Source organism: Phaseolus vulgaris, chromosome 4, assembly GCF_051622355.1.
Source record: "Phaseolus vulgaris cultivar YP4 chromosome 4, ASM5162235v1, whole genome shotgun sequence".
Classification (NCBI taxonomy): domain Eukaryota; kingdom Viridiplantae; phylum Streptophyta; class Magnoliopsida; order Fabales; family Fabaceae; genus Phaseolus; species Phaseolus vulgaris.
The window spans coordinates 41,525,312-41,597,400 of NC_143501.1; the positions used below are offsets into that span (position 1 = coordinate 41,525,312).

The 72,089-nt window shown below is 30.8% G+C and overlaps 4 protein-coding genes across 9 annotated transcripts; 2 read left to right on the forward strand and 2 right to left on the reverse strand.

The window, feature by feature from the left end:
* Positions 1–10,594: 10,594 nt before the first annotated feature.
* On the reverse strand, positions 10,595–18,703 carry LOC137837613 (short-chain dehydrogenase TIC 32, chloroplastic). 3 transcript variants are annotated; one of them, XM_068646665.2, is made up of 8 exons: positions 18,519–18,703; positions 16,906–17,137; positions 16,250–16,329; positions 15,988–16,141; positions 12,459–12,537; positions 11,469–11,562; positions 11,022–11,068; positions 10,595–10,877 (listed from the first exon to the last, which is right to left on the reverse strand). In XM_068646665.2, exons 1-8 carry the CDS (start codon positions 18,604–18,606, stop codon positions 10,719–10,721), a joined length of 933 nt encoding a protein of 310 aa, XP_068502766.2. In that variant the 5' UTR covers positions 18,607–18,703; the 3' UTR covers positions 10,595–10,718. The 3 variants fall into 3 exon arrangements, with proteins under 3 accessions (XP_068502766.2, XP_068502765.2, XP_068502767.2); XM_068646664.2 differs by having other exon boundaries at positions 11,469–11,580; positions 18,519–18,685; XM_068646666.2 differs by having other exon boundaries at positions 10,736–10,877; positions 11,022–11,053; positions 11,468–11,562; positions 18,519–18,685.
* A 2,953-nt stretch (positions 18,704–21,656) lies between these two features.
* LOC150028077 (farnesyl pyrophosphate synthase 1-like) lies at positions 21,657–24,182 on the reverse strand. The gene is made up of 7 exons (XM_090301037.1): positions 24,118–24,182; positions 23,917–23,977; positions 22,495–22,590; positions 22,286–22,334; positions 22,122–22,207; positions 21,970–22,042; positions 21,657–21,826 (listed from the first exon to the last, which is right to left on the reverse strand). Exons 1-7 carry the CDS (start codon positions 24,180–24,182, stop codon positions 21,657–21,659), a joined length of 600 nt encoding a protein of 199 aa, XP_090157163.1.
* A 6,251-nt stretch (positions 24,183–30,433) lies between these two features.
* Positions 30,434–33,612, forward strand: LOC150028078 (uncharacterized). The gene is made up of 6 exons (XM_090301038.1): positions 30,434–30,500; positions 30,615–31,261; positions 31,399–31,929; positions 32,061–32,314; positions 33,274–33,451; positions 33,601–33,612. Exons 1-6 carry the CDS (start codon positions 30,434–30,436, stop codon positions 33,610–33,612), a joined length of 1,689 nt encoding a protein of 562 aa, XP_090157164.1.
* Positions 33,613–44,513: 10,901 nt separating this feature from the next.
* Positions 44,514–52,456, forward strand: LOC137837612 (SKP1-like protein 21). 4 transcript variants are annotated; one of them, XM_068646662.2, is made up of 10 exons: positions 44,514–44,729; positions 46,803–47,077; positions 48,194–48,415; positions 48,698–48,889; positions 48,982–49,092; positions 49,224–49,302; positions 50,077–50,171; positions 50,319–50,500; positions 51,654–51,784; positions 52,091–52,456. In XM_068646662.2, the coding sequence occupies exons 2-10, from the start codon at positions 47,042–47,044 to the stop codon at positions 52,099–52,101; spliced, it is 1,059 nt and encodes a 352-aa protein (XP_068502763.1). In that variant the 5' UTR covers positions 44,514–44,729; positions 46,803–47,041; the 3' UTR covers positions 52,102–52,456. The 4 variants fall into 4 exon arrangements, with proteins under 4 accessions (XP_068502763.1, XP_068502764.1, XP_090157255.1 ...); XM_068646663.1 differs by having other exon boundaries at positions 44,539–44,729; positions 46,808–47,077; XM_090301129.1 differs by lacking the exon at positions 52,091–52,456 and having other exon boundaries at positions 44,543–44,729; positions 51,654–51,960.
* The last annotated feature ends 19,633 nt before the right edge of the window (positions 52,457–72,089 follow it).

Here is a 72,089-nt window from a genome sequence, read left to right on the forward strand (position 1 = left end):
TAGACAAAGATAAGAGATAAAACAAGATATTGTTTTTATTACATCAAAATTAAAGCAGCAACAGCAGAAGGAAGGAAATTTTTAAAAAAACCAGAAATATCAGCCAAAAACAATCGATTGGTTATCGAAACAATCGGTTGTTTTTCCTTCATTCTTCTTCATCAGCAAACTGAAGATCAAATATTTGATTCTGAACAGCTTCAATCTGTTCATCCAGAGTCATAAACCTTGCATCCATGTTGTCAAACCTGGTGTCAATCCTTTGGAAATTACTAACACAAAGATCATGGAGGCTCCTTTGATTTTCAGCAAAGCTATCAAGCCTATTCACCATGAGTCTTTCAAAAGGCGACATGGTTTGCATCCTTTCTCCTTGATGTCCATCATCAGCACTTGGTCCAGCATCTTGAAAATCTTCAGGTGGATCTTCATGTTGAACATCCATATCAGCAGGTTCATCTTGTTCAAGATTAGCAGCACCACTAGATGAGGCACCATGATCACCATCCTTGCTTATCCATTTTCCACCTACTTTTGTTAAACTCATCTTGCTGAGTGATCCATTGTTCAACTCTTGAGTTGACTTGACCAGCTCAGAAGTTTCATCTTCAAGATTAACTTCAAAATAGAGTAGAAATTTAGATATCAAAACAACATATGGATAATGATAATCACCTAACCTCATGCCTTTTTGCATGTGTTCTTTGATTATATGAATCTAATTGATCTTGATTTTCTTGGTGATGCAGAAGATATAAACCAAATCTTCTTTAGTTAGCACAGAATGATTACTCCCCCTTGGAGTTAGAATCCAAGTTACAATGAGAGCAAGCAATCTCTCATCAAGTTTCAAACCTCCAACCGAGCATGTACTAACTTGAGCATGATTATTCTTCAAGCAACTTTTGTAGAATTGGATTTTGTTAAAATCCTCCACCACACCAAGGTTTCCCTTGTTGATTCTCAGACCAGGGAACTTTAGTCCAGCAACACCAGTCCATACTTCATGAGTTATCTCCATTTCTACACCTTTCACATGAGAAACTAGATTGTTTCCCTCAAACTTCAAGTTTGTGTAGAACACCCTCACCAAATCTGGATAAATGTTTCCCTTCATCTCCAGGAACTTTCTGAGAGATTGATCCTTGAGTAGCCTTCTCACATTATCAAGCTTTTGACTTTTCAGCCAATCAAAGCATACAACCTTGGGGTTGTTTATCTTCTTGATACTTGTTTCATACCTATACTTCTCAATGAGATCATTGTCTCCAGAAAACCAGCCTTCTAGCCTTCCTCCAGACCTTACAGCCCTAGTTTTGACTCTCTTTGAGGTGGGAGGAGTTGATTCCATGACAGCAGAGACGAAAACAGGGGAGAGCACTCTTCATAGATTTTTGCAAGAGATGTTGCAAGAGATATTGCAAGAGATGTTGCAATTGGTTGTTCTTGTGGAAGATATCTGCAGCAGATTTTATAGCAGTAAGAGAATCAATATGAATTTAATTTCATTAATGGGTACCTGGTTTTCAGAGAGTGAGGACTTGACTCTCCTCTGCACAGAAAATGTCAGAAAAAGTTGAAAATCACATGGTCTTCACATGTGATCTTTGACTAGTCATTAAGGATCTTGAATTTCCAAGATTTTGGAATATATTCCTTTATAACTGTTGTAACTTCTTTCTGAACATAATCAACTTTCAACACAAATCCTTTGACCAAGATTCTCTCTTTTAAATTGATCTGCAACGGATAGAAATTCAAAATAGCAATTAAAACAATTTCTTCATAGTGCTGTCAGACTCAAAACAATCGGTTGTTTTTCTGTAGCAGTTAGAAACTTGATTTTGAATTTTAACCATGAGCAGAAGCAGTTTAAAGCAGATGACATTGAAAAAAAATTGTTTAACCATAAGAAAGAACTTTGAAACAGAAATTGAGAACAAATAAAGGAAAGTCTTATCCTTATGTTGATTCTTCAATGAGCCATGTGCTTTTTGATCAAGAAGCTTCTCTTCACTGTTGAGGTCTTTTGCATAGTATTGATTCAGCTTCAATGACTGCCTTTTTCTTCAACAGCTTGATCGGATGACTCAGTTCTTCTTTTTCTCTTATTTTTCCTGCATAAACAATTTCAAGTAGCAAGATTTGGTCCCCTTACAAATTTGGGTCCGTTTGACTTTTCTTTGCAGTTAGAAACATCACATCCCTTAGGAATCCATTTCATAAAACCTCTTGGAACAGAATATTTTCTAATTTTACAGAACCTAACAGAGTGGCCTTTCTTCATGCAGTAAAAGCATGTAACAACCAGTTATTTAGTCTTAACAATCGATTGTTTTTCTGATTTTCTTGAAAAACTTTTTGAAAACTTATCTTGCTTGTTCTGTGGATTAAAGCCTAAACCAGCCTTTCTAAAAACACAGCTTTGAGATGCCATGACATTCTCAAAGTTTGATTTCCCCTTTGAAAGCTTGTCCATAGTTTCAACAAGATAGTGAACATTTTTCTCAAGATTTTCACAATTTGTGCAAATGAGAGTATCACACTTGAAAGAGGCATTTTTGAAATGATTTTCCAATTTTTCAGAATCACTTTTTTCTTTTTCTAGATCCTTTTCAAGTGATTTAACTTTCTTTTCAAGCCAACTGTTAAGATCTTTCAATCGGTTGTTTGAAAGAACCAATCTATTAGCTTCATCATGTGTTTCTTGAAAAGCTTCAAGTAATTCACTATAATTTTGTTCATTTAAGGAAGCACATGAACTTACCTCACTTGAGCTGCAAGATTCATCATCTTTTTCAGCTACCAAACATATGTTTGCTTTTTCGTCTTCACTTGATGAAGAACTTGATGATGACACCTCATTTTCATCCCAAGCTATGTAGGCTCTTTTTGTCTTGCCTTTCTTCTCCTTGTAACTAGTCTTTTTCTCTTTGCTCTTGTTTGGACAATCTGCCTTTATATGACCTTGCTCACCACAACCAAAAACAAGTATAGTTATTTGAATTGAATTCATCGAGTTTCTTGTTTCCATACCTATCCTTGTTGTTGTCTTTGTTGCGGTTTCTCTTTAGGAATTTGCTGAATTTTCTTGACAGCAAGCTAAGGTTTTCCTCATCACTATCATCACTAGAATCTTGATTTCCCTTGTGTTTGGATGCTTTCAAGGCTATGCTCCTTGTGTGCTTATCTTCACTCTCTTGAACATTGAGTCTATTCATCTCTAGCTCATGTTCCCTAAGCTTTCCAAACAAAGAAGCAACACTTAATGATGTTAGATCTTTAGATTCGGAAATAACAGTTACCTTTGGTTGCCATGCTCTATCAAGACATTTCAAGATCTTGATGTTCAGCTCTTCTTTATCAAAGGTCTTGTCTAGGCTCATAAGGTGATTGATGATGTGCGTAAACCTTTTCTGCACCTCAGCAATTGTTTCTCCTTTAAGCATTCTAAACATCTCATACTCTTGGATTAGAGCATGCTTTCTAGCTCTTTTCACCTCATTTGTTCCTTCATGAGTGACTTCCAAAGTGTCCCACATTTCTTTTGATGATTTGCATTGCGAGACCCTGAAAAACTCATCAGAATTTAAAGCAAAGGTTATAATATTTTTGGCAATGCAATCGAATTTGGCCTTTTTGCTTTCTGCATCAGTCCATTGAGACCATGGCTTCTCAATGACAAATCCATCCTTTTCAAACTTTGGGATAAAAGGACCATTTTCAATTGCATCCCAAATTCCTTTGTCAAGAGATTCCATAAATATTTTCATTCTTACTTTCCAAAACTGGTAGTTCAAACCACAAAACAAAGGTGGTCTGTTAATTGAAGCACCTTCCCCAAAAGGTAGTCTATCAGCCATTTAAAAAGATTTTTAGGATCAACTTGAATAACTTTCAAGAACCAAGCTCTTGATGCCAATTGTTAGAAAAGATGGCTTTAAACTAGAGGGGGGTGAATTATTTAAAGAGAGGGTTTTCGCAAACTTTTCAAAACTAGAATGAATTTATCTCAGGAACCAATTGATTCAGCAATTCAGTTAGCCAAAACAGCAAGCAAAAGCTGTAGTACCAGAAAAAACAATCGGTTGTTTCGTAGAAACAATCGGTTGTTTATACCAGCAAACAACAAATAAACTGAATTTAAAGAGTTAGAGATAGAGAGATTGTACACAGTTTTTTATACTGGTTCACTCCAAACCAGAGCTACATCCAGTCTTCTTAGAAACCCTGAGGAAATCCACTAAGCAATCACCACTTGATCACTTACACAACAACCAAGAGAATGACCTTGAACACCTCAAGAAACACACTCTCCTTTGCCAACACTAAGATTGCTGATCTTGAACACCTCAAGAACTCACAACCAATCTCAGCAAACAAAGAAATGAATTGTTCAACAGAGTACAAGGATTACACTTGTTACAGAAGATAATCTGAAATCAATACAAGCAGAATCTTATTCCAACACTTTGATCAATCACAAACTCTTAGCAATCTCAGCATTTTGAAAAAAAAAAACTCTTTGGAAAAACTTTGTCAAAGATTCTTAATTGTCAAATCTGTTTTTCTGAATTTATTCAAAGATGTAGTTTGTTATCAAATCTTAACAAACTCTTAAATTGCATTAAAAGATTGATCAAAGCATTTAGTGACTGGAGCGTAAGCAGTTAAAACATTTAAAGCTCAGTCAAAGAGAAAACAGTTTTTCTGTTATGGTCCCAAAACAAACAATCGGTTGTTTCCTCGAATCAATCGGTTGTTTTGGTACTTTAACAGTTCAACCATTCAAAACAGTTTTCAATCTTTTTCTCAAAACACCTAAGTATAAACAATTGGTTGTTTCGATAAAACAATCGGTTGTTTTAACTTAGTTTGAAAACATTTTACTTTCACAAATATTGAGAATGCTAATGCTTTAGATTTAATCACAGGATGGATTACAACATATAAACTACCCCAGAACAAAGCTTAAACCAGCACAGCAACATCAAGCATAGTAGAGGCTTCAACATCCTTCAAAGAATTTGGATTCTTCAAAACATGAACACCACTTGGTTCAACAATTTTCACTCTGCAGTGCTCCCATTGTGTCCACCACTTGTTGCAGCGTGAAAACTTCTCCGCCCTCAGGTTTGGGTGTCTGTCTGGTCCTCATGGCTTTGGTTTCCATAATATATTCGTAGTCGAGACTGGTTGTGGGAACAATTTTTTCGACCCAACGATGGGCGTCAAATGTTCTCGCTGGCTCGAAGTCGGTCGGAATCTGGGTGAGCACATAGTGCCATTCCTTCAAGTTCTGGTGATTCAACCTTTAGGGAACGAGTGAGGCTCCTCTTGCAGAAATTATTCCGACGCTTAAATCAGTATAAGCATAAAATTATGTGTATATAGTGAATATAGGGCTAATATTGAGTTGAAATACTCCTTGTGAGTGGTCATTTATTTATAAGCCTTCATGAGCTTGGATCTTTGACATTGGTCTCTCTCAGGTTTTAAGCGGCATACTACAGTATTTTTTCATAAAATCTGAATATTATGTGTATAAATCTGTAATAAATCAGAGTATTTAAGTGATATAATCGAGCATATCACGCAAAACATTTAAGTGATATAATCGGGCATATTATGTAGAGTATTTAAGTGATATAGTAAGGGATATTGCGTAAGTAAATCAAGACGTTTAAAAAGGTCAGGGCATAAAAAATGCATTAATTACGTTGTGGCGATATTGCTTATTCTTGATATTATTCGTTTTAGGCCACGAAGTGGGGCTTTAGGCCCATTCTGTCGCGTTTTGGGCCAGCTCGGTCGGTCCCACTAGATCCCTTGATGGATTGATCTATTCGGCCCAATTCCTATCAGTCCCGAGACGATACACATCTCTATTCGTGTATCCACATAAATTTATGTGTATTTAGATTTTATAATATTGTAATATATTTTAGGCTCTTTCCCCATTGTATCCTTTAGTTTTAAGAGATATAATCGGACATATTATGCAGAGTATTTATGTGATATAATAAAGGATATTGTGCAAGTAAATCATGACGTTTAAAAAGGTCGAAGCTTTGTGCATAAAAAATGCATTAATTACGTTGTGGCGAGATTGCTTATTCTTGATATTATTCGTATCAGGCCATGAAGTGGGTTTTAGGCCCATTTTGTCGTGTTTTGGGCCAACTCGATCGGTCCCACTAGATCCTCTAATGAATTGATCTATTTGACCTGATTTCTATCAGTCCCGGGACGATACCCATATCTATTCGTGTATCTGCATAAATTTATGTGTATTTAGATTTTATAATATTGTAATATATATAAGGCTCTTTCCCCACTGTCTCCTTTAGTTTATCTCGTTCTCATTTCTTTTCTATCAAATATCGTCTTTGATAGTACTCACAGTAATGGAGAAAGTATAGATTAATTTAAATGAATCAAATTTTTAAACAGAATAACTAAAAAAATAATTAAATACAAATTAATTTTAAAAATAAAAAATAATTAATTATTATATTCATTAAATTATATGTTAATTTAAATACTGAGAGAATTATAGTATATAAGTAATTTATGTTATTAATAAAATTTATAAATTAGTTTTAAAATAGATATTTAATTAACTTTCAAGGTTTTAACTATCAACTACTTTATATTTTAAAGTTAGTAGCTAAAACTTTGATAGATAATTAGATACTAATTTAGAAACTATTTATTAATAATAAAAACTATTTTAGATACCAATAATTTTTTTAGTCTGTAATTTAGTTAGTATAGTAACTAATTTTTTTGTCTCTAAAATTAATTTTTATTTAATGATTTTCTTGTAGTGAATTCCTAGGCTTTGGAGTAATCATACTACTGGCTTGAAAATCATTTTGGAGACAAATTTGCTAGGTAAGGGAGCTAAGATTCTTTTTCAATAGATGTCAATTTATGAAAAGCATTGAAAGTTTTAAACAATTGAATGAGTGATTGATAATTTAAATTGATTTTGGTATGAATTTTAAAGTTTAATATTGGTTTTTACATAACAAAAATGGGTTTTAAGAGGAGGAATACTTGCTCTTGGTCTCCAATCCACTCAACAGAATTTTCCTGGGCTTAACGAATTTGGACATGCAGATTTGGTGTGCTCTAGACCCCAAATTCGCTCAACGTTTCTTTCCTGTGCGTAAAACAAATTTTACATGTAAGGTTAGGGGAGATTTAAATCTCCAAGTTATGATGGAATTATTCTCCATGCTTGTGTAGTTTCTCAGCTTTTAATGGATGATGAAATGAAAGTGAGTTGCGGAAGCTTGCTTGAACTCAATAGGAGTTATGAAATTGAAATGGAAGAAGGTGGAAAAGGCTAGTGAAAGGTTAGGACAATTCACTAGGAAAGGTTCTAGGGAAGGCTAAGAGGAAGACAACCCTAGAGAGAGCTTAAGCAAGTGGTTTGACAACATAACACTCTATATGTCCAAACCTTTTTACAAGTAATCTGCCCACTTATTTATAGTGTCAGGGGCTACACATTTTGGAGCCAAAATTTGAAAATTAAAAAATAAACTCTCCAATGAGAAGGTACCATGTGGACTCATGCTTTTCATGTGTACCTCACACCTTCCATTCTAAATCCTCTCCACTCCTAAGCCATCATGTGGACATCCATGTGCTCCTTGCCAAGTTAATTTTTGTCTTATATTATACTCTAGACATTCTAGGGTTACATTGGGCTCAAAGAAGCCCAATTCTAACCCTAACTAGTTACTTCTAACCCTAACTGAATCTATTTTATTATTGACCCAAATACAAGCCCAAAAACCTATGCTACATGGCCCAAATATTTGAATAAACTATTTTATGCTAGAAGGTCTAATACAAGGCCCATAAAATTCTAAACAATTTTATACAATTTATTTAAGGCAAAGCTTGACCCAAAAATAATGTTGACTAGTCTCTTCTGAAGTCAACCGAAACTCGGTCTTCTTATGTTCTTCTGACCAAAATTCTAGTTAATGTTTTGATGACTTGGAAGTTTTCTTGGATATGCTTTGTACATTCCTTCATCCTAGAGTTGTCCTCTTGGTTAGGCCTACAAAGATAAACAAGGCCCAATTAGGCCCATATTTGCAAATAAGCCCTAGACAAACTCTAGGTCTTCATCCTCCTTATTCTATTGTTGTGTGTGGCTGACGATTGTCATCAAAGTTCGCTCAACATTTTCTCCCTGCGCTCAATATTTAACTAGCTACCAATAATTTATCTTGGTAGCTAGTTAAATACAAATTTAGAAACTATTTATCAATAATAGAAATTACTTTATATACTAATAATTTTTTTAGTCTTTAAAATAGTATCTAATTTATTTAATATATCAACTAATTATTTTCTGTCTTTAAAATTAATTTCTATTTAATAATTTTTTGTAATCTTAAATGAAATTATTATATTATTCATGTTTATTTCATAAATGTAAATAAGAGGTCAAGGTGGTATGATAAATTAAGTAATTGTCACATTTAAAAATTGGTTGAGAAAAAAAAATTATGATCAACATTAGTTGAAAACAACCCTAAATGACATCCACTGAAAATCATATTTATTGATGTTAATTAAAAAATTGTTTTACATCAATTAAAAATATTATTTATGTTGACCAAAAAATAACTTAGGTAATTATAACTTAAAATAGTAATCTTATATATTCATTAAAGTCGAGTCAATAACACTTCAACCTTACTTTAGTTAATACGACCAAAGTTGAGTAAATAATATAAAGAAAAGATATATGAATTTGAGAGAGTAAAAATCATTACAAATTTTAAATTCTTTATTTTTAGTTGAACTTAATTTTAAGTAATCAAATTACTCTCATAAATTTTAAAATTTGAATTTCTTTTAAAATTTTCTTTCAAATAACATATTTATCATAAAATATTTTGAATTTTTTTTAAAAAAAAATTACTCTTAAAAAATCTCCATTCAAACATTTAATTAAGCTCTTAATTGACATTCTTCCTTCAAGCCATACTAAATTAGAAAGAGGAGTGTTAAAGATTACCTCAAATCCCATTCACCCAAATTGATTTAGTAATAATAATCACATTTATATTCTTAATAACTCAAACATAAAATAAATATAAAACTCGTTTATCATTTAACCTCAACATTTAATTCTAACCTACCTAGCTAACATAGAAGCTAACTCTATATATGAATATGAGATATTCAACCTTAAAACTAGAATAATTAAAACATATAAAAATATTTGGGTTCATTCGGTAGTTTATAATATTCATCACTCTAAAAAGTTAATTGATCTGTAACTAGTTTCACATGAAATTATAAATAAAAATTAATTTTAAAAATAAAAATTAATTACTATATTAATTATAGATAATATTTTAAAGATTATTGATATTTAAAATAGTTTATATTATTAATAAATAATTTCTAAATTAGCTTCCACTTTTTTTTTTTATCAACAAAGAATAAAAAAATGATAGGAGGGTATCTCGACCCTTTAATAAACAAAGTCTTTTAGCTATCTTGAAAAACAACAACATTACAATATAAGACTCACTTCCAGCTCTTAAATAAAATTCCGGTACATCTACACATAAAGATCTATTACAACTTTCAACTACGTTATATTCATAAATACCAATAATTTTTTTAGTATCTAAATTATTATCTAATTTAGTCAATATAATAATTTTTTTTTCTAAAAATAATTTTTACTTATTGATTTTCTTGGAATATAGTAGATTTTTGGCAAAAAAAAAAAACTAAAAGAATTTACAATTAGTAAAATTTTAATAATTATCTCTCTTAATTACTACACTCACCAACTGACCTAAAATAGTATAATACAACAACACTCCATCAAAATAAATCTTTAAGTGCGTCCTCACTAAATATCCTCTCAATTCACTTATTAACTTTCTTCTTAGGCTTAGTTAACACTCCAAACAAATTTTATGTTTTTCTTTTAATTTTTTGGTTTAAGAAAATAATTTAAAGTGAATAATCTGCTTAACCCACCAACTTGTAACATGAGTTAAATTAAATAAAATTTGTTGATGCTGATAATTTTTTTTTTGGTGAAATTCATAGAATGGGGTTTATCTGAGCAGGGGACTCTATAAGGTGAAAAATCATCCCCAAGTAGTTTTTACTATCTAAATGTTTAATGGGAGTTATTTATTTTTTAAATATGAAATATTTTAAAGATACTTAAATAATATTAGAATTAATAATATCAGCTTATTGAGTTAGGTTAATAATGTCAAAGTTGGTCAAACATAATCTTTCATTTAAATTTTTAATGGCTTTGTTCTGATACTTGTGCATGAGGTTCAATACTAAACTACTTTCTTATTATTATCATTATTGATGGCATCTTCATAGTTGTTATTGTGATCATGATCATCTTCTTAATATATGGTTATCTCATCTTTATCACGCTACGTAACAAACATCCTAAAAAACAACTAATTATATCACTCTGACTAGTACTACGTAACTACCTTTATGGTTATCTCATCTTTATCACGTAACAAACATCCTAAAAATAAACTAATGTATATCTACTATGACAAAAATATCTTTCATGAGTTGTTTATGGGATTCTATATTAATTATGTAGGCCCAATACAAATGTCACAACAATAGTTCTTTGAAGTCACAGAGAAACTATATATCTGCATTCACACTGCTTCATGGGTATTCTAATCAATTATTTTCATGCTGAAATCCCAGAGTTTCTTAGCCAAATCAGTGTTTTTTGCCAGTGAGCTTGCCTTAGCCACATTATTATCTGAAAAGTACTCGCCACTAACTCCCTTCACGTGTGGATGCAACGCTACATAGCATGTTGTTGCTGCTCCCTAAAATGAGATTCAAGAAGGAGACAATGGAAGATTACAACCCTAACTTAAATAATGAATTTTCGGATTCTTGAGTGATGAATAAGTAATAAAATTTTCCCTAAGTTTTACGTTATTCAATAGGCCAAAGTGGGTTTGAATTACCTGCTGAATACTTTTCATCGCATAATTGCCAAGCATATTAATTAAATCTGCACGAATCAGACAAAAACATAGCATCATACAACTCAGCAATTGCCATCATTTGCAAGGGGAAATCCCAACCAAGATCATTTTATCAACATATAAGTTGTTGTAGGCTTGTAGCAGTTAATTCCAAAAATTATAAAGGATGCCTCCAAGTGTGAACATGGGAAAATGTTTCAATCTAATTCTTAAAAGTTTGATGCTATTGAGCATGTCCGAATTCAATATTCAAAAGGGCTTAGCTATTCAACATAAACTATGAAGGAGGAACTGGATCTCATTACATTGTGACTTTGCTGTGAAGATTCATGAAAAATACTTTATTTGGTATCCCAAAATTCGGGATCTGCATGATTTCTAGGAAAACCATAAATTCATCTATGAATGGAGCAATGTGGTAATTACCTGTTGGCACAGCGCCACTAATCTCTGGCTTATAAATATTGGTTATAATAGCTCCTGGATGAAGAGAATTTGCTGTAATATCTACCCTATCTTCCTGACCATGATGTAATAACTATAATATTAGATATAACATGGACAATTTATGAGGAAAAATCAGAAATCTTTACTTACAAACAGAAGAGCATGAAAAGAAAGAGAATACAGTGAGCAAAGTAAACAATAAGGTGTTTGGAGCTTATGATTCTTGTTCACAAAAGTGCTTAGTTTGAGCATTTTAAGGAACATGAAAGAAGGAGAAATACTAAAATTTTGGAGAAAAAATGGCCTTTGATTATCAAACCAACATTTCTGGTTATCAATCTTCTATTCCAGAGATAAGTTTAGTTTCAACTGTTAAGTCATAAGCAACATTTCCTTCTCAAATAGAAACATGAAGGCATTATTAGAGCACTGTGCAGAAGACAAATAATACAGCAAAAAAAGTCTGTCAGTTCATGATAAGTTCATAGTAAGATATAAGAACAAAGTTGATGCAATGCACATTTCGTATATGCAAACAACCTAACAATACAAAACCATAAAATTGGAAACCAGAAAGTTATCAGTTCATAGTTTAGCTGCTTCTGCCAGATTGGCCATTGAAACCTTCTAAACTAAAAATAATATAATTTTGTGTTCAGAGTAAACAATAAAAAAAAGATAAGAAAACAGAAAACATATATAGTCGCACAGAAAAGAACATTTTGAATAAAAAATACGAGCTATCAAAACATTTGTGAAAACACAAAAATCAATTAAAAGAACCATATGCAAGTCAAGAATATGTTCCTTAGTAATCAGTCGAAAGTTTAGAGAAATTATTTTTAGAAATAATGCCAAGCCAACTCTTAATGGTCATCAATAACATATATAATCATCTACAAAAATAGCATTATGCTAAAAACAATGCTCCATATTAATCATTTTACAAAACAATAAATGTCAGCGTACTTTAAAACGTCTTGCAAGTTCCTTGGCATGTAAAATGTTAGCAAGCTTTGATTGCCCATAAGCATGCCACAACTGGAAACTGTATACAAAGAAGCAAAATTAATCAAATGTCACTAATATAAAATATTCAAACAACTATAAATAACGATATTTCAAACATAAAAAAATACGATTGTTGATAAATATGTAGATATTGGTTAGCGACGATTATGTCATAAACCGTCGTCAAAGGTGAAAGATTCAGAAACTGAAACAATTAGTCTACAAGTTGTTGTTAAAAAGTTGTCAATGATTGTTCTATTAACTGTCATTAAAGTGTTAGATGTTTTAATACTCTTCCTTTCCATGCAAACCACAAAATTGAACACCTCATCAGCGTTTGCAACCCTGACTGTACCCACCCCTTCCCCCTACGCACATAACGTTGCCTGCCCCTGGACTACTCCACCTGCACGAACATTGTTGTTGGCCCCACCCCCCTCCCCCACATTACTGACCTTTGTCTTGCTTCCCCAACGCAAATTGAGGCCCCCTATTTTAACAATGGAGAAAGATTCAAGAGGTATTCATATCAAGGAAAATTATTTGGAAAGGAAAAAGACTTGGTTTCGTACGGTTCTTTAATGTAAGGGATGCAATAGTGCTAGAAAAAAGGTTGGATAACATTTGGAATAGGAAACATAAAGCTACATGTAAGCATACCAAGAAATAAAAGGTAGGAGGAAAATGGTAGAACTTAAATCACAAAGATGAAGAAGATATCAAGAAGGGGAGGGAGAAACAAAGAAGTATGGAGGAGAAAGGAATGATAACTTACTTAGCGCAAGTTGTAAAAAAAATTCAAAAAGAGAAAGTCAGTGGAGAAAGGTGGATGGGAATGTAGATAAAAGTACAAGAAGAAACACAAGAATGAATGAGGGAAAACTACGTGGATATAATGCATATCAGTGCGCATCTAGTACAGATAAAAGATAACATAATTCTAGGAGGGTAAGATATCTCGAGGACAATCAAGTTTTATTAAGAATTAGGTCTTATTAACAAGGAATAAGACATGAAAATAAGAAATATAATTGACGAGAATCTATAATAGTTCTCAACAATGTTTGAATAAGTTGTTCACTGGTCAAAGGAGAAAACGATAGGAAACAAAATTGTGTGGGTAAGATGGAAGGGTCTATCATTGTCATCATGGAATGATGATTATTTTAGTAAACTAGTAGCGGCACTAATAATAACTTATGAAGGTACCAAATCGTGGGAGTTACTAGAATTTGCAAGAATACAAATTTGTTTATTGATCAGAAGCGAGGCCAATAGAAAAATGAACATTAAAATCAATAGGAGAATTTTGCACAAAACAATAGAGGAAGAAATATCAATAAAAGGAGATTAGAAAATGCAAGTGTGGTGAATGGAGGAGAAATTTCAAGGACGAAAAATCATTGATGGGAGTACCAAAGTTGGATTCGTGAAATAGGAAATGCTCATATTACAATGCCTACAAGCCACAAGATCATGTTGCTACAATTGAAGGAACAATTGATTTACCGGAGAACAAAACAAAGCAGACAAGAAAGTTTTAACCCATTAATGAAAAGGAATGTTTAAGGAGAATATTAAGTGGAATGTAGGCGGGGAAGAAAAGAAAAAGTTTTTGGAGGACAAATGGATGGGACAAGAGCCACTTACACATAGATTTCGAAGAATGTACTGAAATTCATTATTAAAAAAGAAAACGTTGAATGAAATTGAGTATTGGAGAAATAATAAGTGGGAATGATGTCTTGAGTGGAGAAGAGATTGATTTGAGTAGTAAAAAATATAGGTTAAACATTAGGATTTAGGTTAATACATCAACGCAAGAGTTAACAGGAAAAACTTTGAACAAAGAGAGAGGAATATAGGTGGGTATGAAAGGATAACGAAATTTCAATTTACACAACCAAGTCTGGTTATAGAAAATTGTAGAATACAATAGGTGAAAAAGATGAACAACTGTTTAAGGAATTCTAGAATATAAAAGTTTTGCCAACAACACAAGCTTTTACATGGAGGGTATTTTTAAATAGAATCTCTACCAAAGACAATTTAATTAAAAGGAGTATCCCACTACCCAATGGAGCATGTGAAATGTGTGGATTTTGGACAAAAATATAAATCATATACCTTTCACATGAAAAATAGTCAACCAAGTGTGGAACAAATGCTATAATTAAGTAGGAAATAGCACGATCGTACATCACTAAAGTAAAAAAATCACTTCCAAAGCTTCAATGAAGTGTAGTTTAATAAATTAGGAAACTTAATTTGTAACAAGGTATGAATAATAATTGTCTAGACTATGTAGAAACAAAGAAATTATATTATTTATCAAAATGGGAATGTAGGTGCAGAAGTTTTCACCATTGCCCAAAAGAAAGTGTGGGTATGAATTAGAAACAAGTATTTCAATGTGATTTGTTCATATTAAATGTCATTACTTCATATTTAGATTGATAATTTAATCTAGTATCTTGGATAAATTTAATGACAAGATAATAGTAGCATATACGAATCAGGAATAAACATATCTTTCAAGGTGGAGTCATCGACCTTTTGGAAGTGTTCACTTTGGTACAATTAAAGACTTGATCTTGGATAACATTCTGTTCATTTTACCTACTCTGAGTGGTGCATTGATCCTGTTACTTGTATGTTTTCAATTAAGTGAGCTTTTGTAAGGTTTACTTCTTCGATTGTTGTTTGTTGTTCTAAGTTTAAGAGGGTTAGGTTGTTTAGAAGGGATGTGAAGACTTATTGTGATTTGTATAAGGGTTGGGTCATTCCTAAAATGGTTCATATTTATTTATTTTTTCTTGCTGATAAAAAAAAAAAACAGCATATACAAATGGAAAAACACCTACATTTTTTGGTGTTATACAAACCAAAGATCATACGTGTGAATGAAAGTGGAAATGTCAAGCTATATTAATTCAGGTAGGAATCCAAACAACATAAACAACAACCAACAAGGGTTATTATAATAATGAGGAAAGCTAAAGGAAGACAACAAGAATAACAAAGGATTGATAAAGATTTACATATATAATTTTCAAATTGAAAATTCAGGATGAAGAAGAATCAGGGATAAATTATGTGAAGGAGTTATACATGAATAAAAGTTCAACAACAAAGGTATCCAGACATATGCAAGACAGACTAAGACTATGATGAGGAACCTGAAAAATATAATGATGTGTAAAATAACACTGTTTAAAGGTGGAATTTAGTGTATTGTTAGATAGATTGAAACTGTTACATATAGCTAAGTTAACCCAATTGTTATGAATTGTATCAAAAGTAGATTAGGAATGAAATATAAATATATCTTCTTATATTTGTAAATATGAATTCTAAAAGGCCCAATTATCCCATTTTTGAATATATTTTTCTTACTCATAAAAAAAGTTTAACAAATATTATAGATGAATTCCAATGGTAATAAAATTTAATCTCTGAAGTAATATTTCTTCAGGGTAAATCTTACCTTGATTCATCATTAATTTTATCAAAACGAATTCCTTCAGGATATGTATATTGGTGACCATTAGAGGAGACATTTACAATTCTTCCTTGTCTCTTGCTTACACTTGCAGTTTTCTTCATAGTATCCAATAAAAGATGTGTTAAAAGAAAATGACCTGTGGAAAAAGAATCAAGGTCCTCTTTTAGTTTGAATATAATGGTGATGTAGTGTCTAAAAATATTTCACAGTGATATGAAGTATCAGACATTTCTTTTGTACGTACCCAAGTGATTTGTGGCAAATTGTAGTTCGATGTTGTCTTTGGACAGCGAGAAAGGGGTTGCAGTTATCCCTGCGTTGTTTCTAGAAATACAACAAGAACACTCTTTGAATGATCAAATCATAATTAAGGTATAAATTTCAATCAATAATAATAAATAGATGGGTTAAATATGTTTTTATGTGCATATATTATAATGCGAAATTGATTTTGTCTCTAGTCTAAACTTTAGACATCTTGAATACTTATACTAAGAAAATTAATGGAATGAGTCATAATCAATGTTTCTTTAGTGACAAATGAACTTTCAGTATGAAATGTATATAATAATATACGTCAACGATCAGTTAGGATGAAATGTTTTAAGATCTTAATCCACACTGAAAATTTGTTTGTCACAAAAAAAACTAGTAAGAAATCATTGTAATAGATTTTGGACTATGGAGACAATTTCACGTCAAAGCACTTGGATGAAAAACATATTTTATCCTAAATAGATTTTGTATCAAAATTTTCATAATCATAACCAATTATGCAATTATAATAACTAATATTTTCATTTAAAAAAAATGTTAATTATATATAAAAACTGGTTAGAACCATTGTTAAAAAGAACATATATGTTGAAACATTAACTATGTACCATGTAGTTTTCTTACATCAAGATGTTCAACGGAAAACCAGATGAAGTGAACTCTGATGCAAATTTTCTAACAGATGCCATTGAACTAAGATCTAACTCCTTGACATCAACTTTGGCTGTGTGAATCTCTTTGAGTATTGCCTCTTTGACAGCTTTTGCAGCAACCACATTTCTCACTGCCATAATCACGTGGACACCACGCAAAGCAAGAACTCTTGCAGTCTCAATGCCAATACCATGTGTTGTTCCTGTTATATATGTCCACCAACATAAATATGCAATTAATATTTATGTAGCAGTAGCACATACCATATTTAAATATACAAATTTTCCAGAATTACTGTATCCACATTTTTTACTATAATAAAAACAGTTATTATTATTAAAAAAATATTTTTTATACTATAGAAGTGTAAGAAAATTGTGTACATAAACAGTTTAATATTTTTTTAAGGACTTTAAGGTTAACACTTCTAATGTGTAAATTAGACTATGGATTCTAGATGAGTTATCAAACTTATTTTCGTTTACTACAATCCATAAGGAAAAAAACCTAAACAAAAAACTAAAATATGTCTGTTAAAAAAAAATCAAACAAAATTAAAAATAAAAATAAAAATAGACTTGTCGCCAATAAAACTCGAGAAAAAAAAAAGATACGCAGAAGCAAATGATGAATAAAATATATTTAATATATCACTACATGTATAATTTTAAAAAAATTACGTCCTTTAAATAAAAATGTTAATTGGACCCTTGATTTGAAAATGATCAAGGATTTTTTTTAATTTAAGAATTTTATTAAAATTTATCAAAAACTTCAGACCTTACTGATATATTAAACTTAATAAAAAGAAAGGCTAACTTAAAAAATAAACTTAAAAAAACTCCAGTTTAGATGTTTGGGCTCGTTTTATGGTATTATTTTATCTTCTCAAATTAGAATTGCATTTCCACAATTTTAGGACGGACTAACTTAATAATAATTATAATAATAATAATAGTAAAATAATAAAATTATTATCTTAAATTAACTTTAGATTTTCATATAATTCTAGTCTCTATAAAAATTTAATTAATCATTAGTTTTTTTTTAAATGAAGCAATTTACTAATGTATATTCAATTTGTTAAAGAAAATTTAGTATACCTGAGTCAGTTATTACAAATATAAGTTGCTTACATGCAGAAAATGTTAAAAATTAATACCTGAGTTTCCTGATACTATTATATATACTGTTTCAGGTTTAAGAATGAGATGATATATTAAGTATGAGTTAAAACTGTTTAACTTTGAAAAATGAAACTTGTATGGGATTAAATTTGCATGACAATACATAGACTTAAGCTAATGAGTCATATGAAGCTATATATATATATATATATATATATATATATATATATATAATTGGAGGTATATGATATTAAGACCAAAACTGGGTTTGTGCAGTGTGCATATATAGTATGATATGGTGATGAGGAAAAGGATAAGCATGTATGGTTGTGTGGACCAAATCCTTGGACCCAAAAAAGCAATGATATTTGGCAAAGAAAGTGGTGAAAAGAGAGAATGCATATACATAAGAGTGTGTTGGAAATGGAAAAACATAGTAATAGTGATATATGTGACCTGTGACAATTGCAGTGAGGCCATCCCCATGAATCCCTTGAGTAACTTCTTCTGCAGTGGAAGATGATGAAAACCCAGAAGGACACATATCAGTAACTCACTCTATCTTTCTCTTTTTCTCTCTGTGTGTGGTATGAAGGTTGGTGGGTGGGAACTTTGTTTTCTACTTAAATGAGTTAGTTGCCGTTTTATTGATTCCAACAATTCCAATTTATTCCAACCCACCTCATTCTCCAAGTCACAGTTTTGTCTCCTTGTTGGAGTTATCAAGGAATGTTGCTCTTGTTCTAATTCTTTAAAGTGTAAGTTTAGGTGAGAAAATTTTAATGGTTTTAGATTTGTAATTTAGCTTACTTCTACTTTTTAATTCAGCCTCAAATCCTTGATTTTAGAGTATATCCCATCAAAGAGGCTTACTTTAACACTTGGGTCTTGTAAACAAGTTTTAGTGGAACATGCTACTCTAAGATGATAAGATATCAAATTAAGACAAAAATGAAAAATATTTTTTTAATATCAACATGTTTTTATAACACCAACACTAAAGTAATATTTCATTATAATATCGTGATTAAGTTTCTAGATTTTAAAATATGGTTGCAAGAAATAAAAATTTATATATTTACTAAAAAATATTATTAAACAAAAACCAGTTTTAGAAACTAATATTATTTTAAAGACTAATTTTTTTAGTATCTTGATTAATTTTATTATTGATAAATAGTTTTTAAATTAATATCTAATTAACTATTAATTATTTAAATTTTAAAGTTTGTAATTAAAACATTGTTAACTAATTAGATATCAATATAAATATTATTTATCAATAATAAAAATTAATTTAGATACTAATAATTTGTTAATCTTTAAAATAATATTTAATTTAATTAATATAGTAATTAATTATTTTTTCTAACAAATTTCTGTCTAATAAATCGATGTATCATAATCAAATTCACTCAAACGAAGATAAGAACTAACAAAAATTTCTTATAGTTATGTACATTTTTTTTGTCTCTCCAATTTTAGTTATGAAAAAATAATTTAGTTATGATATTGTTTATTTTATTCCTTTTCCTTTTTCCGTAATACATGTTTAAATAAATTAGAAATAAATAAGGAGTAAAGATATATAATTGATAACAAAGGTAATTAAAGTTATCTTAAAAACAAAAACTCCAACATTTTACATTAAGTAAAAGCTAGAAATATTAAAAGTTATAAATTATGAACAAAATCTTTTAAAGAAAGAATCAAATCATACATTTTAACTGATGATGAAAAATAATTAAAAATAGTGTTATAGAAATTTGAAAATCTGTTTTGAACATCTGTCTTCATGGCTGTGTTTGGATTAGATTTAGGTAATATGTTTGTCTTCTTTTTACATGTGTAGCTGTGCCATGGCCGGCTGATCTGTTCTTTTTCTTTTTGTTTCACATTAGTTAAATAGTTTTCATTAATTAAACTAATCTTTGGAATTGTCAATCGAAGGACCATTTAGTGACACATGCAGAAAAAAAAGGACCATTTAATTAAATTGGAATTGTCAAAGAAAAAAGTGTTTTTAAAAACTAATTTTTTTATTTTTAAAATGATAAAATTAGTTATTAACTTAATTAGATACTAATTTAAAAATTAATAGTCTTAAGTGGTTCACTACAAGAAAATCATGAAATAGAAACCAATTTCTAGAAACCAAAATAATTAGTTGCAATAGTAACTAAATTAGAAACCATTTTAGAAACTAAAAAGAAATTTGGTTTCTAAATTAGTTTCTATTATTTTCTATTATTGTTAAATAGTTTCTAAATTGGTATCTAATTAGCAACCAAGGTTTTAGAGACTAAATTTAGAAACTAAATAATTGGTATCTAAAACCTTAGTTGCTAATTAGATACCAATTTAGAAACTATTTAACAATAATAGAAAATAATATAAACTAATTTAGAAACCAATTTTTTTGTTAGTTTCTAAAATGGTCTCTATTTTAGTTTCTATTGTAACTAATTATTTTGGTCTCTAAAAATTAGTTTCTATTTCATGATTTTCTTGTAGTGGTTAAAATCATGCCCGCTAATTTTATATACCAATTTAGATTTTAATTTAGAAACCAATTTAGTTATCATTAAATAAAAACCAATTTAGTGAACAAATATAAAAACTAATTTAGTAACCAATTATATAGAAACTAAATTAACAATCAATTTTATTGAAATCAATTTAACTACCAAAATATATAGAAACTTATTTAGTGACCAAATATATAAATACCAAAAAATGTCACTATATTGATCTCTAAATAATATAATTTATTATAAAATATTATTTTATTTTTCATTATTATTATTTTATTAATTTTTATCAAGTGTAAAAACCAATTCATTGAAATATTTTAAGACCTCTTGCTACGTCTAAAACTAGTTTCAATATAAGTATGTACATGAAGGAAATTTGATCATTAAAAAGAACAATCGCACTACCACTATAATTTGGACATATTTCTGTTTTTATTTGAATACCCAACAAGGCGCTTGAAAACTTATAATTCAAACTGACCAACCTCGTAAAAAGACAAGAGAACTTGCAAACATTATTGCTATTGACCAAAGTTCCCAATAGTCGTTATTCAAATGTTGCATGAACATTTCTCGAAGTAGCAATAAGAGCTCTTATGTTCTCTTGTGTGTCAAAGAACCCTATCTCTTGAAGTTGTGAAAGTTGGGAGACATACAATTGCTTTGGTGGCTCATTTGATCTATTTGGAACAGCTAGGCATACATACAGTAGTAAAAAACTTTATTCCATGAAAAGCCCATGCTCAATGGTGTACCATGTGAACTTTTGATGCTAACTATAACAATAATCATCTACCTGTCAAAAAATATAAAATAAAATTTATTAGCAAGATTGAAATTTAAAAATATATATAGAATAGTGTAACAAAATTACCTTGATAAGGATTAAGTGGTTGATTGGGTGACTGTGTTTCATCCTCATCTTGAGTTTCCTCAAAACTTGGTGGCATGGATTGACGATTAATGTTATCCATCCATTGTGGAATCCTTGCATTGTTTTTCTCAAAAAGTTGCACAATATTTAAAATTTTGATTTGAAACTCGTCTCTTTCTTTCTTAACTACTTCCATATCTTTTTTAAGTTCATCAAACTTTTGACTTTGTATTCACCCATTTGAGGAGGAATTCGATGAAACAAAAAGGACTTCAATACAACTTGAACTACTTTGCTAGGATGAGCTTCAATGGTCCTCAAATGCACCTTTGAGAGTAAATAATCCAAGTAAAATCAACATCAATCATGATTTGCACTGGTATTTGGAACTAAATTTCTATGACCTTATCGTTTGGCTAATAGTCTTTATGCATCATGCATTTTAAGGGTAGCGTTTTCCAATAAATTATTAATGAGCTAGATATAGATGAAGTTCAAACCTGAAGATTAAGCTCGTTATACAAGGCCTTTACTTTAGCAACATTTTCTGGATCTGCATTCCCATAGTTGTCCTGCAAACCGCAAAAAATTAGTCATTTAGTGTAGTCTAATCATAAGAAAAATACTGGATATATTAAGATGATCACTTACATATAGAACTTTCTTTTGTTGTTCATTGCTAATTTCCAAAGCTTTCGCAACTAACCAAGAGTATCTAAAATCTTCAACATTTGTACCTATTTGGCCCCATAGATAACTAGAATGAGACTAAAGAGAAGTTGATGTTTCCAGTATCCATTAATTGTCCAGGATGCTCACCTTTCCAATTGTTTCAGGATCCCCAAAGCAATCCAAGTAATCATCCTAAAATTAGAGGGGAAAAGGCAAGGGAAAAGATAGGTTAAAGTACAACTTTTATAAAATATGTTAAGCTGATAATGAAAGTATATGGTTGACTCACACATCATTCTAGAGTCTAAATGGCCTTAAAAGAAGAGGTCAAATATACCAGCAAAGATATTACCTGTACTTGAAAGTATGTTCCCATCTCAAAAAGAATGTTCTTTACATCAACATGGTTATCTGGATTCTCACCCACCATGAGCAATGCACATGCAACCTGAGTAAAAAGCATATATATACATAGATAAATAACAGATCGTATATTCGAGTGGCGTACATAACTGATGGAAATTAATCAAATAGATAATAGAAAGACAACTTCTTTTAAGTGTCACTCATTAAAAACATATCAAACTTTATATTTGGTTGTATGATAGCCATAGAACCATTTTAAATTAATCAAATAGATAATAAAAAAAACTTCATTTAACTAATAACTCTTTAGAAACATATGCATCTGAATAATATCATACACTACAAAAAAAATCTGTATTATCTATGGATTTTTACCCACGGATCTGAATCCGTAGGTAACTTACCTACGGATATTACCTACGAACAACATTACCTACGGACCCACAAATTCTGAATTTGTAGGTAAATTCAGCATTACCTACCAACTATTATCCACGGATCTTATTACCTACCAACTTTTACCTACGAATCTCTATTACCTACCAACAATTACTCACGAATCTTATTACCTACCAACTTTTACCTATGGATCTCTATTACCTACCAACTATTACCCACGAATCTCTATTACCTACGAACTATCACCCACGAATCTCTATTACCTACCACCTATTATCATAATAATTATATACATAATATTAAAAATATTAATATAATATGAAGAATTATAAAATCATAAATCATAATATTAATAATATTTAATAATATTAATAATATTTACTAATATTAGTAATATTTAATTCTATTGATAATATTTAATAATACTGATAATATTTAATAATATTACTAATATTTAATAATATTAATAATATTAATAATATTTAATAATATTAATAATATTTAATAATATTGATAATATTAATAATATTTAATAATATTGATAATATTAATAATATTTAATAATATTGATAATATTAATAATATTTAATAATATTGATAATATTAATAATATTTAATAATATTGATAATATTAATAATATTTAATAATATTAATAATATTTAACAATATTAATAATAATAATGATATTAAATATATGAATAATGTTATTAATTTTTATTTTATTAATTATATTAATATTGATAATTATACTCATAAGTATAATAATAATCATAACAATAAAACTTGACTGGTTTAATGATTTAAACTTCTATAGACATTTTCTTAAGGAACTTGACTTCGAGTTCCATCTTTAAATAAATAATAATTGAAAATAAAAAAAAAAATCAAATAATAATTAAAATTTTAAAAATAAAATATATTACTGATAGTTATTTGGCATTAGTATTTCTAGGAAACGGACAAGAAGGAAACCAAAAATTGCGAGGTTATAAAAAAAAAAGGGATAACAATACTTAGTGGGAGGTAAAACGAGTAATAAGCTGTCTTGTACTGAATAATACGCCGATGCCTGCAGAAAATGATATCCATATGTTATCATTAGTATTGATTTCTCAAGACAGAAAAGAATAATGGACAAGCAACTGAAGAGAAAATACATAGATTACATTGAAACATAGCACATTGCTAGCTAGCAATAAGAGAAGGAACCAGTAACAAGCAAATTTCACATCATATTCTTCACCATGCGCCAAAAAAGAACTGGCTTTATTCATTTTGGAAATTTCAAGCAATGCTCACAAAATTTTGCTGAAGGATAGCAAGCAAAGTAGCAGACCTAAAGATAGCCACGTCTATATCTAATGGGCATGTGCAGAGACAAATAGGGAAAGCAAGCAGTTATCTCTCTTCTGGCGTTAGCTTCCCGTCGTTTTACAGAAAATACTTAATTACTTTAAGATTAAGTGTGAGAAAAATCCACCACCAAACCCTGTGCATAAGAAATATCTCCCATTTGCGCACATTCCTTCTTTCTTGGCTTTATATATAGCCAACAAAATTCAATGCCTCTCCCTCACGATCATTTATAATTCTATAAAGACCCATTAACGCTTTTGTTGGATTGGAACAGAGAGAGATCAAAGAAACAGAAAAAGCAGAAAAAAGAAAAAGCAAATCTAAAATCTTAAAGTTAACAAAGACAAACCCATGCATGTTAAACCCTGGGTCTTGTATTTGGAGACTCTTGTATTTTATAAGTGATTTGAGTTTTGTCACGTAAGGTTTGGTGATCCTTAGCTGGTGCAAGAATACTTGTTTTTGTTTTTTTATAAGAATTAGGTATTTTTGAAGTATCTCATTTTATTTTATTTATTTTTTGTTGATAAAAAAAAATGTTAAACTCCTGGATGACCACCATTTTTTACCTAATACCATTAAAATATTACTCTGCATAACTACAACCTAATTTGAAATGGAACAATGATACTTTGACACCCCTTACTCTAAATTACACCTCTTTGACAAAAATACTCTTTCACATCTCATAACCTTTATAATGTGTTTTTATCAGCAAAAAATAAAATTTAATTAAAGAGGATACAAAAGGGGTATCCCAACCCTTTTATACCAACAAACTGAAGATATACATATTCTATCTTCAAAAACAAGCTACTTCTACAACAAGGTGACCCTGCTGTACTGTGTGTCCTGCCATTACAATGCTGCTTTAGGATTAACCATCTGTGCTTTTGGACAGCAGCTCCTCCGTGATATGGCTCCACCAATTTGTCAGCACCATTCACATTTGATTCTCTATCATTCAGAACCACATCATCATGACCATTTGTTCTTCATTCCATAACAGCACCCTCCAAAAATGTAACAGACACAAGCTCCTTCAGCCAATCACTCATTCATAAGCACGTCCCTGGTCCTTCCTCCCTCGTGATGATAGCCAGTGGGCATAGATACCAGCAACTCCCACTACTACACCGTACCTGAGAAGCTTTGGAATAAATACCTGAGAAGCTTTATAATGTGGAAGATGTAATTTGGAGTAATGCAAAAAGTGGGTATCAAATAATATTTTTCTTTTTGAATGTGATAAATAAATGTTGGACCCCTTTTCTCTTCAAATTCTTAGATGTACTAATCGTATATAGTTGTTATAAATCATAACTTTTTTAATTCCATTCATAATTTTTCTCTTGAAATTATTAGTTTTGGCAAATACAATTCTATGTTTCAAGGTTGATGATATTAGAAACAACACAACTCACTATTTCAAAATCAACAATTTGAATGCATTTTAGTTGCAGTTGTGAGCCATCAGTAACAGTGAAAATGTTTCTATAAGTGATAACATGCTGAAAAACTTCAATTGTAGTTCCCTAATAGTTAAATGATGACTATCCATAAGCTGGTTCAGGAAGGAAGTCTTTCTCTTGCATCTCTCCATAATATCTATATGCTTCTTCTAGTTTTCCACTTAGAAACTACCCATGAATCAGTACTATATATGAACTACGATCGTGGCTAATTCCATCTTCCCTCATAAATTGCATCCCATATCTTAAATACATCATCAAGCTGGCACCAGCGGAAAAACTTTCTTATCAACATTATATAAGTCTCATTGGTTGGGTAGGATATAGGAAAAACATAACTAATATCTACGAAAAGTATTAATTCAGTGGTCAAAAAGAAATCCACGCAATTGACAATGTCTTACCATAACTTAACTTTTAAATATTTACATTATAATAACTCATTAAAACTTAAACTACTAAATGTCGTATCAATTTGTATCTTCAATCAAATCTGATCTCTCCTTAAAAAATAAAAAATATATTAGTTCTGCTTAAGAACTAACTCTCCATCAAAAGTATTTTTTTTGGAGAATACAACATGATAAAATAATTTAGGGCTTTAGGATGGAAAGATATACACTAAGTAACGTTTTGCGGAGCTTCGATGAGCAAGCACAAAAATTAAAGACAAAGAGCGAGAATGGAGCACGAATTGAAACTTACGATAATAAGCTTGAAGAAGTTGGCCTCCTTCGCAGAGAAGTGCTATTGTCGCAATGTGTTGTCGTCACAGGGTGCTTACTGTCGCAAGATGAGTTGTCATCGCAAGGTGCGGTTCCTAGTTGCAGAGTGTGTTGTTGCTGAGAGTGAGAGATCAGCAGAAAAGGTTAAAGAGAAAGATAAACTTTGAAATTCAAACCCTACAAACTATTTGCTCGGATTTTAAAAAATAAATAAATAATTTTTTTTGAAAAGTATGCATATTTATTTAAATTAATTAAATTTTTAATTTAAATAATATTTTGAATTAATTATTAATTCAGTTTTATGTTTAAATAAAATTAAAAGATTAAAATACTATTTTAAATATAATTTTTAAATTAGTATTAAATATTTTAATATTATACTAAAAATAATAAATTAGTAAATTTATTCATATTAATTTAAAATACTTTATAAATTAAAATTAATAATTAATTTTATAAAATTTAATTACTCTAAAATTAGTATCTAAATTCAAATAATAATAGTGACTAAAAATTTAAGTATATAATTATATGATGATTAGAAACTAAAAAATTAGTTTCTAATTTTATTATTTTTAGAGACCAAAAATTAGTCTCTAAAATAGATTAAAAATGATTTAAAAATGGTTTTCAATTACATCTTAACAAGATACTAAAAAAATTTTCCTAAAATTTATTTATTTTTATTATTATTATTAACTAAAAAAATATAGTATCTAATTATATTATAATTTCTATTAATAATAGATACCATTTTAGTATCCAATAATTTTTAGTTTATAAAATGGTATCTAAATTAGTTACTATAGAAACTATTTTTTATTTTTTTTTCTAAATTAGTTACCATTCAATCATTTTCTTGTAATGTATAGGGATGAAAAACAAATAAAAGCTATAAATAGTACAAAATGAATCTCATTTATTTAGGAGATTACTATACTTTATTTTTAATTATAATAAAAAATTATTATTTTGAGATTTTTGTATTAAGTTTTATTTTTTTACTATTTTAAATTTGGAGTATTGTATTATTACATGTATTAAGTTTACTATTACTTTATCTAAAAATAGTTTAGTATTATTTTTGTTTTATATTATGTGTAACATGGAGTATTAGGAAGTCGTTTTCCACCAACTTCTAAATTGGTCTTATGTTTAATTGATATGAAATATTCAACACACTCATCATGTCTAGAAACCATGGGTTCATGCTAAGGACGTCAAGTAAAAGTTCAATAGCGGGTGACATGATAGATCTAACAAACTCGATCTAAAGGATAGACTCTAAATTTGATATCATATTAAGTGAAATTTAAGTCTATCTTAACCTCACAATCAATTTAGTAAGGTGGGGTATGCTCTCACTTATATACTATAAATTGATCTTATGCCTAGTCGATGTGGAATCTCCAACAATTAAATAGAACAATTTGTTGCTTCTCAATGAACTAAATCAAGTGGCTACATGAAGGATAATGAAAAAAAAATCACACTAAAGAATTAATAAAATTAAATGGAGAACTTTAGGGGTGCTTCAACCCTTGTACAAAAAAGGTTCCTAAGATAACTTACTCTCCAAACCAATAATCCAAAATTGGGTAACCAAGCCAAAAATCGAGCAACTTCCAATCATAGATAAAAAAAAGAGCCTATGTTTGTTGTCAGGTCTCTTATGCATATGTTTATATGCCTGCAAAAACACACCCATCTCCCAACCAAGAGGGAAGATAAGCCCAATCATAAACGTGAATACATACATAAAGAAACATCTGTTAAAAAGCATAGATGTGGTAGATAGGTTAGATGCTCACAAGCAGAGGAATGCAACAATCAAAAGAAGGCCTAAATCAGTACTAATACAATAGCATACAATTTTGGGCATAACAGAAAAACTTCAAATCACAACACTTCTTGGCATATACCCCTGTTGCAGTCTCAATACCCTCTTAAATATGCCTATCAACCTACCACATTGAAAAACTCATTGTATTCCATAACCAAAGTCACCTCAACCCCACGGTTTACTACTAAGGGTTTGAAACTACCTTCTTTTACACCCTGCATACATACCTATACAAGGCCTAACCAAGATAAGAAAGCAATGTCAGCATCGTTACCACAAAGTGAACTGTTTAGGGTTTAGGGTTTAGGGCTAGCCCATGAGGAAGTGGGTGTAAGGGGTATTATGCATGAGTGTGAGAAGCCAATATGTGATGCGCATATTAGAAACCAAATTGAAGACTTGGTGTTGCGGGAGCTAGAAGAAGGAAGCAAGGTTGTAAAGAGGCAGGGGGAAACCGGAGATGAGGTCGTGACAAGGGAAGCATAACCAAGTCTCCACCATGCAGACGTAAGAAGAAAGGGTTGTGGGAATTGGGTGAGCCAAGCACCCACCCTAGGCGCTCGGTGAGAATAAGTGCAAGGATATCTCGGGTACGGAATTCTCCCTCTTGCACCGCCAAAACACTTACAACAACAATTTCTGATGGGGATATATATAACTGTAATGCTTGTTTTTTAGAATCGGAAGCTTTGGAGGAACCAATTTTGTTGTGGGAGGTAGGTAAACATATGGGTATAGCGTGTAGAGGGGTTGAAGCAGAGGTGCTTAAGGAATATCAGAGCATGGAAGCGAGAGACGCGAAGTGTATGCAAAGGTTTGAGGAGGGCAATAAATCTGGGTTTTTATGCTAATAATCAATCTGAATATAAGAGGTCTGGGGGGAGGTACCAAAGCCAGATATTTAAGACATATCATTGCGAGTGAGGGAGCAGAAATTGTCTGCATACAAGAAACAAAGACCACGGTTTTTTCAGATGCGAGATGCTTTGCCTTTTGGGGGGACAATAATATTGGGTGGTTACACAATAAAGGGGAAATGGAGGAGGTAGTCTATTGACCATGTGGAAGAAAGAAGTGTTTGATTATGAAAGTCATGTTATGGGGAAGTGATTCATTGCTATTTTCGGGCATCACTTAAGACTTTATCTTAGATGTGTTATAGTGAATGTCTACGTTGCTTGCGCCTTGAGAGAAAAGGACAGGCTTTGGAAGGAGTTGACTAATATTAAACCGGCATCACATGATTTGATCCGGTGCTTATGTGGGGATTTTAATGTCGTAAGAACTAGAAGTGAGAGGAAAGGTGTTAGCAGTAGAGATGATCACTTTAGGGAGATCGTCGGGTTCAACAGCTTCATTGAAACAAACTTGTTACTGAATTTGGCTTTAGTAGGGAAAAAATATACGTGGTTTAAGGCAAATGGTTCAGCAAAGAGCAGATTGGACAGAATCCTCGTCTCTGAAGAGTGGTTACATATATGGCCTATGTGCAAGCAGTATGTTCAGCGGAGGGATGTTTCCAATCATTGTCCTTTAGTGGTGAAGTCAGTGGATAAGTATTGGGGCCCGATGCCGTTTAGAACCATTGATGCATGGCTTATGGAAAGGGGTTTCAATGGGATGGTGAAGGAGAAGTGGAAGTCATATGTCACACAGGGGAATGAAATAACAAATCTCAAAGACAAGTTGAAGATGCTAAAGGGTGATTTAAAGGTATGGAATAGAGATGTGTATGGAAATCTACACACTAAAATGAGGGACATCATGCATGAAATGGAAAATCTGGATTGCCAAGATGTGTATGATGACCAGCTTGGAATTGTAAGGTTGGAAAGAGTGGAATTGATAAGTCGGCTTAGGGAGATTGATAGGAAGATTGATTCACTTATAAGGCAAAAAGCTAGAATGAATTGGCTTAAGTACGGGGACTCGTGTACTAAATTCTATCATTCATCTCTAAGATGGAGAAGGCTGAGAAATGATCTCAAGGGAGTTGAGGTTGGGGGCCAGTGGTGTGAGGAACCGTGTACGGTTCGTATAGAACCAAGAAGGTGTTTGAGAATAGATTTAAAGCAACAAAAGATCTGAGGGTGAGACTTGATGCGATAGAATTTAAAACGCTAACCATGGAGGAAAATCAGTCTCTCATGTTTGTGTTCACAAAGGAGGAAATCAAGGAAGCGATGTGGCAATGTGAAGGATCAAAGAGCCCTGGGTCGAATGGGTTCAACTTCAACTTTATAAAGAAAAGATGAGAGTTTATAAAAGATGAGTTTGTTAAAGTCTTGGCTGCGTTCCATGAAACAGGCTCAATTCCGAAGGGATGCAACACTTCATTTGTTGCATTGGTACCAAAAGTAAGGGACCCTTCCAAGCTAGAGCAACATAGACCCATATCCCTAGTGGGGGCCATATATAAAGTCATATCAAAGGTGTTGGCGAGCAGAATTAAAAAAATGCTACCCTCAGTTATTAATGATAGCCAGTCCGCATTCTTAAAGGATAGAGGGATGCTAGATAGTGTTCTCATGGCAAATGAAGTGGTAGAGGACCTTAGAAGGAGTAGGAGGTCTGGGTTGTGCCTGAAGGTGGATTTCGAAAAAGCCCATGACTCGGTTAGGTGGGATTTCTTGTATGATATGCTCCTTCAGATGGGATTCCAAAGTAAGTGGATTAAATGGATGCGAGGATGTCTGAAGTCTGCTACAGTCTCTGTGTTAGTAAATGGTAGCCCTACAGAGGAATTCAAACCAACAAGAGGATTGGGTCAGGCTAATTCTCTAGCTCTTTTCCTCTTCATTATGGTGGCAGAGGGTTTAGCTGGGTTAGTAAGACAAGCTAACAAAGCCAACTTGTTATTAGGCATCAAGATTGGAAGAGAGGAGGTAGAACTTTGTATCTTGCAATTTGCGGATGAAGCTTTGTTCTTAAGTGGGGAGTCTTATAGTAATGTGGTAACTATGAAGGCAATTCTTAGGGGGTTTGAGTTAGCCTCAGGTCTAAAGATTAATTTCCATAAATCCAAAATTGTAGAAGTAAATGTTAATCGAATGATATGGTATACTATGCAAGAACCTTGAATTGTGCTTAGATGGGAGTTCTGTTTAAGTATATGGGTCTTGAAGTGGGAGGGAACCCAAGGAAGAAAAAATTATGGGAGCCTGTGCTAGGTAAATTGAAAGCCAGACTCAATGCATTGAAAGGGAGATTCCTTTCTATGGCAGAGAGAATAAGTCTAATTAAATCAGTTATAACAGCAGTGCCACTTTTCTACCTATCACTCTTTAAAGCGCCTGAGTGTGTTTGCAAAGGTATAATTAGCCTACGACGGAGGTCTCTATGGGGTTGGGGGAAGGAGAAGAATTTGATTTCATGGGTAAGCTGGGAGGAGTTGTGTAAACTGAAAGAGGATGGTGGATTGGGGTTCAGAGACATAAGGAAGTTCAATTATGCCCTCCTAGCTAAATGGAGATGGCGCCTTGTATCTGAAGAGAAAGGGAGGTGGAAGGAGTTGTTGGTATCAAAATATTGGTCGGATATGGACTGCCCGCAATCACAAATAAAATTCCAAACTTGTGGTGGAGAGACTTACATAAAGTGTGTACAGAAGGAGAAGGACCAGGTTGGTTTCAACAACAAGTAGTATGGAAAGTTGGACGTGGTGACAAAGTAAGATTTTGGGAGCATGCATGGGTCGGTAATAGTAACCTCAAAACATTATTTCCCAGGCTCTTTACGCTTTCTTTAAACCAGGATCAAAAGGTGGAAGAGGTTGGCGACTGGAAACACTCTGTATGGTGTTGGAATTTTAGATGGGGGAGAGCTAGATTTGAGTGGGAAAGATTGTTGCAAACAGATTTGGTTACACACATATCACGAGCCAGTTTGTCAAGGGAACAAAAAGATATACAGGAATGGGTGTATGATGTTTCAGGGTTGTTCTCTGTTAATTCTGCATATGAATGTATAACTAAACATGACAGAAGTCTTCAAACGGAAGTGTTTAAGTACCTATGGAAAATCAAAACACTCCCAACGTTTTAACCACAACATGGAGGGTCCTTCTAGGTAGGATACCTACAAAGGTGTGTTTGAGTAGGAAAGGGGTGATCATGAACACAACCTTATTTGCTTTGTGTCAGACTAAGGACGAATCATGTCAACATATTTTCATTGAATGTGTTGTTGCTCAGAGTGTGTTGTCATTATGTTTCAGATGGATAGGCATTGAGTTTGTATAACATAATGCTACTTTAACTCACTTTGAATCTTTCTACCTACCTCAAGTCAGCAGCATGCAAAATCTCTTGTGAAAAGGAGTATGGGCAACTATAGTGACCTGTATTTGGAAGCAAAGGAATTCTATAGTATTTAACCAAGGGGTGGTAGACTTGGAGGAGATTTGCAGACTGGATGTTGAACCCGTTAATATGTATTACAAGTTACAAGTAAGCTGCTGGTGGTTAGCGGGTATCCTGGATTCACGTCTACTGCAATATGGTCTAACTAGTGTGTTTCTACATATCCATAGTCTTTTATCACCTAAAGTTGAAGGTTTGTTCTTGGTGTAGAAAGCTGACTAAAACCAACAGAATGATCTCCAATCTACAGATGAGGTAAGGTAGAACCAGTCTGAAGTTATGTAGAAAAGTGCTGAGTGAGTATGAAAACAGACTAGAGGCCACCAAGCAAAATAAAGCATGGTGATGCAGAGCTGCAGGCAGATGAAGGTTCTAGGGTCTCTCTGATGCTATTTTTTCGGTATGGCTTGTGGTGCATAACACTTGTATTGCATGAGAGTTATAGAATATGCAAGGCAAGCAAGAAATGGTGGAGGAAGTACAATAGAAAGCAGGTGGTGGAAGGTGGGTGAAAGTATTATGATACAACTTCATCTAAATTCGAAGCGGGGATGCTCATTTGAGAATTTTGTCAAGCAGCTGAAGTGTTGCCTTCGAGTTGTCAGGTTGCAAGAAGTTGACAATGAAACAAATATAGACGAGACTCTCTACTCAAAGCACAAGGCATTACTTGGAAGAGAGGGTGGAAAAATTTCTGGAATGCTGCAAAGTCTTTCTGAGCCTCTTGTTGTTGGTATTGAATTGGATGAGGAATCAAAGGGCAGAGTTTGTGAAGGCACAATGGTTAGTTGGAAGGAAGTTGGAAAGGGAGTTATCATGAGCATCTAACTCTAGACTCTAACGTCACATGCTTGTGTAAGTTATGATGGATGGCCACATGGTGGAGAAGTAGATATAGTCACACAAGTATATATTCTATACTGATTATGCAGGTAGCTTTCTAGTTTGAACATGTATTGTAAGTAAAACAGGTATAAGGAGTAAAGCTTGGATGGTTAAGTGAGGGTTGTATCAGGTATATGAAGTCCAATTGGAGGGCTACTGGGGCTCGGGAACTAGGCACGGGTGGGTGCAGCTATTTAATAACTTGAGCCAAGAATCAGAGTATCCGTATATTTTTTTGTTGCATTGGTTTGGTGTGCAACCATTCTAAAAAGATGGGTTATTGGGCAAGAAATGTTGGACCAAGTGGATGATAAGTAGGTGTGGGTGGAATAGAACCTTTGAAACCCATTTCATTGTTATCTGATAAGAAAAGTTGCACACGTAGTGAATGTAAAATGGTTAGTGCTAGTTTTTGGGAAAAGAGGGAAAAGATGGGGTTTTTTGTATACGGGTTGGGACACCCCTAAAGTGTCTCTTTTTTAATTCGATTAATTCTTTACTGATAAAAAAAAAACAAAGTGAACTGTTGGTTTTCATATGCACTTTGTTTCTATAGAAAAGGGCATATAACTTCCAACCTCAGAAATAGCTGGAGGCAAGATGTATTCTCCTAGACTGTAATTAACAAATTGAACTAAGGAAATATAAAAGGTACAAGGCCCAATTAGAATAGGAAAATGATATGTTTGTTAGTTTATGTTTCATCCAAAGTCATGCTTTCAATTGAGCCAAGTGTAGGACCTTCCCATATCTAAATACAACATTATTCATATATTTCCAAATATCCCATATAATAGTTATTCATACCCCTTTCCACACCATATTTTACTTATGGTTCATTTGAGAAAGCTAAAATTGTTCAAAATGACATCACAAGTTATTATGCTGCATAAATTGGAGCCCCACCCAACTACAACATGCATTCCAAACATAAACACCTGCCTTGCATGATAAAAATAGATGTTGTGTTGATTCCTCAACTTATTAGCAAAGCGAACATAGAGAACTAATAATTTGAACCCCTCGTAGCTAGATTAAGCCTGATAGGTATTTTATCAATCAAAACCCTCCACGTGAGAACTTGGGCATTAGGAAAAATCATAACACTCCAAAAAAGCTTATACATATTATTTTCAGAGGTGTTACTTTCCTATAATGCAACATATGCAGCTTTTACAAAAAGAATATACCATCAACTTTGCTTAACCATATCCATCTATCTGAATTTTTCCTAAAAAAACATTTAAATTAAATTTTGAACTAACTAGTAACAAAGCTTAAAATGCCTCTTTACCAACTCCTTCTTCCAACCTAATTTTAAAGGTTAAAATTTAACTTTTATACATAATTAGTGTAAATATTTTTATATTATTAATTACTTCAAAAGCATTGTAAATATAACTTTTGAAATCATTAAAAATTAATTTTTATACGTTATGAGTGTAAAAATTTATATTATTTAAAAATTATAATAAATACAAATTTAAGAATTTTATTATAAAAGTTAACAAAAAAATATCACCAAATGAGAATTATAATGATTATATTTATCCTTTTTGTTACAAAACTAAATATCTACTTGTGTTTTTTTTTATGTCGAAAGAAGACGTAGAATTGAATTGTATGTCATCTATCATGCACTTAAGACCAAATATAAGTATTCAATTAATCTTAAGCCTTATGATATGTTTTTTAGGACTTCTTGTTGTAAACAGGTCTTAACATATTCTACCAAATTCATCGGTTTTATAATAATCTTTTATATCTTTTCATTGAGACTTTATTTATTGTATAACACTTCTATTTCATTTATTTGTTTAGGAGGAATGTCTTAACTGTAAAATATTAAGAAGACAAATGGACATGTAAGAGTATATCATAAGAGTTTTATATTCTTATAAAATCTTATAATATTATTCATCATGCTATAATGTTAAACTAAAATGATAATAGTTTTAGAAGATTGTGGAAGAATTTTTTTAAAAGTTATTTTATTACTTGAAAGTTATTAATGGATAAGTTGTCCACATGAGACCATTTAAAGAGGAGTGTTATTTAAGGAAATGAAACAATAGTGTCCATTTTGTATTGAGTCGGACCCTAGCATCTATTCTTCAAATAATGTTGACCTATTGGTTTGTTATGAGTGTCTAGTTATGCAATAGATTAGTAAAAAAACTTATATCTTTTTTTCGTATTTTTAGAATTTAAACACAAAATATGAAATTTAAAGATGTTTAGCACTGAACAGGAATTGAATTCATAAGATTAATTAAGTTTGAAAACTTGCATATAGTATTAGAACAAAAACTTGAACATAGCAATAAGAATAAATACAACAAAAAAAATAGAAATAAAATTCTTAAAAGCTTGTCACTGGATAGAAAATTAATTCATATGATTATTTAAGTGTGAAAATGTGTTTATAAGAATAGAAAAACATGAACATACACAAGGAAATAAGAGGAGAATAAAACTTGAAGAAGAAAAGAATGAAAGATATATACTTATGAATTGATAGAGGAATCATGTCACTTGAATAAGTTTTTAGATAAATGTTAAATTAAGTTGTCACTTGATCATGTGATATAAGATAAGAGTCAAACAAGAATATATATCTCTTTTTTACATACACTTTAGAAATACTCTAAAAAATCTCTTCACATATTAAATTTATTTACAAAGAGAAAGAGAAGGGATAACTATTTATAACCTAAAATCATCTTTAAATGTCATTCTATGTTGTCTAACATGTAAAAGTAAAATCTAGAAGTTTCAATGACGAACGGAATTAAAAGTAAACAAAGAGTGAAAAGTTAAATTTTAAAATTTTAAAGTCTATGTTTCTCGTACTTGAAATACACTTCCATGCTTCCTTCACACTTATCTTGCCTAATTTTCTCATGAACTTTTTGTTACTTTGACTTTCCTTTCTTGACTAAAATTTAAGTGGGCTTCCTTGGGCTTGGATGACTTCAAATTACTTTCTTACTTCTTTTTCTTACAATGCTCACATCCCTAGCCTTATTGGGCTTAATAGGCCCAAATACAAAATTACTATTTATACCTATTTTACAGAAAAGAAAATAACAAATTACTTCCTTACTCTTTTTTTCTTTCCAATTCTCACACCCACTAACCTTATTGAGCTTAATATATCCAAATACAAAAAAATACTATATATACCTATTTTACATAGAAAATAAAATAAAAAAAGTTATAATTTCTAAAATTTATAATCAAAATAATATTCAACTTTAGAAACATACATTTATTTAAGACTTATTTAAGATTTTTCCTACCGTACAATCATCCATGAGTATGGCTAAAATTAAAACTATGGTACATATCAAACAATAATACCATTACAAGAAACATGAGTGTAACAAAGACTTCTCCCAAAAAACAAGAGTGGGCTATAATGTAGTTTGCTATTTCAAGGATAAAACTTTGATAATGATGATATTGTGGAGTATGTAAAACGTTGTTGTTGGTTGTGGAATCATACCATCAACCCAATCAGCTGTCAAAGGTCTTTTTGTTCATGTTTGTGTTTGAGTATATTAAGACAAATAAAGAGTTAGAATGCATAGTGATCATCTAGGATTCTCTTAATTCATTAAATTAGAGATAATTTTGATTGAATTATTAAGAGTGTTATCAGTTCCACAACACATAAAAGATATAATGTTTAGCCATTTGGTCAACTCATAAAATTACTTGTGATTTAATTAATAATGTAACTTTTTATGTTAAAAATAACTTTTAAAAAATTAAAATAGTATATTTATATAGAGTAGTAGCTAGTCGGATCAACAAAAATAACTTAACACATGAAGTTTTCACTGATTTGGATTTTGCAACAACTTTTCAAATTGTGAAATTATTTTACTTTCCTCGTTTTTTCTTTCTTTACATGAAATTTTCACTAATTTGGATTTTGCAACAACTTTTCAAATTGTGAAATAGCTTTACTTTCCTCATATTTTATTTCTTTATTGAACATAATGTAAAGATACAAATAATATTATAAAACATGAGCACTTTAGATTGTAAAACCCCTCATATATGTGTACCATGTAATGTGAATGACAAAATTAAATAGAAGAATTCCTATTATTGAATTCACAAGTCTCAATCAGTACAATCATTACAACTATAATTATATATATATATATATATATATATATATATATATATATACCAAACTGCATTTACTTCCATAATTTTCATCCCTTCAATTTGGGTGATAAACATTTAGCTAACAAATTTGCTATCATTCAATTTGTATCAATATGCTAAATTGATAGATACATTTTGTTTATTTACTTCCTCTTTTTATGGTAATGGTAAATACGTTAAATCTATGTATTTTGCTTCTTTCAAGTATTTAGTATTCTTAAAGAAGAAAACAAATGCAAAAATTATCAAATAAATCCTCTCAATCTTGTTAAACCACTGGCAATACCTAATCTTGAAGCAAAATTCCATAGCCATAATGCTTGAATTGTGGACTTAAAACACCACAAACTTAGTCTCCATGGTAAAAGTGACGTACACATTGTTTTTCCGTTCCATGATATCACTCCTCCCATGTTCATGAATTGGATTAATCAATCCAAATCCATATTTTTTATAAAATTATTTTATAAAATTAATTTGGAAAAATTAACTATTTCGATTGGATTTTAAATCCAAATTCATAGTTTTTATAAAAAAAAGGATTTTTATAAATCTAAATCTATATTTTTATAAAAAAAAATTAATTAGATTTTAAATCTAAATCTATATTTTCCAAAAAAAATTAACATAATATTAATATAATAATATGTAATAAAAAGTTTAATATTATATAAATATTAAGGAAATATAATAAAATTACAATTTAATGATATAAAAATTTATATAAATAGAAAATTATTGTATCCTTTTCAATATGGCTAGAGGGCGTCCTCTAAAAAAAATAAGAATATATGAAGTAAAAGATTACAAAGTCATTTATACATGTACATACAAGTATATAAAATAAGGGATAATTTTACATACTATTAAATAAGTTAAAGTAATGGAAGAAAAAAAGGTTGAAATAAAAATGCACAAGTGGCTCTAATGATTTAGATTGGTGGGTTTAGTTGAGTTGTTGTTGTAGCTAGTTGAGTTCAGGCTTATAATGGTTCAACTTACATGTGATAAAGATCTCTTTTTAACAATGAAATTCTACATCACTGTTCTATTAACTGTGGATTAAACTCATGTGGTTTTAGTGGAATTATGTGGATGAATGATTCTTAGGGCATTACTTGTGATTAATTGGTGATAGTAAATCAGACTATCTATTGTAAAAAGTTGAATTAGATGATGCAATATCTTATATAAGCTGGTAGCCGTTAATTTACACAAGTGTACTTTTGTACTATCTTATATATATTTGTATGAGGAACCATCATATTGGATCTACAAAGCCTATAGAGAGGTCTCATCTAACAAGCAATAATACCATATTTCTCTATAGTTACTAAATAAAAGGTACTTACAACTTCAACCAGCTAGAATAACCTCAAATTAGAATTTACTAGACACAAAAACCAACTAAAACATGTCTGAAAAGTGGAAAACTGATTTAGGCTAGAAGAAAAGATAATAACTATACAAATGTAAAAGTAAACAAGAATTCAAGTCACCAAACAAAGAAACCGTGAAAGGAGTTTCAAATGTTGGATACACAATAGGCAGCAACAGAATAGTGATGATATTAGGTCAAGAAGGATGGTAAAACTCTAACACCAAGTTGAAATATATATATATATATATAAAATTTGTTATATCCATTATTTATTTTATTTATTGAAAAATTATTTTATTAAATATAGATAAATAAATAAAATAGATATAAATAATTGTGGCTGAAAAAATATATGAATGCCTAAAGGATAAAATGAGTAAAAAATCATATGTTTTTAGTTCCAAAACCTATGGTATTTTATGGGATTTTCAAACCTAAGGTATTTCACGGGGGTTTTGAAACTCATTGCATTTTATGGAGATTTTGAAGAAACCTATGGTATTTTATGGAGGTCTTAAAACCCATGGTATTTTACGGGGGTTTTAAAACTCATGGTATTTTATGGAGGTTTTGAAACCTATGGTATTGCGGAGGTCCTAAAACCCATGGTATTTTACAAAGGTTTTGGAACCCATGGTATTTTACGGTGGTTTTGAAACCCATCGTATTTTACAGGAGTTTTGAAACTCATGGTATTTTACGGAGGTTCTTAAACCCATGTTATGGAGGTTTTGAAAGACTTTTCCTGATGTTTAAAAAACCCTAGGGAACACGTTACCCATGGATGATTTAGCGGGAGAAACTGCAGTCCTGGGTAAATGACTTAACGAAGGTTTTAACCCTTGTTAATGTAAAAATAAGCTCTCGTTAAAATCATTTTTTCTTTTAGTGATATTGGAGACTATGAACATCCAAATATGCAAAATAGATAAGTTGTGACTATATCACTCTCTAGTTTCTAGTAAGTTTGGAATTAGTTTCTCATCTATTTATTTTGCAACAAGGGAATAATTCCCCAAACAAACAAACAAACAAACACCCTATAAATGTGTAAATGTATAATGAAAACCACCTTTTCATGTTCAACAATAATTTATGATCTACTAAAATGAATCATACATAAACATCTAAATGAAGCTCATTCCAATATAATATCAAACTATCTAAGTCATTTTCATAAGGTGTTGAATTAAACTTTTATATCATTAGACCCAATTCACCATTTTATTGTTGTTGGCGCTATTTCTTGGTTTGGAACTGATGAGATGACTCATATTTGGATAAACTATGGCAATCATAGAAAGTAATAATGAGTTGAAAAAATAAATCTAAAGGATTATTGATATAAACAACATCACACCTAAATGGGAAACAACACATGATATAACGTTAGGAACCAAATCTCAAAAATCAATAACAAATGAAAAAAAAAAGTGAGCGAACATAATATATATTTTTATTTCTGAACATACATCAGTAAATGCAAAAAGGAAGAATATCTCCAGTGGCCATAAAGCTTAGCTCCAACAGAGAAAAAAAAGAATTTCCTCTTTAATAGAAAGTGATTCTTCCCAAAAAGATCATGCACTCCTCTCTCCAAAACATCATATAATTGAATTCCACTCTTATTCATTAAGGGTTATATTATAGTTATTTTATCAATTAATATCCATAAGTTCTTTTATTTTAATATGAAATATTTCTTAAATATGACACTTTTCACTTCTATTTTCTTGGATTGCTTTAGTATTGACCCAACATTCCTCAACATAGTTAATATTTGGTCGAGTAAATGTTTAGACATATATCAAGCTCTCAACCATTAATGCATAAGGAATATACTCTATTTCATTTTGTTCCAAGTCATTTCTAGGACTTTGAATTTGAGTAAACTTGTCACTTTTATGTATTGGAATGATCCTTTAGGAGCATTTTTCCATTCTAAATATAATAGCTTATTTATTTATTTATTTAAATTTTTTGTGATCTTTCACAAAATATTTCTATTTCAATTACATAAGATGTCTCACCCATATCTTTCATTTCAAATGATTAGACAAAAGTTCTTTTAGATCATCTAACATAGAAATAGCATTAATATCAAGCAAAATATCATCAACATATAAGACTAAAATTACAAACTTGCTCCTATTGACCTTCATGTAAATATACCAATTGTTCTCTACAAAATCATGTGATGTGATGGTATCATTAAACTTAAGATACCATTATTTGGAAACTTCCTTTAGTCCATATATTGATTTCTTTAATTTACAACAATTTTTTCTATTCTATGGAAACAAACCTTTCAAGTTGATCTATATAAATTTCTTCCCCCAAGTCACCACTTAAAAAGACACTCTTTAAATTCATTTGGTGAAGCTCCAAATCATAATGAGCCACCAAAGCCAAAATAATTTTGAAATATTATTCTTAGAAATATGAGAGAATGTGTCTTTTTAGTCAATGTCATCCTTTTGAGTGAAACCTTTAAAAGTTAATGTAGCTTTATACCTTCCGATATAACCTTTTTAGTCATGTTTAGTTTTGAAGAACCATACACAACTTCCTTTTCTTGAACCTTTGGACAACTTAACTAGATCCCATAATTTATTGCCATATATTGATTTACTTTTCTTTCATAACATTCAATCACTTTTATGAATTGTCACTTTACATGGCTTGTCTAAATGAGATTGGATCCTTACCAATGCTCAATTCACATTTATGCTCAAGTGAATACACAATACAATCACTTAAAATAATTTTTTTTCTTTACCTTTTAGACTTTCTTTGTGTTATTTCTTACTCCTCTTCTATCATTTGTTCATTAGTGACTTACACATTTATTTGTCATTTCATTAACCATAGACTCATATTGTAAGTTTTAGATATCATCTTATTATCTCTTGTTATATGACCACAATACAATAGAGGAACAACATATCTTGATAAAAAAACATTAGGTGAAGAAGATTTACCATGATTTTCTACAATATCCACCTTTTGTGATATCTCACTTTTATTAATTGGCCATTTTCAATTAATTGAGCACTACTATACTCAATTATTCTTGTATTATGGTTCAAACAATAAAATTTGTACACTTTATACTTTTCAGGATAACTAATGAAGAAACCACTAATGGTTCTTGCATTAAGTTTCTTTTCATGTGGATTGTACATTATTCTTCCACTGGACAACCCTAAATATGAAAATGTCTTAAACTGAGTTTCCTTCCTATCCACAGTTTGTAAGGCGTTTTAGGAACCGCCTTACTAAGAACCCTATTAAACATATACGCAACATTTTTTAATGCATGCATCCACAAAAATAAAGGTACAATACTATAATTTAGCATAGATGTAACCACATCCATTAGAGTACAATTATGTCTTTTAACAATACTATTTTGTTGATATGTTCTAAACATAGTATATTGTACACATATGCCTATAGTTTCAAGGAATTTTGCAAATGAACCTAAACATTGTCCACTTTCATTAAAATTTCCATAGAATTGACCACCTCTATTAAATCTTAAAAATTTTGCTTTCTCTATTAGATCTTACAACTTTTGATTTCTCTATCAATCTTACAACTTTTGCTTTTCTATCTAAGTGTCTTTCTACCTCATCAATGGACTCCTTTAGAATGTCCCTTGATTAAAACTTTTCATGCAAAAGATACAAATAACACCCATTACCAATACAAGATCTAAATACAAGGTCTAGGTTTGTTAAACCCAATTGAAATTTAATCGTTTCATGCTAATTTGTATAATTCAAACCATATATTAAATACATTTGCATACACTTATAAAAATTCATACATTAATATATTGAAAAATATAATGGATTTGTACTACATGAGGTCGAGACTTCCTCGACCGTAGACAACTAAACTGCTTAAACCTTACATCGACACCCTAACAACAATTTTAAAGGGGGATTAGAGATAAGACTACAAATATTAACCACATGAACCATGCTAATCCAGGCCCACAAACACATAAAGGTAACTCATCCCTATAAATAGGTTGACCAACATCATGTCGAGGTATATACTTATTAATATTTATTACACTCGACCACTATATATTGAACTCTAACTCAAGTGTCAGAGTATCTTTTGTATGTACTCCCATACCTCATTGAAATCGTACATCGAGATTGGATACCGACTTTAGAGATATAAAAAAAACAAATCCTTTGAAACTTGTGTAAAAATATATTCAAATTATATTGATCTAATCGTGTTTTAAGTTTAGGATTTTAAGTTCACAATTGTTTAAATAAATACATTCCAATAAATACATTCCAGGTTGTTAATGATGTTAACCATACCACTTTTTATGCATGAGATATTTAAATTTAACATGTGTAAAAACAAATCCTTTATATTATTAATTATGAGCAATGATTCACCTTTGAGTTGTTCATATAAATCTTACAATTAATAATTTTAATGAATCCAAATAATTAGTTTTACCACATGATTATTCCAATTCATTTCATATATTGAAATTTATGAATTTCCTGAATTTAATCACTTTGTTGATAAATTAAAATAATTTTTATAACTTTCAGAAGTTATTGTTTCAAAAAGAAAATTATGATAAGTATTCGATTTCAAAGTAATATAATACTATATTCAAATTCATTGCAGACGTTGAATCTCATAAAAGGTTATACCTTTTCGGATGTTCTTTCAAATGCTTGGTGTCTAGTGCTTCACATTTTTAATTTAAAATTAATAGAATATTATATTCGAATGTCTCTTGTGGCTTACCTTTTCAATTTGCATTTCACAAAATTCTATTTCACTTCATGTAATATTCATTCTCGATAACAAAAAATGTTTGGAATATTATAATGCATATTCTTTTATGAAAGTATATAAAAAAAATACAGATAAACTACTTGGCTCTAATAATACCAATTTTCAGTTAAATAAATTACTCTCAGATATAAATTTTTTTCAGTCCAACATAAGAATATTATATGGTGATATCTTAGATAATATATTAGTGTATTTTATTTCTTATTTCTATTATTTTTATAGAATTATCCAAGAACTTATCCAGATTTATCCTAAAATACTTTAAGAATGTTCTTTTGACCAACAATTAGTTTTATCTTTTCTTACTTGTAGAGAAACAATGTATTTTTTTAACCACCTTTCAGAGTATTTATTTATTCGATAATTTTATCTTTTAATAAAAAGATGTAATTTTTTTAACTATTTTTTTATTTTAATTTATATTAAATAATTTTATCTCACAATAAATAAAAATCCAAAGTATTATTGTTAAGATTATGATTTATTGGTTACGTGGAATGATTTATATTTTTAGTTTGCATCTACCCAACCACACGTGTCACTTTCTTTTCCCTTATCCACTCCCAGTATCAGGATACCTAGCTACACGTGCCACGTATCCTTGGTTTGGTAGAGTCACGTGCCACACCCAACGGCACACGAAGCCGATAAAGAACGGAAAACCCTAACAATATTCTCCGTTTTCATCTTCATTACTTCAAATAACCGTTTGTTCCAGGCTTCTGCTTTCTCTTCGTGCATGCCTTCCTCCATTTTCTCCTCTTCTTTCTGGTACTTCTCCGTCTAATATCGCTGTGTTCATTTCAGTTTGCGGTTTCGACATTGTATTTGAACTCTACTGGCTACTGCGATGATTACGGAGTTGATATTTGTTTGCCGCAGTGATTTGAGCTTAATTTGATGAAAAATTTATTTTTGCTTTCTGGTTTCTTGCCGTGTTGCCTTTGGTACCTTGACTCGTTGGAGTGTTTTTTTTTTTTACTTTCTTCTGAAGTTGCTGAAAATGAATGGTTTAGACTTCGATTTGTGTATATTAGAGTGTTTAATGTGCCATTGCTCGGTTACTGCTTTTGTGTTTGGCCATTGGTAACAAACTTTGCAGTTTTGAAATGTATTTCGGTGTATTTTGTTAAAATTTAGAGTGCGTACTGATTTTGATTTTTGTGTTTATTTTCAATTGGTATATTATCAATTAACAGTTTTAGCAACTAGTAAATGCAACGCATTAAAATTTGGAAATTATGGTTGGAATTTTCAATTGGAAATCTTTTATAGAAATCTTTTCGTTTGACACTAAATGTTAGATATTTTTAGTAAAAGTTTTCTACTTTTGATTCCCTTAACTATGATCTAAATCCATTTAGAATTTTCAATTGGAAATCTTTTATAGTAATATTTTTCATTTAACACTAGATGTTAGATATTTTTAATAAAAAATTTCTGCTTTTGATTCCCTTAACTATGATCTAAATCCATTTATTGGCAGCAAGCTGTTTTGATAATAGTAACAGAAACGGCACATTCTTTGAGTCTCAATATTTGGTTTTATTGTTTTTTTGAAGTAGATGCTTAAAACAAGATGCATGGTTTTCAGCATTTGGTTTACAAAATCGTGAAATTAGTGTACAAAGTAAAAACAATTTATCATTTTTGTAATTAATTGTGACAAACATAAACCATGCAACTCCCATTATTAATGTTTACCTCGGGTTTTCTAGCAGTAGCATTCATTGATATATAGTAGAGTGGTGGTAAGGTAATGAGATGTACAAAGTAGTTTTTTTTTGTTATCACTTGCAAATATGTTAGATTGTAAAATACGATTGTGGTCTTTATGGTAATGGAATTGAGGAAGCTGTTGCATGGTATACTCAACAAGCAACATTAAAGAACGCAGATTGAATACACAGAATAAACTGTTTCAACTTAAGGTCTGATTTTGTTTTTTTCATTAGCAAAGAAGTATTATTATAAGCAACGAAAATAAACACAAGCTGTGTCAGTGTTTGCTAAAGGGATACAAAAAAGGTAGATAATTAACTACACAACAGTCCCCCAAAGTATCCCCTGTTGCAAGCTTGTGGACAGCAACAAATTTTGCGCTGCTGCCCTCTTTGTCTTGGAGGATCCCACCCGCTATGGAACATATGTCTGCACCCCCTGTACCCACTTTTTAATCCTTTCACAGAAAAGTATGGTAGAACTTCGTGGTTGAAATCATGATTAGCTTAATTGCATAGATTAGGTTATGTTCTCTTGAAGAATATAAATATATGCCGCATATATCCCAGGGTAAGGGTTTCTGCTTCACCATTTATAATAGAGAAACTTGAAGGATTTGCAATTTTCTTTCAGTAATTTAAATTAAGTTTAAATTTATCAGTTACTTGCTTGCTATTGTGGAAAGCAGAGTGCACAATTTTATGGTTATGAGGAAGTTTGAAATGAAAAAAATTCTTTTTACTTTAATCACCTAGAAAATAGATTAATTAAGGTTTTTTCTGCATAGAGTAAAACTAGATAGCAGTTTTCAAGATGAAACTTTGTTACTTTATTATATTGACTTTAGAATCTGTATGTCGAACAATATGATTGTTACACTCTGGAAGTACAGTTATGGAATATTGAATATTATTGCATTGATAAATATTTCTCAAAATTGTGGCCACTTCTTTATTTCTTGATTCTCAACATATTTATGCATGCACAAAATTATCATTGTCATAAACAAACTGGAATTGATAAAATATATGTAAATGTTTTAATGTTGCGACCATCTTTTGATATGTTTAGGCTGAACATCACATGGTTTATTGCTATATCACCTCCTGCTTTATCATTTAGTACAGGACTTGTGGAAACACCTCTCATGAGAATGCTGTTTAGACCTGTCATTGGAGTCCAGAGCTGTCCCCCTTCGTGAATAATATCTGAAGTGTCTACCTTTATCTTGCAAACCAAGGTCTTTGAAGAAGTGAAAGTTCCCTTTGTGTTGTAATTTCCTTGCTACAGAACTGTGAAAAATAATAAACTTGTCACACTCGTGCCAAGGACCTAGAACTTGCAACCTGTGTCTGTTTTCAATGTCTGATGCTGCTATGGCAGTTGTGAAACCTCAGGTATGGTGTCATTATATTTTATCTATTTTTTTATTTCACTGAGTTATTTGTTGTTATGGTCTTGTGTGTTGGTTCAATGCATATTAAACTATTGTATTTGAAATTGCATTCTCATCTTATAACAGCAAGTCCTAATGAGTGGGTAACGAGCTTTGGCCCATACTTCTAGTTACCACTGTGTATGAACTATGATGCATTCTGAATTAGTAATTCGTTTTCTTTTTTACGTGTATTTAAATTTTAGATTATCTAAGTAAGAAGATTCCTCAGATATAAAGCTTGGTCTCTCATAAATTTTTTCCAGTACCTTTCTTTTGATGATCTGATTTTCATTTAACTGTAATTTTATTATGACATCACCCATTATTATTATTTATCCCTTTTTCTGCTTCTTGCTTCTCTCTTTATGTAAATAAATATTATTTGTTTGTTCTATTAAAATTATCTGCCTTTATAGTTTTCACAGATAATTTTTAAGAGATCACACAGGATATATCATTTTATTCAATTATTTCTATGTTTTAGGCCCATATGTAGCACTTATGGGCCATTAATTTTCTCACACATAAGGCTCATTGCCCATATAGGATGATGAAATTAAGACATAAGAAGGAAAACTACTTGGTGTTGAAGCTGTACAATATTGGGATGGGAAGAAATTGCTTGTGTCGGATCTTTGAATTTGTAGATAAGATCACCTTTTCAATGTAGGATTTCTAAAATATTAGATATTATTCTGTTACATCTTTAATACAAATGAATATCAGTGAGGTTCAGATGCAGGGATTAATGAATAAACTCATTTTCTTTTCTTCTCCAAGTATAGCTATTTTACTATTACTTTAAATGAAGAAACATATTTTTCTTCTCCATGAATACCTTTTATAGCACTAGAACCCCATCCCCAAATAAATAAATAAATAACCAGTAGATGCTAATGTTAAATTGTGTATTGTGTGCCTATATGCATTCCCTTATTTACCCCAACTATATCAGCATCACTTAACTCTACTTCTAGATTATAATGACGAGGTTTTGAAATTTAGAACATGGTAAAGCCAGGTTTATTGTTCCCTGCGTAATTTGTTGATTTCACTTTGCCTTTGTTATGCTTAGATGAAATCCTACATCTGGCTTCAAACTGAGGATGGCTCTATTCATCAAGTAGAGGAAGAGGTAGCCATGTTCTGCCCCATGATTTGCCAGGAAGTACTTCAAACAGGCATGGGATCTTCCAAAACTCATGCTATATCTCTTCCACATCATGTCAATCCTGCAATCTTGGATTTGATACTTGATTACTGTCGGTTTCACCAAGTACCAGGACATTCTAACAAAGTATGGAATAATCCAACTTTCATGTGATTCACTTTACGTTGATTTTAGGAATATATATTTTTCGGTATTCCTTCATTATTTAAAGATTTGGTGCTTGTTTGTTTTAAAGTATATTTATAATTTAAACTACTACTTGATCCCGTCTGGGCAACATTTGGTAACTTGTCTGTGTCTTTTATCGTCATCAAAGTATTATATTTACTCTTGCTTTTACCAGCTGAAGTACTGGTGAAATGGCTCGATTTATAGATTAACTAGTATTTGATTGTGCTACTACTGTAGGAGCTCAAAAATTTTAATGAGAAGTTTATTCGGATAGATACAAAGAAGTTATGTGAGTTAACATCTGCTGCTGACAGCCTCCAACTGAAGCCTTTGGTTGACCTGACCAGTCGAGCACTTGCTAGGATTATTGAAGGAAAAACCCCCGAGGAGATTCGTGAAACATTTCATTTGCCTGATGACCTCACTGAGGTATGTGATGAAAACAAAAGTGAGTCATACGTTTTCATTTGCATAGATGACCTTTGCAAACATGTTTCTTGATTTACGTTGATCTCTTACAGGAAGAGAAGCTGGAGCCTCTGAGAAACATGACCGATGATCCACGTATTCGACTTCTAAACAGATTGTATGCTAGAAAGAGGAAAGAACTACAAGAGAGAAAGAAACTGAAGGTATTTTCTACCATTTAAATTTCATTAATGTTCTTGGACCTTGCATATTAAATGTTAATATGATTCTTGGTTATGAAAAACTTCTTCTCAGATTGTGTTACAAACACACTAAAATGTTTCACCTGTTTCAGGATGTTGTGGTTGAGGAGGAACCAAAGGATGAACGTTCAGTTGAAGATCTTCTATCATTTATTAATGGCGCAAATGCAGGTATATCATGTCATTCACCCCGACCTCTACTATAAATTCCATTAATCAGTACTTTTGTTTCCTTGTGGCTATCTTATCAGATTCATTTTATTTTGGGAGGGGGGTTAATGCAGATAAACGAGGGCAGTCTTGTCTTGTATTGTTAAAGAAAAAGTATATCTCTTTTATTTTATTTTGCTCCTCTGCCATACTGCCATGGAACTTAGTTCCTTAGCTTTGACTTTTATTGGTGTAAGCTATATTTATACACCATAAATTATTTAAATCTAATGCTGATTAAATTTTAGTTTTGAAAGTTGCCTGGCCTGCTGCTATTGGTGTTTTATTATTATTGTTGTTGGTGTTGTTGTTGTTGTTATCATTACTTTTGGAATATCTAAAATTTATCTGATCATATCTATTCTAGCATATGTTATAGTACAATAATGATACAATGATATAATTTTTAGATTTTCTAGAAGACTGCATTCTGGACAACTTCCAGACAATGTTTGGGACTGGAGATGGGGTTAGTCTGGGACAAAGACCAATTACTTTTTGCTAGTACTGATATTATTTATTTTTGTTATTATTATTATTTTGATGTGCGGAGATACTCCCTTGTTTGTGATAAATCCTAGAGCAATTAGGTTGATTTCTTGTCATTGCTAATCACATAAATTTTTCTCACATTTTTTCAATCATATTGCTTGTAGTTAGTATAATATTTTTAATGCACCCTATCTTGTTTTTATTTTTCATTAGCTTACTTTGGGGATATGAATGATTTGGCAGATATAAAGGGAAGTAGAGCAAATAAAAATAAAAAGAATAGAAGGAAAGACCAGGCAAAGGATCTTTCTTCAAAAAATGCAAATATAAACAATAAGGTCAGACTCCGACACCTAATAAAATACTTGTTGAGGATGTATTACACAACATATTTATTAGACTTGAGTCCTCATTTGCATTGCTTATATTTCCAATACCTGTTTTTAGAAGAGTATTGTTTCTCATTCAATATTCTTTTATATTAGGGGTTGAATCTTCTTCCTTCTGCATATCACAATGTCAATTTTGACAAGGCCTTAGAGGCCTCGGCCAGTCAACACTCAAGGATGCAAACCCTTCCAGCTGTTAATTTTTCTCCAAAATTTGAATTGATTGATGGTGATGTTGACGATGATTTCGATCCTGCTATGAAGGAGGAGCTTGACAGGTTAGATACATGCTTCTGCTAGTTCTTCAATTGATGAGGAATATTTCAAAACTGATGGTTCAAAAGCTTGAAGCTTGAAGATGTGATGTTTCTCTTATTTGTGCAATCGTTTGATCTTGAAAGATGTTGTAATTCCTGAAATCATAACACACATGATGCCTTTCTCCCCTTTTGTCATTATCAAATGCAACAATAAAAAGCATATGTGAAGAGAGGAAAGTAGATAACAAAAGACTTATTCATTGATAAGGCAAGCTTGAATACAAGTCATTTGAGAAAATATTAGAGCAAATACAATAGAAACTAACAATAGAAAATATTAGAGCAAATACAATAACACACCACCAAGAAGAAAATACAACCTATCAAACCAACAAGCAACTATAAAGACACTCAATGAAAATGCAAAGAAAACACCCAAAAGAAGCGTATTTTCCCATTTGGAGATGCATCTCATTAATTTGATAATGGATGACTTGATTCTTGTCCTGAAGATTAGCAAATCCCCTTTCACAAGGTGAGAAAGGTCTCGTATTTGATTTCAGGAATTAATACATCTTGGAGGATCAAACTATTGTGCAACTAAGGATGACTAGTTATCATAATCAAATAGGTGGAGTTTGTTGGTTCAAAAGCTTGAAACTAGAAGATTTTATGTTTTCAACCACCAAGAGCTAAAGGGTTTTGATCTTGAGTCTGGAGTTGTAATTTTGTGGTTAATCTTGTGTAAATGATTTAATTTGCCTAAGATTATGTACTGGAATCAATTTGGATTGCCTTTATAAAGGTTAAGTTGGGTAGGATCTTTTTAATGGGTTAAGAACATCAGTTGGCTATAGAATATCTTTGTCCTCCTCACAAGTAGATTCTCTGGACCACAGAATCTTTCTGTTTGGTTTAGTGATTATTTTCATGGATTCCATTCCACTAAAATTATAATTACTCTAGGATTCCTGCACAATTGAATTTGGTGTGGAATGTGATGCAGTTGTCTTAGTAGTTCACTCATACTTTATGATTAGTAGACAACTAGTGGAATGGCTATATCAAATATAACCTATGAAAGAGGATAGCCTTATCAGCTAATTGTTGAGTGGTTATTTTATTGTATTCTCTCGTATCTTGCCTTTATTGACTGTTTCATTTCTTGTAGGGAAGTGGAAGATTTTGCACGAAGATTAAATTCAGATTGGCCTGAAAGGATGCAAATTTTATCTTTGGGTCAAGACAGAAGACTGGTACCAATTTCTGTGAATGGCAATGGTGCAACGCACCTGTACACAAGTATATCTTTCTTTCTCCTCAATATATTCCTATCCACTGCCTTGATTTCTAGTAGAAGCATCTAGACATTCTGATCTGGTTCGGTTAGTTTTTCTATGATTCTGGACTGAGGGCTAAAGAAGCAGTGATGGTATTGTTGCATATGTTAATTATTTTTAAAGACTTGTGTTATTTCCCACGGCTTGATCATTCTGTCTGTTTTTGGTCCCTGCCCCACCCTTTTTTTTATTGTTTGCATATGCACATGCTGACGATATAAGTTTTGAATCTGAGAATAATTTTAATTGATAACTGATAATTGACTAGGTCTGTGTTGAGGGCGAGGACTTGCAGCTGAGTTCACGATTGCAAGCTATCATTGAGCATGTAATTTATGGTACATATTGGCTTTTGATCAGAGATAGTGCAGCACTGCTAGATAATTCAATTTCCAAGTTGAGAGGAAGTTGAAGTGATCTGAAAGGATGGCAGCTCAGGGTTTAAAAGTCTCTTTGTGAACACCATGTGAGTAATTTTTATTTGTTCCTTATAACTTATAACCAAACTGTCGCTTTGTTTTACAAATTTGAACGTTTTGAATTCTGCGAGCAAGGGGAGAGGGACTGATAGAGATAGAGAAAGTGTGTGAAGAAAAGATGAATAAAAAGAATCTTGAAAAGCAGTTTGAGATAATGACCTTGCCCTTGTTTCCTTGTATTTATTCCAATCTCCATAATTTTTTCCAGGCCTTTGAATTTCTTAATATTAATTTCATTGTATTTTTGTTTCTCTGGTATAGTTAGTTTATAGATGAGTAATATTATTCTCTTCAGTTGCACGACTAACTCACTAATCTATCCAAGCTTTTTCGTTGAATTCTATTATTATAGTTGAATTTTCTTGTACCTTTTAGTGGTTTGTTTGGGTTGATTGCAAGATAGAGGATTGATTGCGTACTTACCACAAAAGAAAACGAATTTTCATTTTAGCTTTGGCTTCATATCATTTTATACTTTATACATTTAGAGTTATATTGCTCTTTGGGTTAATTTGCTTTATCCCTAGTATTGCTCCTTGTGTCATGATGTGGTGACTTGTAAATTTTATGGATTGCGTCCCCAGTTTCTTGATTTATTTATAATCAAGTAGTTGTGTAAAAGGTTTGTGGGGATACACAAAACGAAGTATAACATCCAAATCTTATGAAGTTTTGAACGGCTGTATGAATTTTCTAGCATATATACTTGACCGAATTAGATATTGGTTTGGATTAGTTTCTATCTTGTGGAAACTTTTAACCTGTAAAATTCTACCATTAACTTAAAATTCTACTACTAACTCAAAATTAAATGTATGTCTATTCTATGTTATGGAAGCAAATTAAATGTGTGTACAATCTTTCTGATTGTACCCAGTGGTAACATAACCCAAAAGGCCATGTTAGTCATTGCAACTGCTCTCCCCACATTAACCCTCCGGGCAGATCCGTGCTCATCATTGATCTTGCACACCTCACTCCTAAGCCAATCCATAATGGTGAAAATCCTCCTTTCGTTATAAAACGCAGGAACAAAGGTTCTAATTGGACCTGAGAACCTTTGTGATGATGCCACTCCTTCCATAAAAGCTTGGCTGGCCAAGAACATGGGGTGCTGCTGCTTTGATCGCTTCCTTGTCACCCTCAAAAAGCACCCTCTAATATATAGGCAATTGAGTGAAAAGGCCAATGGTGACCCCTATAAGCAGATAAAGTTGAAGGAGCTTGTTTTGGGGCTGCTGAAAACTTGGGGTCCTTTGAAGGGGAAAGAGAAGGGGAAAGCACCATTGAATGAGAGCATTTTGATTATTTAAAATAATAAAATTTTAAGTTTCGAAAAAAAGAATTTAAAATTCTTCCTAAATAAAAAATTGTGTACGACTTAAAGTTTTCATTCAATAAAAATTCATAATATATAATAACTATTTTAAAAATAAACAAAAACTTAATACTAATATGTCTAGTTATTCTCATATGTAGAAAATTGGGTCAATTTGTTTAACAAATTGCATCAAACCTTTCTTTGAGTTTACTCCTTTAGTTTTTTTAGATCATAATAGAAGAAATATGATCAAAACATCTGAGATTTTTTCAAAGCCTGGGCATAAGCTTTTTCCTCTCTTTTAGCAATTTTAAATTAATAGTGTAACCAACCATAGGTCCATAATCATAATTATCAAGGTGGAATGGTTTGTTGTTATTTAAAAATAAAAAATGTACGTTTCCAAAGTTAACAATCGACTATTTAAATAAAAGTCTTCTTTTTCTATTTAAATAGTTGGGGGATTAACTTGAGATATGAGTAGCTTTAAAAAGTTGAAGTTAGAGCTTAATAAAATTTGGAGGAAGTCGAGCTGAGATTAGGTTTTGGAGAAGAAAAATTTTGATATTTTTTTTATTCTGAAAAAGTTTAACATTTTGTTAGTAAATTGAGTGAAATATGGTTTAAGACCGGTTTGATGTGTTCAATTGGTTGAGTATTAAAGGCCAAAGTAGAAAGAATTTGAAGTTATTTAAAAAGACTTTTTATTTTAATGCTAAATATTATAATAATAACAATAAAATTAAATATAGTATAGATATCTAAATATATACAAAAATATATTAATAGTTTTAAATTAGGAAGAGATTATGTCTTGCTCTAAAGTAATTTAATTTTATAAATGATTAAAGTTTTAAATAAATGGTTAATAAATAGTTTGATGAATGCAAATTAAATATGTTGAATATTTCATTATTACTATTATTATGTAAAAAAAATTAAGCGATTGTATTACTAAAATTGACTCCAAACATGTTTTCTTTAGATTATATAGATATTATCCAATCCAGATCAAACTTATACACATTTAGTCTTTATTTATAAATTTATGATATCACTTGTATTTCATTTTTTTTTCTTATTTAGAAGAAAATTAAAAAAAATCAAATTATTGTATTGGGTTGAATATAAGTTCTCCTGTCTTATAAACTGGTATGATTCAATCTAAATTAAACTTACACTCGTACACACACACAAAAGGATATATATTTTTTTTTATAAATGTATGATATATCACTCATGTACTTATTCATAGAAAAATATATTTAATAAGATCTTATTTGAGTAGCTATTATTTATATAAAAATATTTTTTAATTTAAGTAATTATAGTGTTTATATTAAAATAATTATCATATATATATATATATATATATATATATATATATATATATATATATTCAAACGGATTGGTACACTGGCACAAATGTGATAAAATAATGACGACTTATTATCTCCATACAAAGTGGTAGGGTAATATTTTTATAATAATTTTGATTATCTCGGTTAAAATAAACAGTAAGACCTTTAAAACATTCATGTTTAACATTTTTATTTAACATCTATGATACTTCTCTTAAATTATATATATATATATATATCGATGTCGACACTCGTACGGTTTGTATTATATATATATCGATGTCGACACTCGTACGGTTTGTATGGTGAAATGTTCAAATAAAAAAATATTTGTATTTTTAAAAATTCTTGTATGATTTTAACACAATTTTAAAAAAGATAAATACAATAATTTTTTAAAAATTTAAATTTATTGTATAATTTTTTATTATAATTATAGAAATAAGAAATAAATTCTTTTAAATTAGTTATAAAAAATATTTTTTTTCTAAAAAAATCTGAAACATACTTGTACACATAAATATTTATAATTCATAATTATATAATATATAAATTTATGTTTTCGTATTCTATATTTTAAAAATTTTACGTATCTTCATGCCATGTCATGTCTCGTATTGTATGTTATATAGTTGAAGATACTATTAAAACTTGTTTCACCACAGAGGAAAGTAGTAGCGAAACTTGTTCCACCGAAACTTTCTAGGTTGAAGGAATGGAGGAAGAACAAAATGGAAGAAGCTTCACAGGCAAATAAGTTCTCTGACAAACCTTCAAATTCTTCTTCACAACTCAAGAGATAAGATCTTCAACAAGCCATTTGTTCTCATCACTACAGCGATTCGCCAATGGGCACAAGTTTCAGCCTAGAAAACCTATGCCTCATGTAACATAAACGCTTCTTGTTCTTATTGAATGTGCTCCAACAACTAAAGAAGAAACTGCTTAGTAAGGTCGAGTTTTTTCAGTAGAATTTGATTAAAATTAGTTCATACCAAATTCAAAATTGTTGGTTGCTTATGATTATAATTATAATATACAGAGCTTTATTTTGAAACCAAGGGTAATTCTTACTTTTTATTTTCCTGACATGAAGTCACAAATCATGAAAAATTATTCGACGGTTAGAATGGAAACATGATCCGTGATCCCCAGTTTCAATGTTCTTTGCAAATGTAGACGTTAACCTTAAACTAAATTCATTACATTACAGTTCTATTTTCTTGATGGTCATATTATAGAAATATTATTTGTAATAGAAAATCACGTGTTTTTTTGAGAATCATTATACTAAGTTATATTTTTTATAACATTTTAAAAAATATTATGATATATATTTTATAACGGTTTATATATAATAAATAATTTTTTCAACCGAAGTATCATCATTAAAAAAATCACGTTTGTACATGAAAATATATAGTTGTAAATTGATTAGATTATTTTTTAAATTATTAAATTAAGTTTATTTGTATATATTAAGTGAGTCCTGTTATATATATTTTTTATTTCATTATTTTAAATTCATTTTTTTAAAGAAATAAATAAATAGTTATACAACGAGGAATGTGATCACACATGTGCAACAATCTCAACCAACATTACATTCATACACATAATTTATAAAACAATCTTAAAACAATATACAATCCCAAATATATGAGCAATCCAAAACAACTATCCACACTATCCATTATGCAGAAAGATATTTACTCAAAATTTTCATTCAAACTTATCATTTAACAAAAATGTTGAAGGATAAAAAAGTTCGTTAAATCAATTTGTTGAGGGTTCTTGAGTTATATATATATATATATCCAATTCTTTTATTTGGAATTAGTAAGTTATTTAAATAATTTAAAAATTAATTATGAAGAGGTTTCTTTATTTTTTTTATTGAAAAATGTTTCATCTTTATTTATTTTGAATTTCAAAAATAAAAAAATATAATTATTTGTAAGATGAAATATGAAAATTAAAAGTTAATGGTGATTTTTATTTATTTAAAATTTCAATAATTTTTAAAATTAAAAATGTTTAAATTTTATTTTGCAAAGTTGTATCATATTTAAAAGTTGTTAAATGGTCTCCCACAATAAAACTCCTCTGAGCTTAGTCAAATTTCAGGGAACTTCAAATGACTATGTTAATATCACACTATAGGAAAATAATGAAATATAAAGCAATTTTAGATACAAAAAATAATTAGTTGTTATACTGACTAAATTAGAGACCATTTTAGAGACTAAAACAATTTTGGTTTCTAAATTAGTTTATATTATTGTTAAATAGTTTCTAAATTGGTATTTAATTAGTTATCAAGGTTTGAACTACCAATTATTTAGATTCTAAATTTGGTAGCAAAAACCTAGGTAGCTAATTAGATACCAGTTTAGAAACCATTTACCAATAATAGAAATTAATTTAGAAACCAAAAGTTTTGTTAGTTTTTAAAATGGTCTCTTATTAAATCACTATAACAACTAATTGTTTTTTGTCTCTAAAATTGGTTTCTATTTCATGATTTTCTTGTAGTGTCATGTTTAGTTAATTTTCCTTTCAGAAACAATTTATGATTTCTTATATTTCAATTTATGATTGCATAAAAATATAATTTCAGTGAGGATGAAAGGAAAATGTTATGATAATACTTAATAATTTAACATTATTTAAAAGTTGAAATTAAAAGCAACTTAAATACATTTTTTTTTAATGTTCTAAAGTGTTTTTTAAACACAAATTTCTGGCACAGCTATGAGCTTCATAAATATATACATTTCATGAATGTCTAGTGTAAAAGGGATGGAAAAGGAAAATACTTCATTAATGTCCAAAGTCACACATAGTTGACTATTGGGACATATTACAATTATAAATTGTAGTTGATGTAAATTTTGACGGTTATGACATGTTGATTCATTGTATGGAAGAAAAATATTTTTTTGTATCCTAAGTTTGGGAATGATCTAAGAAATCTTTTTCTTGCAACTGATGGAATGAATCCTTACGATAATTTAAGTAGCACAAAAATTTGCATTGTTATTTTGCACCATTAATGATTTTTCAGTAAATGAAAATTTGGGTGATTATAGTGTAAAAAGACATCACGCTTGCTTGATTTGTGAAGAGATCATACATTACCATCAACTAAATTATGAGAAGAAGACATCTTATATTGACCATCACAACATTTTGAAATGTAATCACGTTAAATAAGACTTTCAATGGATGTTAAGAGGACAAAACTGCAACTCCACCCTTAACTGGTGAGCAAGTGTATGAGTGAGTGTGCTAAGTTGAAGTGACATTAAAAAAACACAAGAAAAATATTTTGAAAAACATATGAAAGAAGAAATCAATATTTTTTGAACTTTCATATTGGTCAAAGTTAGATATTACATAATGCATATATGCAATGCATGTGGAAAAAAATGTTACATTACACATATGTACTTGTGTTAGTACAAAAGGTAGGTGTACTACTAAAGACTTATAGGATGAAGAAATACATAATGATATATCATATCGATGTAGGTTGTTTGTTGGAGAAGATCCTTGATCTTTGTCGTTCCTCAACCAAATTAAAATAATTCCAGTATAGACCATCTAACGTAGTGTTATATTGTCCAACATAAAAAAACATAATAGTATAAATAAGGTTAGTTGACCCCAAGTCATCTCCTAACAAATTCAATTGCGAATCCTTTCAAATAGTGTTCAAAACTTGTTTGCAAGATTTGTATATACTCAACTGTAGACGGTCTAGGAAGACTGTCTAATGGATCGTCTTATTAGACCATGTAATGAGATCGTCTTGTCCTTTATCAACATAACTTTTCAAACTTTAAAATACTTTTATTCTTTATTTGAAATGTCATTATAAAGGCACAAATCTCTGTAGATAATTAGAAATAGGAAAAGTGCAAGAATATGCACATCGTGTCCATGCATGATGATTTGTGTAGAGTGATGATTGAAGAAGTTAGAGATGGAAATGCTTCAGTTCCAATGCCCACAATGGAAATTCAATTAGTGGGAGAGACACTTGGAACATTCCTTGCAAGACCTACACACCTGATTAAAATCATTTTAAAAAATAATAAGGTATATTTCATAAATTTCTCTTCATGTTAGTTAGATTGATATACAATGTTTATTATTTTGTTTTACAAGAACTTAGGAGGAGATATAAACAATTGCATATGATTTTAGCCATGAGCCTCAGCCACAAGTCCACTAAAATGTTAATCCAATTTAGGAGTTGGTTAGGATCTCACATGAGTTGTTTCAGGCTTCTTGTGTCATTCCTTGGGATGCAACAATATTTGGCATTAACAATGGTAATATATGATTATCCATAAATATGCAGGACGTCTTTGAAATCATCCAAGGTAATTAGTTGTGAACATTGCAGTCATTCAACTTTGGATGATGTGAGTACACTTTAAATATCTATATATCACTTATTTAACTTATGTTTCATGAGACGTACTTAGACATTGATATTTGTATTAATATTGTAGGTATTAAAATCAATTAATTGTCAACATGGGTAATGCTGAAATCTATTGTTTTCTTGAGCCTCAATCTATACAAAGATGTGGGAAAAGAAAATGGAATGTTTGGCATACATTCAATGGTCAAACATACATTTAATGGTGGATTCATGAATTCAGAAAGAAGATTTACATGACCCATTTTATTAATTATGTAAAACTCACTACATTTAGTTGTACATAATTAATATAACATTACTAATCAATTAGCTTTATTTAAGTCTCATTGGAAATTAATGCTTATTTGTCCTGGTGTACCGCCATGAGATTTTATTCATTACATAGAAAACCAAGTGCATATATGAAAGTTGTAGTAAAAGTATATTTTAATTATAAAATAACTTGTTGTTGTAGTTCATATAATGCATTGTAAATTAATTATGACTTTTCTTTTTAGTATTATTAATGCATCAATGTTTTAGATAGTAAATTCACTTCATGTGCATAGGATTTAGCCCAAGATATTTAATTCTTCATTATAACTATTAAAATCATCTTTTTTACTTTTAATAAATTAACTTAGTGTAATTTCATATACTAGTGCAATAGGCCATAAAAAAGTTATTAATGTGACTATTATCTCTTGCATTAGATGTGAACCATAGTCCATGTCAACAATGTTGATTATTGGAAATAGGTATTAAAACAACATAAATATGTTGGAAAAAAATCAATTAGAAGTTTTCTAATATGCTATTGTGAAAACAAAATCTAATATTTATTGTGTATTTCAACTTTTTACTAACGACTAGTCATTGGACATAAACACAATTGAACATATTCATCACGAATGGGCAAAATATTTTATACGTATTAGAACTTTGTGTTAGTTATGATTTAGATTTATGTTTGGTAATATAGACATTTCCATTTCATATTACTATTTTTGTTTTTATTAACAATAATAGTTACTTTAGTTACGTTTTAATACTTTTATATTAAAATTTTCATGTACTTTACTTGGACAAGTTGAGGTATTCATTAGTTTGGATGAGTACTGAAACTTCTTTTGTTGATAATCTAGTATGCAATATCTTTTTAGTTACAGGTGGGGAAAGACACAAACTAAATGTTTAAATTCTTTTGACACATATTGATGTAGTGGGTTGGGACTATAACCAATGTTATATGTGACTCTTTACATGATTATGACTTTCAACTAATATAATTTGTGACAATTTTTGTGTCACAAAACGTTTATCAATGATGTTACATCGATTCGTACATATGTACATATTACATTGGGTTGTAATCGATGTAAAAAATGTCTCACTTTCTACAATGACTACATCTACATTGGTGTCTTAACTGATGTAAAATCTAATAAATAATTATTGTAAAATATATTTTTTGTAATTAGTACAAAAAATGTAATATGTACAAGAAAACACGTGATTAACTACTAGATATTTGCATCAACCCAGTGTGGACGCATTTCCCGTCGGCCAAACCCATCCAAAATCGACGCAAAATAGATTTTCGTGGGTTTTCCGACGCATAACAGACGCACAAAGATATTTTGAAAAAAAATATATTTTCATTTTGCGTTGGCCAGACAGACACTTAATTTAAGTTGTGTGTTGGCCTAGCCGACGATCTTTTAGAAAAAAAATATGTTGCATCGGTCTATAGTTATATTTTTATATTTTTATATTTTTCAAGCTTATTTATTTTAAATTTATTTAATGTATAATATTGTAATAAATATTTTTATTTTTTATTGTTTATTGTATTTATTTCAACTTTCATTTTTTTAATATTATAATAAAAAAATTAATTTTAAATTTTTATATAAGTTAGTTAAATTAAATTTATTAAATTGATTAAGTGTTTGATTTTAAAATTATTTAAAGAAATTAAAGGTTAGAAAGAATTGAAAAGTGTAGAAAAATAATAATTGAGTAAAAGAAAATAAGTATTTAAATTTTGTAAATGTTATATAAAATATTATAATTTTTAAAAAATTATTTATTTTAAATTTATTTAATTTATAATATTGTAATAAATATTTTAATTTTGAAAATTTTGATATAAGTTTGTTAAATTAAATTTATATTAATTGATTAAGTGTTTAATATTAATTAAAAAATTTATCTTAAAAAGTTTATAAAGAATTGAAAAATATAGAAAAATAATAATTGAGTAAAAAAATACGTATTTAAATTGTGTAAGTAATATGTAAAATATACATAAATATGGGAATATAAATTTAACATGAAGTAATTAATTAATTTAAAATGTAATGGATGTATTTAAAAATAGAAAGTCAATTTTATCTTAAAATCTGAAAGTAAACTTAAGAAAATAAAAAGTGAGATAAAACTTTTGATTGACAAATTCAATAAATTTGCAAGTCATGTCTATGTAATGAATGATTGAACTGGTGATTTTGCTTTGATATCTATTGTGATTTAAAAGATGTTGTGTTACTTCTCATAAATGAAGCATAAAATCATCTTAAAGATTTATCGAGAATGTATATGATACAAACATATTAAGACTAAGTGTGTGATTAAGTAACTTATTCTTATTTCTTAGATTGCTACAATATCAAAGTGTCCTAAAGTTGACCACATGTTCTATAAATGCAATTTTATAGTTACTGAATATGATCTCCAAAAACTAAAACACATGATAATGTAGTAAGTTTCGAGTCACGAGATTACACATGTGCAATATTCATATAAGTGTGTTAATTCAATTCCCCAATGCACTAAAGAACATATTCATAAATTTAGTTTCTTTTACTGTATGTTATCGACCTCGTATTAATGAACATAAATGTTGTACCATGTAAAATAATTCTCGTTGCATGAATAATAGGTATTTGACATAGTAATTTTAGTAGACTTAGTTCTTAATAAATGTAACATATATAACTCCATTTCGACTGAGTCTGGTATAGAATGAACTTAGAATCATGGAATAGAGTTGATCATTAGATTTTGGATTATAAGTTCATAATCCTAGCCCATTGCCATTTTAGGTGGAGCATATGTACTTGTTCTTTTTTTTTTTATTACAATTAGTATATAAGAGTTGAACTAAGAATTGGATTATAAAGGCTAAAAGAGGGTATCATGAACAATTTCAATAATATGGTTCATTGATATTCGTGGTAGTAGATGTTATGACATATACAAATTAAACTTAATTTGATGGAATAGTTTGATATGAAGGGAACCTTTTTTTTCAATATCACACCTTAAGAGTTATTTTTTTGTTTCGTCAAGACATTAAAAAATTGATTATTTTTAGATAATAGTAGATAGAAAGAACACTTTTAAGGATAAATGGTTTTCCAAACCAAAGTTTAATTGAATTATGTATTTATTTTTGTTGTATAAATGACATTATTATTTTTTATATAAATTAAATTAATTTTTTTTGTATAAATTAAATTAATTTTTTTTATATAAACTAAATTTATTTTTTGTTGTATAAATTAAATTAAGTTTTTGTTGTACATATCATTTTTTCATATAAATTAAATTAATTTTTTTTGTATAAATTAAATTAATTTTTTTGTATAAATTAAATTAATTTTTTTTTGTATAAATTAAATTCAGTTGTTTTGTATAAATTAAAGAAAGTTTTTGTTGTATAAATTAAATGCATTTTTTATACATTAAATTAAATTATTTGTTGTATAAATTAAATGCATTTTTTATACATTAAATTAAATTATTTGTTGTATAAATTAATTTTTTTTGTATAAATTGAATTAAATGTTTTAAAGTTTTAATTAAGTTTTAAATGAAATTAAAATAAGGTTTTATAAAAGGAGGTTTCGTGGCCGACGCATAGTCTACCCTATTCAAATAAAAAAATTTGCTGCTCAGTTTCCACTTTCTCCCAAATTAGAAAACCTAATTTCAGTTTTCCTTTCGCACTTTGCCTTCAGTAGTTGCTCCACTCCACGCTCCAGTTCACCGTTTGTCGTTGTCGCCGTTGCGTCTCCACTCTACTAGATTGTGTCGTCGTGACTGGTCCGACATTGTTCACCGGTTGTCTTCTCTTCTTATATTTTAGTCTTCATTTTTTCTTCTTCTCCATTCCCGCTCCCTCTCCAAGTTTTTTTTCTCATCCTTTCAGCTCCAACCTTCATTGTCAATGTTGAGCTCCACCTCCTACTCCACGACGATCAACTTCCACCATCGTTGCTCCAACACTAGATGATGGCAAAGTCATGGAGCTCTTCTTGGATGTTGTGAAAAATGGTGCGAAAGCTATGGATTGAGATGTGCAAGATCCTCCTAGGAGTGGTGGTGATCTTGAAGGTGCATGATGAGTATGGAATAAGGGATGTTCGGCCAGCCCTATGGTAGGTGATGAAGATGAAGATTAGGTCCTAAAAACTAGGCAAAGGCAATGTATGACACTAAATTTGCAGCATAACATTACTCTCATTAATCTTCCAAATACATGAGCCAAGCCCTCTTATTTATAGTGTTTAGAGGGCTGGAAATTCAAAAAAAAGTGGAGGGAAATTCAAATGTTGAATTTGGAGCCAATTCCTAGTCACAAGGGAAGTGTGACTTGGTTTCTATTTTTGGCACCTCCTAAATCTATACCTTCACCTTCTTTTGTGTCACATGGAAGGTGTGACTTAGCTTTATACATTTGCACCTCTTATATTTATATCTACACCTCCCTTTATGTTCTACTAAAAAATACTCAAAAGTAATTACGAAAGAAAGACATCCAATGATGCTTAGTTTGCCCATATCTTCTATTTGTTGGGCTTGAGTTGAAGCTTGAACTTGTATTTGGGCTTGGGCTTGGGCTTTTTCTATCATGGGCTTGGGCCTCTTCCATCATCTCCTCCCTCTTGAAAAGGATTTGTCCTCAAATCCAATGCTTCTTCTTCATCATCATTATGTGGATGTATGTGGCTGGATGGTTTCCATCATCCCCTCCTTCTTGAGAGGATCTGTCCTCAGATCTACAGGTTTGATCTCGAACAACAACCTTATTCCTATTTTGAAAACTGGGCTCGTCCTCCAGGATCAAATGTCCATCTCTGTGAGTCATTAAACAAATCAAATGTGTTAGTTTGAGCAGTTGTGTAAACATTAATTTTAGGAAGTTGTCATTCCTTTTGTTTTTCTATTGTTTTTGGCAACTTCTCATAATATTTCTCTATTTGTTGTTGTATTTGTTCTTGAATCCTCTCATGCATTTTCTTAACAAAATCATCTTTTGTAACTCCTTCCTTATGCACAAAGGTATGTGGATTAGGAAGGGGTAATAAATCTAAAGGAGAAAGAGGATTAAGTCCATATACAACTTCAAATGGGAAAATATTGGTAGTTTTGTGAACTACACTATGGTATGTATGCTCATCTCTAGAGTTGTGTTTGTCCTTTATGATTATTCTAGGCATAGTAGAAAGAGCTAGATTTTCAAATGTATTTTGACCATGCTTTTGAGCATGATAAGAATTTAAAGTGTACAACTTAGTTGCAAGTTTTCCTAAGAGAATCCTCAAATCATGGTTTGTGAAATTTGGAGCTCTATCCAACACTATGCTTGAAGATAAACCATGAGGATGTATCACTTCTCTAGAGAAGAGTTTATCCATATCCATGAAAATGGAATCAAAACCTTTTGTTGTCTTAGGAAGCTCTAATATGAAATTTATGTCTTCCCAAGGATCATTTGCAAAAGGTGAAGGAGTATAGAGTTCTTGAGACATTGCCTTAGGTGTAGTTTGAAAACAAGAATTGTACCTAAGGTAATGCCTTTGAACCTCTTTTCTCATTGGGGACAAAAGTTTTCCTTTTAAAAGCGCTAGAGTTTTATCAACTCTAATTTGACCCATGAGTTCTCCTTCATGAAGACTTTCTCTCTTATGTGTAAAGATAGTCTCGTTATTACAACCATTGTTTATGAGAATTTGTACACTTGGCAATGGTTGTCTCAATAAGACATGACAAGTTTCTTTAGGCACTACCTCACATAAAAATTTGTTTTTGTAGATGCTTATAGATAACTTGACATTCAATTGGTGATATCCTAGCACATATGAGAAATAATCTACTTTATCTTTATCTATGCAAGCTTCTTTTAAAAACTCTTCCTTTTTGCTTATGCTTGCAAGTGTTCCTTTACAAAAAAGGTAAGGCTTTGAGGTTGTTCAACAAGACACATATTTTCAAAGGTATTTTTAAATTTTTTGTCTTGTTGAATGACCTTGTGGGAAGGAACACTCTTCTCCCACGCCTTTTGTTTCTCAAGGGTCTTCTCACGCTTTTCTTTTTCTTTTTCTTTAGCTTCCCTTTCGACTTCCTCTCTTTTCTTTTGTATTTTTCTTTCCTTTCTTTCTTTATGGGAAGCAAACAATTTTTCTACCCTCATTTCCCAATCTAGGCAAGCTTCTATATTTTCTTTTCCATGGAAATGGGGTTGGTCTACCCTAACCTCTCTTGGGTTTTCTTGTTCTTTTCTATCTCTTCTATGTCTTCTAGGGAGTGCTTGATAATAATCATTTATTCTAAGGCTTCCCTCCCCTAGAGACTTATTACTTTTAGAATGGGATGCATGAGTATGAGATTTTTTTGATTTTGTGACTTCTCTTCTTGGGCTTTAGTCAACTCATTGATTTTAGTCTCATTCTCCAATTGTCTAAATGAAATCATTTGCACGTGAAACTTCTTTCAAAAGAGTTTTTATAGATTTTACTTCACTTTCAATAGACTTTGCAGAATGAGAAGAAGAAGACATGACTAAAGCTTTGTGTATACAAGTATTTTACCTTGAGAAAATTTAGGAAAGTCAAAGAAGGTAGTTTTCCAGGTAAGGGAGGTGAGTCACAGTGGACTACTTAAATACCAAGCCTTTGCCTTAGCCAAAAACTATCCCTCAATGTCTTCACACAAATCTTTCTCTTAGTAAACCACTTAGAACACAGTTAAGTTGAGAAATCAGATTTTAATGCAAGAAAACAATGCAAGCTAACTAATTAACCAAGCAAGGATTAACAAAGCTTAAGCAAAGCAACACAATTGAAAAAGCGAAACTAATTAAGCAAGAGATGCAATTAAAAACAATTAACAATTGCTAAACTAGATAGTTCTACACTAGTCGGCCCTAGGTGAGGCTTCTTGGACACTTGGAGCCCTTGAAGACACACTCACCGTCTAATCAGGTAATTAAAGAAGTAATTAACAAAAGTTAAGTTGCAAAGAAAATTAAAGAAAACTCCCTCTGTTGATCTTTTTTTGCTATTGGCACTTCCTTGGTTGTCTTTTCTTTGTTGGGCCCTCCAAGTGTTTGTGGTGTTTTTGGTAGGTATTTGTTTCTGCCCTTGCCTTTGTTCCTCTTAGAATTAGGGACTTAATTCTCCAATCCAGCACCTATCAAGCAAACTAGACCTCACTCAAGTCAAATTTCCACTCAATTAAGCCCCAATTGAGAATCAATCCAGCACCAAATTTAGAGGCCAAAGAATTAAAGCAAGAAACAATTTAAATGGAAAAACAGTACCACACAAATGGAGTTAAATTGTGACAACTAGAAAGAGTTCCAAAGAAATATTAGACAAGCAAATAAAGGTACTCAAAGAAAGGTAGGCACACAAAATGGATCCTAGGAATAACACTAGAATTGATTTCAAAATAAAAAACAGCACCACTGAAAAAATTGTTGTGGGCCAGAGAGTGTGATTTTCCCCGATTTATGCTGAGCTTCCCTTTTAAGATTTGCTTCTGAAAATTTATATGCAAATAATTCAAGATCTCAACTAAATTCTGGCGTTGGTTCCACTCCAAACGCATGAACCATTTTTTTTAATAAATTTTTCAAAATCGGTGTTCAGTTACACCAACTCTAGCGTCCAGATTTGCACACTGTTTTTATAATATTTATCATTTTTTTCTATTGACTCTTTTTTTTCTTTTCTGTAACACCTCAATCTTGCATAATCCAGAGAATCAGGAATTTCCTATGTAGGAAAATAATTTTCTTAAACAAAACAGGCAGCACAGAGTTATGTAAAACAGGGGATTCTGTAAAAATTGGAAAAAAAAAACAGCAAGATACCAAAAGACAAACACAATGGAATTGATGAAAAGGAATTTGTGTAGATCTAAACCCAAATATGAACTCAAGCTAAAAATAAAAGGCACCAAAGGATAAAAAACACAGTAGTTTCAAATCAAATATTTAGACCAAAAATCAAGAAACAAATAAGCCAAACAAGGTACTACTATGATTTGATGACATTTTGGAAAAACATGACTAGACAAAACACATATAGATTCAGAAATTAAAAGACTCAAAGAGCATAAAATGAACCAAATAAAATTGCAATAAGGACTCAAATACCTAAAATAAAAACAGCTACTCAAAGTGTATGGAATCCTACCAAAAATTGCACAAAGATTGCTCAAGAACAATTGAACAAGATGCACCGATTAGAATTTCCAAACAGCACACCAATTCAAAGCAAAAATTAAAAAACAGCAAGACAAATATGAAACAAGATGAACAACACGAAATAAAGAAGAACTCAAAATGAAAATGACCAAGAAATACTCATCTTTGAAGAACCTATGCTCATGATACCAAATGATGGCAAAGTCATGGAGCTCTTCTTGGATGTTGTGAAAAATGGTGTGGAAGCTATGTATTGAGATGTGCAAGATCCTCCTAGAAGTGGTGGTGATCTTCAAGGTGCATGATGAGTATGGAATAAGGGAGGTTCGGCCAGCCCTATGGTAGGTGATGAAGATGAAGATTAGGTCCTAGAAACTAGGCAAAGGCAATGTATGACACTAAATTGGCAGCATAACATTACTCTCATGAGCCAAACCCTCTTATTTATAGTGTTTAGAGGGCTGGAAATTCAAAAAAAAGTGGAGGGAAATTCAAATGAGAAGCATTTGAATTTGGAGCCAATTCCTAGTCACAAGGGAAGTGTGACTTGGTTTCTATTTTTGGCACCTCCTGAATCTATACCTTCACCTTCTTTTGTGTCACATGGAAGGTGTGACTTAGCTTTATACATTTGCACCTCTTATATTTATATCTACACCTCCCTTTATGTTCTACTAAAAAATACTCAAAAGTAATTACAAAAGAAAGACATCCAATGATGCTTAGTTTGCCCATATCTTCTATTTGTTGGGCTTGAGTTGAAGCTTGAACTTGTATTTGGGCTTGGGCCTCTTCCATCACTAGAGGTAAAGTTTTGAAATTTTAGATTTTTTTTATTATTTTTGTGTGATTATTTCTCTGTTGTTATGTTGCTTTGTTGTTCCACATACATTTTAACTTAACCGAAACTTAAATTCTTAATATGTTAGTCATCATATACATGTATGAAATTAAAATTCTAAAATTTCTAAAAAAGTTAATTCAATATGGACATATTTTAAAATCTAAGATAAACTCAATAGTTAAACAAATGTAAAGTGTTTAGAACCTTGTTCTACCAAAACATCTCCTTCATTATCATTCATATGTTACCTCAAACTTTTTAAATTTGTATAGACGGTTAATATGGACTTGTTAATGTCATTTTGTAATCAAAATGAGAATTAAAGTTTGAGTTTAATAATTAACAGAATATCGCTGAAAATTTGGGAGTTAATTAATAAAAGAATACGTAATTAATAAAATAATAGAGAATTAATAAAAGAAGTCATAATTTGTTTTGGAAAAAAATTTATTACCGTTCAAAAATAATTTAGGAAATTGCGTTTGTAATTTTTTTTTCATTGAATATCGTGTAGATTTAGAAGTTTTTCTTTATTCTTTCCATTGATTTTGAATTATTGATTATATTGTAATAATTAAGTTCAATAGAAATTTAGAAGTTTTATTTTTTTTCTAACTGATTATGTTTTAACAATTAAATACAGAAGTTTTTCATTTTTCTATTGTGTTTTAAAAAAAATATTGGTGCGGCTGAGAATAAAATATTTCATTATTCCATTGGTTATTACATAATGGGATAAAATATGGGCAGCAGATTGGGCCAACTTTTTGAAGGAAATTTTTTTAGTGATGTGGGGATGTAGAAATTAAGTGGAGACTGCAGAGAGTAAAAATATGGGCAGCAGATTGGGCCAAAGAATTACAAATAGTGACGTGAGGTGTAGAAATTAAATAGGGGCTGCAGAGAGTAAATATGATGGGCAGCAGATTAGGCTAGAAAATTACAAATAGTGACCTGGAGGAGTAGAAATTAAATACGGACTGCAGAGAGTAAAAAATATTGGCAGCATAATGGGCCAGAAAATTACAAATAGTGACGTGAGGGTGTATAAATTACATAGGGGCTGCAGAGAGTAAAAAATATGGGCAGCAGATTGGGCTAGCTTTTTCAAGAAAATTAAAAAAAGTGATGTCTGGGTGTATAAAATAAATAGTGGCTGCATAGAGTAAAAGTTAACTGGTGGGTGTAGAAATGAAATTGGCCAAAGTTTAAAATAACTAAAATATTTTAAAAATTGTGAGAGATAAAAATTTAATTAAGACAATTTGTTTAATTTTTATACATATAAGTTAAATAAAATTACGATATTTATACGTTCACGTTAAATGAAATCGCGACGTATGTATTATGATGTATGAGTTACAATGTTTATACATATGTGTATAAATGAAATTATGATGTTTATACGTATGTATGTAAATGAAATTATGATGTTTATACGCATACGTCATGTCAAAATTCAATGTATGAATTATTGTATTTGTACTGGTAGGGGCTCGGTCGTTGGCTTGTTCCAAGAATAGCTTGGTCCTCGGTGTGGGCTAACGAATGATCAGCTCAACTATTGGGCCTAAGTGAAGATTATGTGTTTGGCCCAATTGAATGAGCCTGTCGAAAACAAGCACAATGTGGCTGCCATACGAAGAGGTGGGGTTTGTTTTATGTATGTGCTTATAGATAATCATGTATGTTTGTTGCTTGAAATGTGTGTATTTGTTGTCTGTGGCATGTTGGTTACATATAAAATATTTTTGTTGATAGATGTTGATAATAATCCTAAAAGATAAGGGTGCACGCTTATAACAGAACGTTGAATAATTGGTGCCTATAACAACTGGGTTTTTTGTTATGAATAAATGTGCTCAGTTCTATTTTCAATTAGGATTTTATTCCTGTGAGCAACTGTTGTTGCAAGGATGGTTATAAAAAGGGAGTGGATCTCCAGGTGAAGGTACGCTTTTTAAAACCCTTTACCAAGTTGTTACTCTTGATGAGCCTTAATTGACTGGATCATCAGAGTGTAATCAACAGGTAGAGCGCCTTCTATCACAACGGAGTCATATTCTAGTACAATCAAGAGACGTGATTCTGATTACCAGAGAGAGGCAGTCAATTGACAGGTTACATGAGAATATCAAGCCAAAGACCCACAATTGAGTTCATATCTAAGGTATGTTATAACATTGAGAGGAAGTTTCGTCAAGTTCGAATTGATACATGTACCTCGGGAGCAAAACTCCCGAGCTGACCTTTTGGCTAAATTGGCAAGCTTGGGAAAGAGAGACCGACAAAGGTCGGTAATCCAGGAGACTTTGAAGGCACCCCGCACTGCGAAAGAAGGGGCAGAAGAGGTACAAGCATAGGTTTTGGGGATAAGCTCTGCACATGGAAGGAGTCACTGGTCATTGACTCAGGAGACTCTGAAAGTTCCACGAGTAGTTGCGTACGAAGTACCAGGGAACGAATTAGATGTAGTTTCGCAGGTCTACCTCGCGGAAACCTGGATTATCGCGTATCAGCATTACCTGGCTGACAGTTTGCTCTTTACTGAACTTGCAGAAGCTAAGATGATCAAAAGAATGCGGGGAAGTACACCCTAGTCGATGGCAAACTGTTTCATCATGGATATGCTTGGCCAACCCTCACGTGTGTTAGTAGAGTCCAGTGTGTCCGTATAATGGCGGAGTTGCAAGAGGGAATTTGTGGCAGTCACATAGGTGGTCGAGATTTGGCGTTGAAAGTCATTCGAGCTGGGTTTTATTGGTCAACCACGAAGGAAGATTGCGGGGAATACGCTCAACGGTGCGAGCAATGCCAAAAACACGCTGATTGGCATCATGAGCCAGTTGAGGAGCTACGGTCGATTTATAGCCCGTGACCCTTCCACACCTAGGGAATATACATCTTGGGTCCTTTTCCTTTGGCGATACGCCAGATGAAATACCTAGTGATAACCATCAAGTACTTTACAAAGTGAATTAAGGCCGAACCGGATTCTGTGGGCCTACCACACTACCCCTAGTCCGCAACCAGGGAAACACCTTTCAGTTTGGTGTATGGAGCCGACGCCATGATACCGGTGGAAATCCAAGAAAACTCCCCTCGTTTTCAAAATTTTGTGTTGGAGGAATCCAACGAAGGAAGAAAGGCAAACCTGGATCTGCTAGAGGAGGTCCACGAGTAGACCCGTGTCAAGTCAAAGGCCCTAAAAAGAAGGACAGAGCTGAGACATAGAACTAAGGTCAGACCAAGACAATTCATAGCTATGGACCTAGTAATGCGAAAGGCTCACCCTTACCAGTTGGAGAACAAGCTATCTCCAAAATG

Excerpts from the sequence above, each read along its gene's own strand:
- LOC137837613 (XM_068646664.2), bottom strand. The coding sequence starts at position 18,606 with ATGTGTCCTTCTGGGTTTTCATCATCTTCCACTGCAGAAGAAGTTACT. Across the intron at positions 11,581-12,458 it reads AACTTGCAAGACGTTTTAAA|TTATTACATCATGGTCAGGA; the intron begins GTACGCTGACAT and ends CTAATATTATAG. Across the intron at positions 10,878-11,021 it reads CGATGAAAAGTATTCAGCAG|GGAGCAGCAACAACATGCTA; the intron begins GTAATTCAAACC and ends ATCTCATTTTAG.
- LOC150028077 (XM_090301037.1), bottom strand. The coding sequence starts at position 24,182 with ATGAATAAAGCCAGTTCTTTTTTGGCGCATGGTGAAGAATATGATGTG. Across the intron at positions 23,978-24,117 it reads GTGAAATTTGCTTGTTACTG|GCATCGGCGTATTATTCAGT; the intron begins GTTCCTTCTCTT and ends CATTTTCTGCAG. Across the intron at positions 22,043-22,121 it reads AACAAAAGAAAGTTCTATAT|GACAACTATGGGAATGCAGA; the intron begins GTAAGTGATCAT and ends TGCGGTTTGCAG.
- LOC150028078 (XM_090301038.1), top strand. The coding sequence starts at position 30,434 with ATGGAGGAAAATCAGTCTCTCATGTTTGTGTTCACAAAGGAGGAAATC. Across the intron at positions 31,262-31,398 it reads GGGAGTCTTATAGTAATGTG|ATGGGAGTTCTGTTTAAGTA; the intron begins GTAACTATGAAG and ends AATTGTGCTTAG. Across the intron at positions 32,315-33,273 it reads CTTCAAACGGAAGTGTTTAA|GTTGCAAGAAGTTGACAATG; the intron begins GTACCTATGGAA and ends TCGAGTTGTCAG.
- LOC137837612 (XM_090301129.1), top strand. The coding sequence starts at position 47,042 with ATGTCTGATGCTGCTATGGCAGTTGTGAAACCTCAG. Across the intron at positions 49,093-49,223 it reads AAGAGAGAAAGAAACTGAAG|GATGTTGTGGTTGAGGAGGA; the intron begins GTATTTTCTACC and ends CACCTGTTTCAG. Across the intron at positions 49,303-50,076 it reads TATTAATGGCGCAAATGCAG|ATATAAAGGGAAGTAGAGCA; the intron begins GTATATCATGTC and ends ATGATTTGGCAG.